Below are 65,383 nucleotides of genomic sequence, written 5' to 3'. Positions count from 1 at the left end.
CATCTTGATTCTTCTTGATTATTTTTTGCTCCACAAATGCCCTCATACATGTTGGGCTACTCGCAGGTAAGGGCAGCAGGTGTAAAGATCTCCAGATTTAATGCAAATTCTTAGGTGGACTTGGAATTAGATTCTTCTAGGAAAGGGAAATAAAGCGCCTCCAAAGCCTATTTAAGCCTACCTTAAGTAGGGGATTAAATCAACTTTGGAGGGCAATTATTTATCCCTAGCATTCTTCTTTGCTTGCCCGTGCAAAGAACCGTCTTCCATTGATTTCCTTGTCTTCTCCGCGCCGCACCGATGTAAGAAAAACTTAATTCTCCTCGTCTTCTTCTTGGGTGGTGCTGCCATGGGGCAACTGTTGAGGTGGTGCAGCACGTTGGCTTGGCATGGGCCAAGGAAGTGGTGTGGCAGGGGCCATTGCTTGTGTCGCTTGGCTTGACTAAAGCCAAGGATTAGCTTGGCATGGGCCATGGTTTAGGCTTCCTCATTTGGGCTGCTTGCCAAAAATGAGGAAACTGTTTGAGTTTGATTTCTCAGCTACCGTAAATAGAGCAGTCAAGGATAGAGCTACCAAGATCGAAGCTGTTGAAGATGAAGTGTCGGATGAGCGAACTATTGAGTGCAAAATGGTTGTTGCCCCCTGACCATTCGCTGCTTAGTTGGTCTTCAATCATTCAATCTTTTGAGCTATATGGCCTTCTTGCATTGGAGAGCTTACCCATATAGGTGTCAGGGAATTAGTTTACCCTCTCGCACTGAAGAGCTATTAGTTTACCCTCTCACCTTTAAGAGTTATTAATTTACCCTCTCGCATTAGAGAGCTATTAGTTTACCTTCTCGCACTGGATGGAAATTAGTTTACCCTCTCGCACTGGAGAGCTATTAGTTTACCCTCTTGAATTGGAGAGCAATTAGTTTACGTTCTCGCACTGGAGAGCAATTAGTTTAACCTCTCGCACTGGAGAGCAATTAGTTTACCCTCTCGAAATGGAGAGCTTGGAAGTCGTTGTCATGAGTACAGTTGAGGAAAGTTAGACTACTGGATAATTGAAATAATCATCAGCCTGCGAGGTCTTGTTTGGCGATCTGCTTGAGACTTCAAACTACTTGTGGAACCCACTTAAGGGTGTAAGCGCAGTGAACTGCTCCCAGAATTATAGTGTCATCATTAGGTGTTTCGTCGTGTGCCCTTTTGAGATTTGGTTGGCGTGAGCCACAGGGTAAGATCGACACGGTTGGGAGCCATGGTACAAGATTGGCATGGTTATGAGCCAAGATGATAGATCAATGGTTACCGAGAGCCGTGGAGCAAGTAGGCAAGGCTGTGAAAGCAAAGCTGGGGCTAGCTTGGGCTAGGTTGTGTACAGTATGAGGAATTGGACCACTAGGTTCGTAATTCTCGGCTATTGGTGATGTGATGCTTTAGTATTGAATCATCTAGAATGTTGAGAACAAAGTTTACCCCCGATTCTTGGTAGTTGAGCTGGTATTTCATTCTAGTACTCGTTTACCCCCGGCACGCCATTAGGTTGAGTTGTTACCTTTGTCCGAACAGAAATAATCTTTGTATTCGACAATCTATATGGGATAGTCCCGTCTGCTCGATCTTGTCATTGAAAGATGACTCGCTTATGTTGGTCATGTCTCGTCAGAGCGTCTCGTTAGTAGCTTCATTACGCTAGAAATCGCGCAATTGTTCGGACAAGAGCCTCTCAACTTATTCCTGAATTTATCTTTGTTGGGTAGCGGAGCTCTCGGCTGCCCCCAGTCATGACCTGCTGGTCTAGGCCACTCTTCTATGTGTTCAGCTCGTCTATGTCGCGACTGCGGTGCATGTGGTATTTTCCTAGCAAGCGAGCAGGTAATTCATAAGCTGCTGGTTGAACTTGAGCCGAATTGAGTGACTGTTTCTTTCCGTCCACTGTGCTGCCTACTTCGATGTGAGGCGGAGGATGCTCCTTGCAGGCATTGCCTCGAATGAACACTTCACCTAGGTGATTGCTCATGTTGATTATCAGAATATGACCCCAACGGTGTATGTATGCTCGTCCGTGGGCTTAACCGAGAGAGTATGCTCCTCCACGTGAGACAAGAGTATACGTTTTCTCAGAGGCCAAGTCGAGAGTGTACATTTCCGAAACGCTCAGTTCGTGGTTGGTCGAGTGGCTGCTTGCCAAAACACTGCTAGAAAGGTTCTTCATCTGCCCTTGTTATACTTCGAGACACCTCGTCAGGGGCACGTTGCATCTCGATGCGATGCAAGAGCTAATTCACCAAGGTCGTCTGCTGTGCGAAGACGCTCGTTAACTCTATAACTTGTCAGGAAAAATGTTGTTCTCTATATGGGTTGGAAGAGTTTGGACGGAATGCATCTTATTGAGTAGCGGAAATGTAGTTGACTTTGGGTGTGACATTTGAGTTGGGAAATGTCAAATCTGCGGAGAAATAGGGTGAAAATACCTTCGGTTCAATCGTTGGCCCAGAAATTTGAAGCTGAGTTGGTTGAACCGGTCTTGGACCAACTTGGGCTGCTTGAGACACCACGGGAGTGGGCTGCGGCGCGTGTACATGTTGGGCCTGGGCTCGGCTAAAAAGCGTTATGGGCTCGTGTTGGGCTGCTTCTCTTACCGTAGCTACTTGGGCTTGCACTACAGAGGTAGTGGCTCGGGCCAGCTCACGCTGAGCTTGGCTTAGCTGCCTTGCAACATAGGCTGCAGATTAGGTCATGCGCCAAGTGGATGAGGGTTAGGCCAACGTTGCTGGGGCGGCAACTTGGGCTGCTTCTAGCTCCTAGGCTTGCTGCTGCAAAATGGCCTGGGCCTAAGCTTTTGGCTACCTCGCTGCTTGCTGCTCATCGTGGACTTGCTGCCATGGGGCTGGCCTACTCCCCACTACCATGATGGTCCACATGGCTACCATGGCGGTGGTGCTCCATGGTGGCAAAGTTGATCAACTTGACATCGCTTTGAGCGTCACGGATCGTCGTGGTGGGGCTATATCTCGTCCTCCATTTGATCTGAATCTTTGGAATGTAGGAAGTTTCATTCGTCATCGTTTCCAAATTTCCCGTCATTGTATTTTTTTTCCTCACCTCTATTCAAAGAATTAAAAAAAATCTAGGTATAAGAAAGTATGAAAAATTTACGAACGAACGAGAAACGAGAAACGTTGAATGCGAGAATCTTCTTCGAGCATGTGAATCAAACTCTCAATTAAAGCACCAATTTGAGGCTACAAATTTCTTCCTCCTTGTTCTTGGACAAAATTGCACCTACAAAATAAATAACACCTTAGGTCAAGACCAAGAGCCTCACGCACCCACGATGAATTTGGGGGGGGGGGGGGGGGGCTTTTTTGAGGGAAAATTGTTTGGAGAATTTAGAGAGTTTAGCAAGAGAATTGGAATTGAGTTTTGGACAAATCAAGGTGGTATTTATAGGGGTGTGGCCGGCCACATTGGGAGGAGATGGACAGGCCACTTGGATCGTTTTGTGGGTGAAGTTCATGATTTGTGTTTAATTATCAAATTAATTGAATAATTAATCAATTAATTAGTTAATTAATATAATAAAAAAAGAATGACTTAGGGGTTACCTTGTGGAGAATATATGATGAAGAGTGGATGAAATAGGTTATAAATAAATACCTATTTGGGCACTTTTGACTTGATTGAAGGATGATTGTCCACTGCTCGCGTGTAGGAATTCCAATGTGCCTCGACGGTAATTTTGTCTTTTTAACCCAAAAATCCACGTGTTGCCTCTTGATTCTCCTTGATTATTTTTGGCTCCACAGGTGTGTCAATCACTCACCCCACAATTTATCTATATGTAAATGATCAATGATTGACAACTGTTTATGTACAAAGTAAATTATTTTTATTTATTTCTAAAATAGTTAAATTAGAGATAAAGTGAGATGAAGAGAAATATTTTATCTACTAAGACAATCCACCCGTTACATTTAAAAGAAACATACACATAAATACAATGGAATTATCATATATCAATGATCAAAGTACCCAACCAAGATGGTCGAAAATGTGCTCTTAGGGAAACTGATGATTGAGACATCATTTAAGGACCACATGCAGGCATGCTAATTACTGGTCATGTTTGTCCTGCCAAATCAATGTCTTCTTTTCTTTTCTGTCAACATAACCCAGTTTATGGTGTTTTTATGGAAAATAAATCATATTCCTTTTATGTTACCACTCTTCCCCTAAGAAATTTACAATTCTTCCATTCTCTCTAATCAATGGAAACTGGTACTTAGGGCGCGCCGTTGACAGCAGTTATATGTGCCAACTTTCATCAAAGAGCCAAATTAATGAACTTGTGCCTAAACCTAAAAATTCTAGTAGTGTTTTATCACTAAATTTTTATAGCACTCTATTATTAAAGAGCCAAATATGGATTTCGCACATAATTTTTAATTTGGATCATATGTAGTTACAATACTCTCCTTCCTTCTCTACATACTTGTTCAAAAGAAATGCTAAGGAGACTTTTTTTTTTAAAATGAGACTCTTCACAAATTTTATGTCACCTCATATTTTTTGCACAATATTTTTTAATGTTGATACATGAATTGATGTTAAATTATGAAATGGCAGAAAATACGGCTCGATACATCAAGTATCAAAATACAAATAGTTGGATACTTTAAAAAAAATCCCAACCACTTGTGTAGCATTTCTCTTAAATAAACTTAGATATTTATGAGAAAAGTAGGACCCGGATGATATGTGTCCTTTTTTTATCAAGCACATGATTAAGATGTCAATTTTGAATGGAGTGCGTCTTTACTTTGGAATCAAACTTGAATTACTTTGGAATTAATGTGGAGTTTGTTTTTGTGATGATGGTATGGACACGTATTTCTTAATATATGTCAACATTCTTTGGAACTGATTGGCGAAATTAATCTAATGAATTATACATAACATATATTTTGTTGTAAAATCGACGGTGTGTGCAGTGGAATAAATAAAATAAGACACAATTTAGGAGGTTCCTCTACAGTCAATGTGATTGGAGTACGTCCTTGGGGCAGCAATGGTGCTTTCATTAATTTAGAATAATAGGAGTACAAAAATAACTCTCTATTACCTCCTCTCCTCTTCCTCTCTTTTCTCTCTTTTCTCAAGGATGGTGGACACTTGGTCTTGAATCGGACTTGTGATTTCTTCAAGGGCCTTGGGACTTGTTCTTGAATGAAATGGGACCACGAGCAGCTCCACGTGAAAAGTGATCTTTGGTTCCATCAGGCATGAATCGACATGTGTTTTGTTATGCTTGTCTCCACATGCTTCAATGTATCATTTTCACTTGCCTTATTTGTTCCCCTTGTAGAAGTGGTACTTTCCCTAGTTTTCCCCCATGTAGGTGTGACATCTTCTCTTGCACAGTAGAAGTGGTGTGCAACCTTTGCATTTGGATGGTCCATCACTTCTTGGTGATAAAATACCGTAAAAGAATATGGCTACTCAAGAGCAATGCTTGGTAAGCAATCAGGAAAGTTTCTAGGTAGTCGGTTCCTGACTGGAAGTTTCATTTCAGGTTCTGACTGATTGCTTTCTTTCTCCTTGTCTTGCAAGTAAGAGCAAGGGCAAAAGAAAAGACAGGGAGATTGCATGATATGAGATACTTTTTCTCTTAAAGGAAGGAGTATAAGATTTTGATGTTGGTGTAAAGCTTTTCGATCGAAAGGGGTTTCTTGATGAGGAAATGAGTTTGGCATTTTTAGGGACTTGGTTGAAAAGGTATTCTTAGAGAGGAAGAAAACTGAATATGTTGAGAAGTTTGGTTGCAGATGCATTCTTGGTGAGGAAGGAGAGTTAGGCATTGTAGATGTGCCTTGCCATGGAGAACAAAGGTAGACATATATAGGGATTTCACAATAGTAAGTAGTGGTGATGTGCCTTTACTCTTGTCAGCAATTATGGTGTAATTAGAACATTAAGATTCACGCGTTTTCAATTTTGTTAGCTATCTTTGACAAAGTTGCACGTGATATCCGAAAAGCTGAGATTGCGTTTGAAAAATGCCAACGAACTTTATTCAGGAACATCTGGCATTTGAAATTCGGAGGAGCAGTGTCTCTTCGATTTTTGAACAAGTGGCCATGTTACCTCTTCTTTTATAGAAACATCAATTGTGTTCAAGAGTATGATCAGAAAGGTACTGCCTGTAGAAATTTTTTCCCCTCCTTGTACTTTTGAGATTTTATTTGACCTCATTTTTCCTTCATCATTTTTGAAAATGACTTACCCATCTAACATTTTCTTAGATTTAAGTCTCAGGAGTGATACAAATGAGCAGCGTCAAGATAATATATGACGCTCGTCCTTCTTATCTTCTAATGGTCCTCTTACGGTTGAGGACTCTATGATGAAGAATAACATAACCACTACAGTGGTAGCTAGGAATCTTCTCACTCCAAAGGATAACAGAATCCTTTCAAAACGGTCTAATGCGCCGGCCATTCAAGAATCCTTGGCTTTCAGTGTTCAGTGTGCTGGCTCTGTTTTCGATATGGGTCAACGCCTACTTACTCAAACTCACCAAGTTGAATCATTGATGGCTGAGGTGGCAAATCTTAAACAAGAGTTCAGAAGGCTCAAGCACGAGAATAGAATGTTATACGTGCTTGCAAATAATTACTCAACGAGCATGAAAAGAAAGCTCGACCAGCTGTAGGAATCCAAAAGTCGAATTCAAAGTGATTGACAAACATTAGCTTCCCCCTATGTGACCCTAATAGAATTTCATTCAAGAAAACAAATCAATAAAAACCTTAACTAGCAACAAACAAGCTAATCTAAGCTCATCTTCCTTATTCAAATGTTAACAGCAACCTTTTAATCATCCTTAAAGTGCAGTATGTGTAATAGCCATGCTAATGCAATTTCAATTTTTTTTTTTTTTTTAAACACCACATGCAAAATAGTGACCTTCTCACAGGACATACACTCAATCACACATATGTTTAGTTTAACGTGTTTCGCTCAAAGAATCAAATGTGAAAGATCTACATAAGCTTGCATAAAGATCTCATCTCCACAATCATAATTGCAAAACTTAAATCAAGAGGACTTTTATTGGTTGTAATAAGGCTTAGGGAAAGGGTTATAGAAATGAAAGGATAGGTAAACTCAAGTTCCAAGCTACATTGCAAGCAATTCTCTTGTTGAGATTTTAAGAACTCAAGCTCTCCAACCACTCTACTAATACCTCCAACCACACCCCTAAACTTTTTATTTGCTTTGTATACAGATTTTTTTTTTTTTTTTTTTTTGTGAACCAATTTTCACATAACTAAATACAAACATGAAATACCCCCACACTTATTCTTTTGCCAAACTCCTTCAAAGTACTTCACAAACATTTCTCATAAGACAATCTCACATTTCTCACTAGCTAGCTTGGAAATGGTAAGGGAAAATGTTTAAGGTATAAGGGTAGACATATCTGGTGATAAGAAATAAAGGGCTCAACATATACAGCAAAAATTGGCAATCTAATGATATCATTTTTCTTTAGGAAACATGCTTATTTGGGCCATGGTGATAAACCTAATGCCTCTATCCTTTTCAAGTTCATGCAATCAATGACAAACATTTCGAAAAATCGTTACGCAAGTTCTAGAGATGTAATTCACATAAGTTCATCACACATGAAAGAATATGAGTGTATGAAAAATGCACACACTTTCAATAGGCTCAAAAACTCACATAGGATGTATATGGTCACTATGTTCACATACGAAGCTTTAAGTCATGCTTTAGTTTCACATCAACAAGGCTATGAGCATTTGGTTTTTCAAAGATGATTAAACATGTACAAGGCTAACAAGGGAATAAGGAATTTCACACAACACATGCTTACTAAGTTCTTGATCACTGTGGTTCAAATTCAATCCAATTATATCATTGGGTCGGGGGACTAACAAAAATCTAATTCAAAACAATAAAGAAAATAAGACTATATTTTTGGATTTTCAAATTTTCAGAATTTTCTCTTCTTTTTGGGTTTTTTTTTTAGAGTTAACAAAACTAATTAAGAAAACAAAAAACAACAACATGGAAACAAATGAAACCAATTCTTAGTCAAAGGGATGAAATTTTTCAATTTGGTCATTTTTTCAATCCTTACCCCCAAACTTAAGCTGGACATTGTCCCCAATGTCAGAAAATACAATAATACATAAAATAAAAATAAAATAAAATAATAAGAAACAAAATAAAGCATTTGGACTGAAAACTTCCCTAATTTGCAGTAAAAGCAAACGATGACCCCCAAACTTCAATTCTGCAATAAACTCCAAGGGTGGACATAACCAAATGTTCCTCCACATCATACTCCGCAAAAGACTAGTAATATGGCTTCAGTCTATGCCCATTCACTTTTAACACGTTTCCGGTATTCGTAGAAAGTTAGGTCAATGCTCTTGGACCTTTGAGTATGCATATACTACAAAGAGTACCTAAAATAAAATAAAAAACAAAAACACTAATTAGACAAGAAAAGAAAACAATAGAAAAATAAGTAATTAGAAATAACAATCCCCAACGACACGGTGCCAAAAATTTGATAGGATTAAAAGCACACCACAAAGTAGCACACAAATGTCCTATTGATTTTTCTTATTAACACTACGATTTGTCAATTGTAGCATATGAAAATAAGGGTCTTTCCCGTAGAAGATTGTTTTATCTAACTACTTAAAATGTCACAAAAACTGGGCTGCTGTCCCTACTGGCCAGCCACCAAAAAATAATTTTTAGACCGACTTACACTTATCTAAAGTCTACAAAATTTTACATGCAAACACTAGACACACAGAGCTACACTCACACAAATATTTGGGATTTTTGGAGTTGATTTGCTATTTAAATTAAATCAAACTAAAACAGGACAAAAACAGATTTTAAGTAGTTCACAAATTAAGAAAAAGAGTTAGGGGAACTGTTATCCACCACCAAATAATCATGCAAACATGTTATGTTTCATTCAAATTCCTTTTATTTCCGAATGAAGATGCTCAAGTTGGCTCAATGTTAGAACTCAACCTATTACTCTTTCTTATTTAGTATGTTAAGAGAAAGGTGTTTTCAACTTAACTTAGTCCCTAGCATGCAATCTAGAATGGCATGTTCATAGATTTAACAAGTAGAAATCATTAAGAATGAAAAGAGTTTGAGTCATCACAAGGCATCGTAAGTACTGGCGTTGTCTTACTTATCCTAGAAATTGATTCACATGTTAATCGCAATTAACAAGTACTACTCTAGAACATATGTAGGTCCTCATTCAACAAAGGCAGGCACACACATATTCATAGCATTAGAATTCTAGATATGCTTACTAAGTATGCATCCGTAGAAAACACATAAAGAATTCATCAATGAGACAAATAGTGAACCAATTTTCATCCATTCATAAAAGTAATTCAAACGAAATGTCATAACAAACTTGCAATCATATTCGGGGCTTCAAACAGCCCCTAGCTACTAAAAATTTAGTTACACAATCCTTAAGTTAAAACAAAAGATAGACATGAGTTTGAGAAAATAGAACCGAAAGAAATCAACTGAGGCTTCTTCATTCCTTCCTTCCCCAACACTAATTTTAAACCAATTCTTGCTGCATCATTTTCTTCTCCTTAACTCACCCACTAATAGCCATTTAGTGATGACAATAAGTGAGAGGAAATGGTAAAACAATTGTAACTCCTTGGGTAGCCTTTATGTCAATTACTCCCTATTAATCCTCATCTTTAATTCTATTTCCTCCGATATTTGAATAGGTGTCAGCTGGCTTGTTCTTGGCTGCATCAGTTTTGGCTGCTAGATTTATTGGATTTATTGCTTTCAATGCTTTCTTGTCAGTTACAAACTGCTCAGCCTCTTTGGAACCTTTCAGTGTTAAAACGGCCATAACTTCTTCTAGAAAAATGATATTAACAATCCGCGAAATGTTCCAGAAAATAGACATCTGTATTTTCCAAGCATATAAGGTTCATTCTCTAATTCATTCTGAGATATCTGCAACTTGCTTCCAAAGTCAGCTGACTTGCACAGGCAGTTTTGACGAATTTGTTACTTAAAATCCCACTTGTGCTATTTTTCTTTTCTTTGCTTGACAAATCCTACAAAACACAAAAACAAAGTAAATAACTCAAAAATATAAGGAACTAACTAAGAAAAGACAAGTGAATTTGATATAAATTATATATAAATATGAGCTTATCAGTGATCACCAGAGGTTCTTTCCTAGATTCCGAAGGCAACTGATGCCTTCCCCTTCTGGAGTACTGCCTAGTATTGAGGTTTCACATGAGCAACCTTTGTGAAGGCTCCATCCTATTTGTTTGTTTTAACTTATGTGTATGCACATATCAGTAATTTCTCAGAGATATTAATAGATAAGCTTTATTTCATTCAGTGTATTGTGCTAAATACAATAAAGCATATACTTCACTAAGATGTGGTACTTCTAGACTAAATATCAATTTATCTTTACCCTCACGAAGATAAATGATCATTCATAGAGTCTACATCATTTGAGTATTCAACTCATAATCTTCAATCCATATGATTCTTTAATATCATAAACATCATGGATAAGATTCATGTTGGTAAATTGTTCGATCTGCAGTTCGAGACAATTTTTCTCTTAACACTTTATAATTTTTCTAGACTCTTCAGGAGTTTCAATTTAATGTCATCGATTCTTACAAGAGATTTTAGTATGTTGCAACAATATCATAATGATAGTACTCACTAAGGCAATTTATACCATTCATTGGTATTAAGTACATATTTTATGATTTACCCTTTGAGGGCTTACTTCCAGCACTTTAAATCCTTCAAGGATTTTCCTTTGGAATTTATATAGAGCAATTTGTTCCCATGTATACGTGAGGGATTTACTTATGGAGATATGATGTGGGCGACTCACAACCCTTTGTATATAATTCTCCATTCATATGAACTCGTTTACAACCTTGTATCATATCATGTGAGTGTATTTCACTATATTACAAATGCCCATATGTAACCTCTTTGGTTCAACATCTTTTGGCTATTTGTATTATATTCAAATATATAGGTCCATTTTTCCACGTTCTTACAAAATTGTAATGGAATTGCCTTTCTACATTTTTAGCCAATAATTTTTGTTGACGGAAAAGAACGGGACTCGATATCAACACAGCTCATTGATGAATTTAGTAGCTACTTATAAAAACCAAAATTATCATTGGTTATCATCAATTCAAGATTCTATATTTTCATGTGCATACGCATGCATAAAAGCTTTTTATTTCTTTTAGATATCTATTGCCTCTTTAAGGGCATTACACGATCTCTTCCAGGATAGTCATAATTTAGAGAATGCGGATCATAACCTCTTCTTGAGTGTTATAGAGCTTGGATTTTAATCTCCACTTCTGGGAGTTGAGTCATTGGAACCTATACGTCTATCATGCTTCATGCATGAGAATCAACATTCTCATGTCTGCGGATTGTCTTTTTTGGGAAATATATCCATGCGGCGATTGTCATGCTTCTAGCATGCAACAGTTATGCTTCAAGAATGCAATAGTTCAGTAGTGCCATATTCTTCTTCTTTTAGATGACTAAACCTTTTGAGTTTAAAGGTCTGCCACGCTTCAGGCGTGCAACAGATAAATCATTTGCTGCCTCACTATATTGTCCAATGAGGACATCAATTCTTGTAGGCACATTTGCAACAAATATATGTGATTTCATCACTTTCGTTGCATCATTAAATGCATCTGGCATTTGATTGATACATCGTTGCATCATTCAATTATTCTTACTTCATTTTCATGTTGATTGCTTCGTGAATCAAAATAAGACAAATTATCTTCGTTCTTCTAGAACGGTATTTTCTCATCATTCTTCTGGAATGATATTTTCTCATCGTTCTTCTGGAACGATGTTATTTTCTCCCTCTAATGGCAGGAAAATTGTCTTATCAAAATGAAAATCCGCAAACCACGCGGTAAACATATCCCCAGTCAAGGGTTCTAAATATTGAATGATAGATGGTGTTCAACATCAATGCCCAATCGACGATGATGCCTCATTTCAGTTCATTGTGGCAGTGCAATAGGCACATAGATAATACAACCAAAAACTCATAAATGTATAATGTTTGGCTGGTTTCCAAACACGAGTTATACTGAGAAGTATTGATGGTTGGTAACATGTCTAAACCGAATTAATAATGCATCATGTAAAATAACATATGCCCATGTAGAAAACTGGCAATTTCATTTTCATGAACAGAACGTGTGTAATCAATTTCATACGCTTAATAAATACTTCTGCTGAACCATTTTGAGTATGGACATGAGGAACTTCTAGTCCTTATTTAATAGTATATAGACTGAGACTCTTATGGCCTTTATTACAATCAAGTTGAGAAACTACTACATTTCAAACTTACGATACTCATCAAGGAACTTTATGTCCTGATCTTGAGGATCAAGGGACTTCATGCCCGATCTTTTTGTATGATGGAACTTTGGGTCCAATCATTTTTATATGATGAGGATCAAGAAACTACAGGTTTTGATCTGATCAAAGAACTTCAGGTCCTATATATACTCATCATAACAAAAGATAAATTAAAGCAATAGACGGTAATTCCAACCATAATAAATAAATTGCATTTATGTAAATAAAGCTTGTGACAAGGGCTTTACATGTTGTAACATCATCCAAAAACCTTTACTTTTTCTTCTTTCTTTTCAGATGGTGCAACATCATCCAAAAACCTTTACTTTTTCTCTTTTCTTTTCTTTTTTTTTTTCCTTTTTCACATGTTCTGTTGACACAGCAAGATTCCACCTTTTTCCATTTTTTAATTATTATTTTTCATTCAAATGGTGCAAATGCATCATTATGCCTTTTCCATTATTTATTTATTTATTTATTCATGTTTTTTTTCTATATGGTGTGGATGCATCATCAAAAACCTTTGTCCTTTTCTCCTTTTATGTCAACATCATACACCAAAATTCCACCTTTCCAATCCTTTTTCACATGGTGCCTGAAACACCATTCTATAATCCCTTCTTCCTTTTTCTTCTTTGTCTGTCTCTACCAGTCTCAAACCCAGGGCCAGCTGGGTTGTTGTGGAGGTCACACAAAACCAATTCAATCCAAAAAGGTTACCAGAGATTGGTGTTGTTCTTGCATGGCCCAGAGAACATTGCATCGCGAAGCAAAAACCTCCCTACAGAGACATGGATTACAGTGGGGTTGACGGAGGTACAAGAGAGGAAGGCCTATGTGGAGTCAGTCCTACAATCACCATCTCAGACAACCGAGTATTCATGGGAGTTCTCAAGATCTATCGAAAACAACACGATCTGGATTTCCAAGTTTGATGAGATTCTTCTGGATCTCTGGAAATCAGTTGTCAAGTACGAGTTTTGTCATCTTGTGACAACTACAAGTCGTTCTAAATTTCAATTCTCACCAGAATTCGGTGGGACGCTTCTGGTGTGGTGGGAGAGACAGAAAATGGACATACCTTTTATTCCGTGAGATTTTGGCTGGCATATATGAGAGGTAGGAAATGCTTCACCGGATTTATGGCGTTGTGCTTTCTACTGACATAAGAGCTTCTCGTGCTGATAACGTGTTGTAAAATCAACGGTGTGTGAAATGGAATAAATAAAACAAGACACAATTTACGAGTTTCCTCTACAGTTAATGTGACTGAAGTACGTCCTCGGGGCAGTAGTGGTGTTTTCATTAATTTAGAATAATAGGAGTACAAAAATAACTCTCTCTATTATCTTCTCTCCTCTTCCTCTCTTTCCTCTCTTCCTCTTCCGTGAGCCTTCTGTCTTATGTCTATATCTTTTGTGTTCTGTGAGGTGTTGTATTTATATAGAAAATAGGATTAGTGTGCAGCAAGCTTCAGCAGACAATGGAAGGGCCCATTATTTAATTCTTTGAGTGGACATCCACTGTTCTACAACATATTTCATTTTGTATACATGACTTGGTCCAGTAACTTGCTTTTAAACAGAGAGGTGATTTATCTTGGGAAATTGGCATTCTGATGGCTTTACAACTTTCAAGTGCCAATCTAACTAATCCCAGAAAAAAAAAATTATTGAAATAAATAAACTCCCATGCGAAATGACTATCTACCGTTCTAAATTTCTTATACAAAGTTTGTTTATGTTTTTCTTAGCTCCCCCTCAGCTGTTCTTACTTCAAAATCCAAGCCTTCGTATAAGAAGGCTTAGTTAACTCATTCAGCGTGAAAATTTGTTTCAAAATCCCCTCCCTGTAGTTTCAATGAGTTTCGTATAAATTATTCCTTAGTTTAGCGCCAAAAAAAAAAAAATAAAAAAAAAGAGGCTGGGGAAGATATTGATATTGGTGTGTGGAAAATGTGAACACTGTCTGGGTCTACAACTCATCCCAATTTTTCCAACCATCCAAAGTCTACTATGCTCCTCTGTTTTTCCACAAGCCCACTTTCGACAAATATTTTTTATACAAATTTTAGAGAATATATATGAAATTCGTGGCATCATATTTTTTATACAAATGTTAAATGTTAAATCATTAGATTATTTCACTATCAATGATTAAGATTTAATCTAATAGCTAATTAATTATACGGTAAAACAAAAACAAAACAAAAACAAAAAAACAAAAACTAGCTAATTATTATTAATTTCCCTCATAAGAAATTATTATTTGTTACAACATATTGATTTGACCCCATAAACGGGACCACCACCCCATAGCATGTTGCTGCCAGAAGCCCATATTTTTTCTAGAGAATCTCCTAATTGTTCCCGAGCAACTAGAAAGAGATTCTTTAACCATAAAGAATTTAGTTCAGATGTAAGATATCTATCCAAAAGTTTCGCAACTCAATCATGTATGATGGAATCATCAAAAATTGAACTATGTATGTAACTCACTATAGGCTCAAGAAATAAAGAGAAGGTGTGTACGAACGAGATATCTAACAACAACAAGAAGAAGGAAAATGATTGAACAGAGGAGCTACCGAACATTTTGTTGTATGTCTTCGAGCTATATACCATTGTTTAATTATGGTCGTTGAATAAATAAAACATTGATGGATAATAGGGTTCATTGATATTCCTGGTATAATAGATACAGTCATAATCAATTTGATGAAATTGGTTGATCTTATAGAGGATCTTCTATAATTTCACATGTGAGGGATTATTTCTTGGTTTCGTCCCATCATTAATAACTTGATTATATTTAACCTTGTACTTAAACTTAAAGTCGTTGGAGTATTATTTACGGGGGAGTGAGAAGTTGAGAGAGCATCGTAGCGGAGCACTAATCTTTGGGGAGTTCAATTTTTATTACGTTACTTTTTGGAAAGTTGTGTTTTATTTATTTTGAACCTCTCCTTTTGATGTACTTTGTTGTGCAACTCTTGATTTTTTTGTTGTTGATTTTCCTGAACAAATGGGTGATTTGAACTGATTACATTGACATGCTCTTATGTTTTTATTATTTTGGTACCGAGAATTGTACCTTGTGCGTAAACTTCATTGTTGTTATGTCTTTGTTGTTAGCTCTTATATACTTCGTTTGTGGTTGGTTATTTCTTTGTTGAGCTTAATTGACCTATCCATTTCTTTTGTTTAATGAGACTGGCATATCATTCATTTTAAATCCTTTGCCTTTGCCATGATAAAATGGGGGAGAAAATTAAAATTTGAAAATTTGTGTTGTGTTGCAATCATGTACAATGCTAAACAATTTACTTCCTTGCAATTGTTTTAACCATGATAACTTTTCACTTGTTCTTTGTTGCAAGATTCGTCCTTTTGTGTTCTCTTGAGTGAGGTTGGGTGAATTTAGTTATAGAGTTTGGGTTATTTTGTCAAGGAAAGTGAAAGAGGGAGATTGTGAAGTCTAGTTTTATTATTTGGCTTCCCTTGTCAAATGTTGCAAATTGTACCACACTTGCTTTAGTTAGATTTACGGTTTAAAATGCTACTTTGGGATCTTGCTGTTGGAAATATCACTTCAAGAGCTTAACTTCTTGCATCAAAGGTTTGTTCATCCATATGCATTTCATGTCATTATTTCCAGTTGATTCTGTCTAGTCAAAACTTCTCGCTACTTTCATACGAGCTGGGCAAACACTTTAAGACAACACATGGGTCATCTGACAGCTTTTTCCCGAAAATGAATTTTCAACCCTAGATCTTTCTAGATTGATTTTGCACTTGACACGTGGCTTTCCTGGTCCCCTTTCTATATGAACATTAAACCCTCTATAAAAGCTAAACCTAGGGTTCTTATGATTTTTGGGGTTTAAGATTGGAAATTTTTGAAAGCTTTATTTTTCATCTCCATCTCAGATCTCTTATGAGCATCAAGCATATTCTATGGGTAAAGTTCTTCATCGATTATTTATAAATCTATCTTTGAAATTTCTTGCTTAAATTTGTTTTATATGCTCATTTCATTTGGCTAGGAGTTTTACATTTTCATAAAAGAGTTTATTTTAGCTTTGAGCTGCCTCTTGTGTTCTTCATTAACCCTAGCCATAAAACCATGTCCATTCATCAAACACCCAATCATTGCATATTAGGGTAGCATTTTCTTCATGGTTTTGTTTTGATTTGTGGTCAAGTTTCAAATCTTTAAATTGATCTCTTTTTGGATTCGCGTCAGTTTCATCTTTCAAGTGTTTAATTGGTGAAACTAACTAGACATTGAATCCAGATTTGCATCAACTTCATCATAACATCATTTGCATAAGTTGATTTGATTTCGTTGCCAAGTGAAGAGCTCATGAGGAGCTGCCACTACGTGAAGACCGAAGGAGTTCATCTCGTGTAAGGCAAAGTTGCACAAAGGTAAAGTTGCTTCATAGATAGGGATCTATGAATTGAGCTTTGCGTGGTACTTTGTAAGAATTTTGTTTACACTAGTGGATTGGACTCAGTGGAGAGTCTCCGATTTTTTAACCCAGAGGTGGGGTTTTCCAACCCAAAACTTCTTGTTTTCTTTGCCTCTTAAACTTGCCCACATATCTTATTTACTTGCATATGCATCACGCATCCTAGGAATTATTATTTGATATGAGTTAGAAACTAAGTTTACACTGCATATTATGAGCAATAAAATGAATTGTTGTTAACTAGGATAACTTGTAGTGAACTAAGTTTGATTCGTAGACTTGTGTTTGATTAACTGACGAATTTGTACTTAGTTGACTGATAAGCTTGACTAGTCAATCCAGCATAATTTAATTCATAATTGCTTTGTAATTGTTGTTTGCGTAATAAACTTATATGTAAATGTGTTCAAGTTTAGGAATCATTGTTGTGAAACTAATCTGGGCAGACTTTGATTAGTTGAACATATTGGTCAGTTAGGTTTTGTTTTTGCAGCTGCACTTTTTATCACTGACTAACTTGTAACTAGTTGACTAGCTCATTTGACTAGTCTACTGTGCAAAGTTTTTTTTTTCCATGATATTTCGCCTAGTACCCAATTTCACAACCAATATTCTATACATTTTAAGGGCCTCCCTTCGAATCTCACATAAGGCCTCCAAAATCTCAAGATCGATCCTGAATGTCGGCTTGAGTATCGTAAATATCGGTGAGAATCCATTGCCATGAAAACCTAAGGGTTCCTTGCAAGCCTCGTATGGCGCAAATTTCAAAGGTTAATCAAGTAAGAAAACTCTCAATGGCTCTCTCCAGTTTTTGTTCACCATTGCTAGCTAAGGAAGAGAATGCTCCCTCCACACTGCACTCTTTCATATTGGATTTTCAAAGTTGTTCTATATCTTGGTAAGTGGAAGAAAGGAACAACTATGGGATTTCTTTTGCAGTAGATGAGTTTGGAAGATCTTTTCCACTAAGGTTATTAGGTTCAAATAGTTGTGGTGTGTTTCGGTTCCAGTAAGGTTGCTAGATAAGTCCAGAACCATAAAGAACAAACACTATAATATCTAGATGAGTCTAGAAAGGTTATTTGAGTGATGCCATTTTAATTACACGATTAAGCATCAATGCACCAATCTTGATGCCTTCTTAAAAAGAAGGTTGATGTATAAAATTCACCTTAGTACGGAAAAGTTCGTAACCGAGGTAGTCAACTAATATCTATTAACTGGCATTCCTATCAAATATTGAATTCACTACCCCAGAAACACCTCAAAGGAATACAAATTCCATACGATTTTCCTTGGTGAAGAAATTGGATTACTAGATAGAAGTGTTGGATTGAAGAAATTTTGGAGATATTAAAAAAAGACACAAACAAACAAAACAGGAAGCTAAAAAACACAAACAAGAACATATTTTCAAAGAGGCCACCTAATATGACTAATTGGTCAGGCAATCAAATTTCAATTGACCAAAATTGCTGGATTCTCATGAGAAAGCAAAACAAAAGGAAAGTTAATGGGATTAGGAGAGAGAAACAAAGTCATAATTAAAAAATGTTTCATAATTTTATTTTGAATGTATGTTTTTATTTAAAAATAAATAAATAAATTGTCATATTAGGCTAAATTTCAACTACTGATAGTTTGATAATCTAATGGTGTAATCTTGTGTAAAAAATATAGTACTACGGATCTACTCTTTTCCCCCTTTGTTTAAGATATCTCCATGTTTTGGTAAAAATGAGGACTAGTTGTCGGGCCAGCTCCACTTCAAACTTTAACGATTTGAACCGCATATTTGTCAAGTTGCACTTTATAAATCACCCTTGGAAAATATTAGCCAATTCATAAATGTTTGACAAATTTAGTCGAGTTCAAAGAAATTGACAAACACTATGTTCTAAGATTTTTTTTTTTTTTTTTTTTGTCAAACAATAGATTTGTTAAATTAGATGTTAGATTAGAGAACCGATAGAATTCGAACGCATGTCGTGGTGCAAGGGCAACAATCATCTTCATGATGAAATTTTACTTTTTAAGAAAAATGGAAATTGCAACTTTTCCATTTTGGCTAGAAGACATGATCAACTGTTAGAACCTCACTTCACCATTTACTCAAATGCAAGATATACTAACCAGAATACTAATACAAACAAATATTCATTCACCCTTTACATCTGCACATATCTTAGCTTATATCACTGGTTGCAGGCTAAAGGTCTTCAACAACAATTGAGATAGCAGGGCTAGCTAAGTGATGCCACTTGGCATCCTAGCATCAACTGTAACATCCCACATCGTCCAGGGGAGTGAATCTTGTAAGCCTTATATGTATATCCTCATCTCTACCTAACACGAGGCCTTTTGGTAGCTCATTGGATTCGGGTTCCATGGGAACTCCAAAGTTAAGTGAGTAGCACACAAGAGCACTCCCATGATGGGTGACCCACTGGAAAGTTCTCGTCTGAGTTTCCAGAAACAAAACCGTGAGGGCGTAGTCGAGGCTCAAAGTGGACAATATTGTGCTACGGTGGAGTTGAGTTCAGGATTTGGTGGGGGCCCGGACCAATGTGTGACAATTTGGTTCCCTAGCAACCAATGCTTCTGATTGAAGGGGAGAGAACACAAAACAAAACTGTTTGGCACGAGCAGCCACAAACGAACCCAATTCATCCCGGACAATAATACCTACGCCCCCCAGTATACTATCTTCACACAATGCGCCATTGACATTGATCTTCAGACAACCCGAGGGAGGTTTGATCCACCTCACCTCTGGCGAAACCAATATCAGTTGAAAATACTAGTGGACAATATATTTCAACATACATGACTATTTCAGACCAATATCAGTTGAATAGTCGTATACTTCTAATTAATTTGAAAGGTGCAACTCTTCTATATATACTCAACGTTGGCAAAGAATAATTTATTCAGGAAATATGTTTTCAACACAATTTCCTTTTTCCTTGTTTTTTCTTCTCTCCTCACAGTCATACAATTTCCTTCTAGTTATTAAATTAAGATTACATAACTCAAAGTTACAAAAAAAAAATCTTTACCACAAAAAATTAGGGTTAAAACCATTCCACCAAAAATGAAACTTAGACCTTAAGGGTTGAGTTATAGACCCAAATTCTATCTTTTAGTGGACCTAAGTATTTGGGTTTTGGTGAAGTTGGTCTAACATAGTTTTTTTTCTTTCTTTATAAAAATAGCAAAAGTCAGAAATCTCCCTCACTTGCACCCATCGAGGATGACGCTCCTCCCTCGAAAATTGATCATGGGTCGAAAAATATTTTAGAATTTTTTATAGTGTAATGCTAGGAAAACTAAATTTGTAGACCAAATTTTGTAAACCATATGATATGGAAGTTGATGATTGAATATTACTTAGTGTTGATTAAACTGTTTATTCCTTATTAGTGATACATTATTTGGTTTGCAAATTTGGTCTACAAACTTGATCTACGTAGCATTACCCTTTTGCATATGTTCCACTTGCAAATTCTCTCTCTCAAACACTTACACATAAAGTGGTACAATAAATGGACAGACATCCGAAAAAAATTAGGATCAAAATGAGAATGTATGTTAAATTTTTGAATTACGATAAATATTAAATTTTCAAAAAATGATCCAAAATTTTTATTTGGTGTTGTAGGCCTAATTTAACTGAACAATACAGAGAGAGGGGTGCGGCATGACAAGAAGTAGAGGAAAGAGATGTGTGATTATGAGGAGTTGTGTTATGTCACTCATTATGTTTTTATTTATAGTAGTAAGGAAGATAAATTCATTACCCCATAAGATTACAATTTCAATATGATAATATCTAATCTAAAGGATATGATAAAATCTCATAAAAATATACCAAGATATTATAAAATACATGATCGCATTCCTAATCTAATAAGACTACAACATTCGAAACATTTTTGAATTGCAATTAGAAACTCTTTCTGATTCAATCCATTCCAAAATCAAGCTTTTGGGTACATAAAGCCCAAGAATATGGTCCCTTTTAGACTTTGGGTAGTCCAAGCCGAGCCCAAATAAACTGGGTTCTCTTTGCGTTACAATTCCAAATTAATCAAAAACCTAAACGAACCAGACACAGCAAGAGAAGAGAAGAAGAGGAAGAAGAAGATGATATACAGGAAATGGAGTCTGTTAACGGGACCCGTCACGATCTTGGGGGGCATAGTAGGCACTGTCGTCGTCGCCAACTTCGTCTTCAATGATAACGTAATTTCCATTTTTATTCATTTATCTCTTCATATTTTTATTTTATAGAATTTCGGATTCATCAACTGGAATATTTCTTTCTTTCAAATCCACGAATTGTGTTAAACTATCGATTCATCAAATGAGCCTATTGGGTTATGATTTATGTATCTAGATCCTGCTCCTTCGAGTGGGGAAAAAATCTAGGGTTTCAGTGCTTCATTTTCTTAATTCAAGTTTTAGGAATTTTAGGTTTCTGCTAATTTACATCGATTTGAGCATCTGGGTGTGTTTAATATGCCTAAATTCCTGCCAAATGAGACTTAAATCAGTATTTTAGCTTTCCCAATTGGAGCTTACTGTGGTTCAATGTGCCCAGTTGCTGTCTGATCAAAAATCATCATCATATACGTGTGTGTATATGTGTGTGTGTGTGTGTGTGTGTGTATATATATCATGAAAACATTTAAATAATTGCTGGGTTATGTTGTATATTTGCTTAACTTGTTTGCAGACACGAGCATTGTAATTTACATTTTGCTGAATTACGCAGGATCGATTTCTGAAGCCAGAGGCAAGGAAGGCGGATGCATCCACTTCAAGCAAATAAGAGGAGGAAGGTGAAACAGCTGCATTTTCAATGTAATTCAAGCTTTTAGCTTTCTGTCTTTATTTGTTGTTCTGCAAAATTGTGGTGATGCTGCACCTTCAGACATGACTTGTCGGTTTAATAATCCAGAATTCAAATGTGAGTTCTGATTTAAGGTTGTGTGGTTAAATTTCGTGGGATATGTTCTCTCTGTTGTCTTGACATTTCTTGCTTTTCAAGCTGAGAAGAATTAATCAAATTCCATTGCTTCTGTTATCACGATCATCTCGATTATTGTTTAGTAGTTTCATTTTATTTCAGTAGTACGTATATGACGCATATAGACATTTAGGCCCTGCAAATACCCGTGAGGTTTTAGTTCGGGTGGTGTTTGTATGATTGAATGGCAGATTCTAGGTTCGGTTCTTGTATAAAGAAGAAACGCTTTGGCGAACTGCAAATCTGCACTGTCCTACGGCTGCGTGATGCTAGCCAAGAACTCGGAGAACTTCAGAGGGGTAAGGTGCAACAGTATTGCTTTATATGATGCTAGTAGTTGTGAAGCAGGGAGACCTGTAAGTCATAAATTGCTTCTTAACGATGAACTTGTGTGGAATTTTGGCACTCTTCTTTTCAGCAATGGTAATGGTAGATACATAAGTTTACAGAAATGGGATTTTTTTGTGAGATTTGTAGTTTCATTTATAAGCTCTGATGTATTTCAGGTCAGCGTCGCGCCTGTTTTAGGCACAGATTTGCTCACAGGATTGCAAATGCTTGTGAGCTTGATAAGCCAAGAGTTCGATCATCGATATTTTTCGCCATTGACCAACAATTCCATAACCAAATCATTCCAAGAGTCTATTGGCCCAGGCAAGCACCAATGTAGGCAATCATTCTGGACTTTGGCATTCTTATCCTTCGCAAATGGCTGGAACTGCCTGTACGGACCTGGGTGCCCATCGGGTCTCAATAGCGAAAGGTGGGTTGTGTCCAGTAGTTTAAAGTTCACCCCCTTCTCCGATCCTTCGGCCACAGCCTTCTCAAATTCTTCCAGCTCGATGTTTTGCATTGCAGCATCTACATCTTTTATATCAACCTCACCCTCTTTGAATGGCGCTGATCTATTGCAATACCCCCCACTGAACCACTCTCCATTCTCAAAATGGTCGGGCGTGGTGGTTCTAAATAATACAAGCGCTTTATGATCCGAACGAGTGATGAAATTGAAAACCAGACGGAGGGCACTGCGATAGGCGTAGTCAAACCTAAACTCCGTTAAGTTCTTTCCAGGGCAGTAATGGCAGCCTCTGACCGTGTTGTTCTCATGGTAAATTGCGGTTTTAAGGAACCATTTTCCTCCGGCAATCACCACGTAATCCAAGCTGTTATACTGATCGGTCCATGTCTTGTCGAGTTCGTCAAGATAAAGCTGAATTTCGGAAGTAGAAACTCCGTTCATGTCTTCAAAAATGGCCGCTTTGACGAGAAACGGAGTCCAAATTACGGAAACAGTGAAATTGTGAGAAGGGAAAAGCCATCTTTTAGACCTGTATTCTTTGTCATGGTATACCTCAACAGCTTGCTCCACCTGCGGGACATAGACACTGAATTGTGACCAATATTATCATTTGGCACCAGAAAATGGAGAGCCAGCAAAGAATATGCACAACGCTACACAACAGATAACTAGCGCAGACAGCAAGTATAATCTATAAGAATGTCGGGTCATGGTAGGTCCTGTATCTACACCGGAATTATAGGGTCCAAATTTATACATATACGGGCCATATCGACCACTATGGGGTCGGTACATACGAGAGAGACTTCCTTGACCCGGTTTCCCTATCCCCTCTTCCAATTTCTTTTTTACGAGCTCACGTGAGAAGCGAGAGGATGAGTGAGATAGGGAAACCGGGGTAGGGAAGAACTTTTCCACACTGATAATTGCATATAAAAACTTGTAGGAGGTAATCATACATCAGTAATTATTAACGTTCCCAAAACGACGTTGGAATTGAAACAATTATGATCCCAGATAGATAGTAGGTAAACCAGCTATGAAAAAGTTCTACAACCAATTAAAAAGCAGTGGTCACCATAGATGTTCAGCTGTAATCCACAATTTTGTATAAAAATTTATGGCTTGAAGTAGGGTTGCTAACCACAGACCGAAAATTATGACAAAGACGTGCCAGTGAAGCCAAGAAAAAGTTTGAATGCTTTTTATGGAGTAATCAAAGAAAGTAGGACCAATGCCCCCCATGATTAATACACATTAACCGCTTGTCCCACAACATAATTTGATCTAAACTAGATCTAGACTTCCATACAATTTCCAAAGAGAAAAGGTTGCTAAGGTTTCAACTTTTGAAAGTAAATAATACTTTGTTTTCGCCGGTTTTTATTTTTTAAAACGTCGTTTTAATGCAACAATTGTCGTCCATGAGATTTGAGCTCAGGGCGTCCTCCAACAAAGTGAAAACTCAGTGCGACTAAGACCAAATTGTCATAGACTCTATTGTGGTTAACTGGAAATGCAAAATTAACAGATTCAGTAAACATAAGCTAGATTTCAACGGTGATTCAAAGTCCTGAAAAGTTAGTAGTAAATTGCTTTCGATGTGTACCTGAGAGAGAATGCAAAGCAATGACTGCACATGGTTACGCGAAATCGAATCACCAATGAAGGCCCATGATTTGTTCCTCATTAAACCAAGAAAACTCGGCGGATTGAACTTGCGTAGCTCACAGTCTCTTGGGTTCCACCTCCAGTAAAAGTAGTCGGAATCGGGGCGACCGTTCTTCATACAATTCTGATGAGGTTCCACCACATGGCAGCTTTCATTAGTGTATCTTGGACCTGACGGATCTGGTACCCAATCTCCAGTAAAAAGGTCACACTTTACTGCAAGTACGTTATTTAGTAAGAGTAAGTAAATCAGTTGCATACTTGCATTAAAAGAAGAGCAGAAGCTAAAAATTTAACGATACTTCTTTATCTTTTGAGTTGTTGTGCCGGATTGGTCGTTCATAACCTTTGGACTCTACGACCCGATGAAAAAAAAATTCTACATACTGCAAACTTTTCAGTGCCAAAATTTGCAAAAGAAATTAGAATTATAAATGCAGTTCTTTCTAATGATTTGGGATTTCACAGCTAGAAATTTACCAAATAAATATATCTAAGAACTGATTATCCTAGAAAATAAAATTAATGAAAAACAACTCCACATTGATTAAATTAACAATGTGAGTTAAAACTACAAAAGCAAGTGGAGAAAGTTGATCCTAAAAACACCAAAACAGAGACAGAAATAAAATAGAATTACTTACCATTGTCATGTGTTTGGGAGGTGTTTCCAGGAAAATCAACAATTGTAGAGTTTTGAATTTGACCAGGAAATAAAGAAGAATCGGAAACGGCGGAGGAGGAGGAGGAGGAGGAGTCTGTTTGTTGTTGGTCTGCAAATGCAAGAGGAGGTGGCTCTACTGGTAAATTTAATCCGATAGGAAGCACAGAATCGGAAAACAAGAGTCGAAAAGCGAGACCAACTAAGAGAAAAGAGACTGCAAGCTTCACAAACACATGGTTGTTTTTGTGGAATGACAATATTGGGTTCGATTCAACCCTCAGTTCCTTCACCATCTCAAGGGTCAGAGAGAGAGAAGAATTTTAAGAATATTTAAAAGAAAAACAGAAGTGATGAAATGAGCAGGTTTTTGTTTTTGCAACAAAACAACCCAAACGAGGTTTTAGTTTTGATTTTGTTTCAGGTAGAAAATATGTTGTTTTGTTTTGATAATTGTGATTTAGGTGCATTAGAGTATCTTAAAATAAAATGAAAATTAATGAAAATGGTTTGAAAACTTTGAGTTTTAATGATAAGAACAAAATAAAGAGTAAAGTGAATATTATCAGGATTGACTTTTTAGTGTAAAAATATAGTTTTTCGTTAAAATGAACAGTACCGTGAGTTTTTCGTTAAAACCCTCCAAAATGAAATGCTAAAATATATAAATTAGTACTAACATTAAACAAAAAAAACAGCAATAATGTTTTTCAACTAAAATACGAATGTACATTTAGGTACTAATTCAACTTCTATATCTCTAGTATTTTCTTGTTGTCAAATTTAAACTTTATGTTTAAGAATTATGGTTAATTACATTTTATCCTCTTAGATTTGGGATCGATTTCAATTTCTTACAACATCTTTAAAACATTTCAATTTCATACATTGACTTATCATTTTATTTCAATTTTATACGTCTGTTAGAAAATCCGTTAAGTAAACCGTTAAGATTTGATGTGGATGTGGTGTTGATGTAGCTGCCACATTTTTACCACGTGGCAAAAAAATTATTTTTTTATGCATTTAAAATATTATAATAATTTATCCTATTATAAATAAATAAATAACTAACTGAAAAACCCACCTGCAACCAACCCCTTCCCCGCAACCCAAACCCTCCCATCTCATCCCACACCACCCCACATCCCCTTTCCCCTTCTCCGTCCAATGCTCAGTCGCCATTGTGCCCACCGCGGCCGCCAAGGCCTCCAAGGAGTACAAGGTCAAGTTGAGGAGGAAGATTCGGATCGAGAGAGAAGTGTTGGGGTCGATGTGGATGTCCTTGGTGGCAATGCCGTCGTCGAATATCGGATTGGGGGCAGCAATTGTTTCTTCGGGTATGGGAGGTGACGCCAAATGGGTTGAACTCGTTGGGTTGGGTTTGGATCCGGTTCTGCAAACGGTGCTTCAAGAGGAACGCTTGGCATTTCTCTCTCTCTCTCTCCTCTCTCTTTCTCTCTCTACAAATTGGGAGATTTGCGAAGATTGGAAAAATGAGAAATGGGGAGTGGGGGAGGTGAGGTAGGGGTGGGGTGGGATGGGGTGGGGCGGAGATGAGGGAGTAGGTCGCGCCGCCGGGGGGGTGGAGGGATGGTTTCTGGGTTCGGGTGGGATATTTGGACGTGGCGGCGGTCTCCGGGAAGGTGGGGGTGGGGTGTTTGGGTTGGAGGGAAAGGGGGATGGCTCGGGGAAGACGATGGCTTTTATTATTATTTTTTTTTTAAATAGGATAAATTATTATAATATTTTAAATACATAAAAATAATAAATAAATAAAAAATTTCCACATGGCACAATTGTGATAGTCATGTCAGCACTACTTCATCACTTAACAGATTTTCTAACAGATGGATGAAATTGAAATAAAATGATAAGTCAATGTATGAAATTGAAATGTTTTAAAGATGTAAGAAATTGAAATCGACTTCAAACTTAACGGGGTAAATTGTAATTTACCCTAAGATTTAACATCTCTTTGTGAAGATGATCATGTGTCTTCTTAATAGAGAGAGACGTGTTGTTTGTAGACTGCTACTGGCGCCGCGTGCCTAAGTAGAAAAGAGTGTTCTATTCTGAGCTTTTTTTTTTTTTTTTTTTTTTTTTTTTTTTGGACAAAATTCTGAGCATTTTTGAAATACAATAAAAGGCTATGTTTGATGCATTCAACTTTTTAATCATTTTTTTTTAAATTTTATAGTGTTAAGATGTGAGCATCAAGCAGAAATTGTGAGTCGTGTAGTTTAATTTTCTAACGTACGATTCATTCTTAACATATAATAAGGGTCTGAGAACACATGTGAGAGTTAAAACTTAACATATAAATTGTATGTTTTGTTACCATGTTAGAATGTGGGAATTCAATTCAAAATTAAGTAGAAAACAAATTATTTAAACTTATTATGCAAGGGTTTAATTCAATAATGTAATATATTTCGACACTTTTAAGTTTTCAACACTTTGCATAACAATATTTTTTGAGTTGACAAAACAATGCAATTATATAAATCATCATATGTGTTACTGACACACCCCGACCAAAATCAAGGCGCAATGGTGGCCAGATTATCGTGGGTTTTTCCGGCGAGATCCCGTTGGATTTAAGTCCTAAAAGTGGTAAGGTTTTGTTCTATTTGTTGTAATCTTTATTTTGGTACAAATTTCATGGATTTTGGTTAGAGAAATGAGAAAGATATGAAGTTTTTAAGTTTTTCCAGAAACCGGCAAAAATTTGAGTTTTAGACGGCAGCTTTGACAGATTATCATCATTGTAGGATTACCTTTGATGTTGTATAATTAATATTCGTCCTACTAGACTGCACTTAGGCTACTTATGCTCTGATACCAAACTAACACAACCCGACCGAAATCAAGGGGTGACGCCCAGCACGCATTGATTTCGGTCGAGGTGTGTCAGTTACATTCATTATTTTGGAGTGTGATTGTGTAAATTTAGAAGTAGAATTTCAATTGAATTCAGGATATACAATCTCTTTATGACTTGTACTACCGGTAAGGCAAGTAAATTCTATCTAAATAGTATAAATAAAGGCATAAAGCCACGACAAAGGGCACACAATTCACATACATATTTTTCCTTCAACACTACGATGTATTTTTGCTTCACTTACCATATACTTAGGAATCGAATTGATTAACTATTTAAATTCACAGAGAGGGAAATAATTATTTATCAGGACAAATCATTCTTTTTTGTATTTATATCTGTTAATGTGAGGTTTGGACTCTGGGGAGTAATTTGCTTGACAAAAAATGTCTTGACAAATAGGACCAATTATGCTGTAGACTAACGGTGATTAATAAAAATAACTTTTTTTTTTTTTTTTGTGGTTTTAATTTCTTTTCCTTTATCTAGAGGTGGTAGGAATCAATTTAAATGTGCTTAGCCTATAGAAAAAGAAGAAAATAAAAAGAAGGTTGGTAGTAACATGAGCAAAGAATGTATGTCATAAGAATGTATTTTTTTTTTACTTGTAACCAAGAAATTTTAGGTTTGATTTTCGTCAAAGGCAAAGTTAAACCATATTATTATGGTAAACTTATTATAAAACCTAACTCATTCCTCCATTCTTTTAATGTAGATATAATCGTTTATTTAAAAAAAAAATATTGAGTTAAATATGTTTTTTGTCTTATTTTTAGTTTGCAAATCGCAATGCTCATGACATGACATGCACTGCCCACCTCACATCTTGATCTGAATTTTGATCAGTAAAACAGTAGTGGGTAGATTATTAAATTAGAGCACTGCTATTGAAACATCTTGTTTTATCTCCGCATCTCTTAATTAATTTTTGTCTATTTATTTTTTTCAATTTATTGATTCAATAGCTGAAAATTGAAAGGAATGCATAAGAGGTAAAAATTGGTGTATGAATAGTACCACCAAAAAATCATCCCATTATAGCTAGCTGAAACTTGTGCAGCAGCTTTGAACCCTGAATTGTTTTGCAAACAAGGATTTTTTTCGGATTCTCTTTGTGAGAATCTAAGAGATTCTCAAATCGTGTTCTTTTATCGTGCATCTTGTACACAGTTTTCTTCAGATACTATTCATGTTTAATTTTAAATAATTTTTAACCGTACAATGTACGATTAACTAACACGTTTTAACAATCCTCATTATTGTTTTACATCAAGAGTGGAGCAGTTTTCTGAATCATATTGGAATTTTTTTTTTCTTTTCTTTCCATGTTGCCGACATTGATTATACCCCATTTGGTGATTAGCTACCATGCAATCATTCCGTCCGGCTCCTTTTATTTTCTTTGCTGGATGATTACTTGTAAATTAATCCACCTATTTTTCTTTTTAATCATTTTTTTAAAAGTAATATATGCATGAATGAATTATATTATTTGGCTGCCTAGCAGGACGACTATCACACTGAAAATTTTTATATTATAAAGTAATGTTACGCAATGAGTTGTTTAAATCCATACATTCTTCTACTTTTTTCCATACAAATACAAATACAACCTTTTTGTGCATTATGGTAAACCTGACAATTTCTTACATAATTTGTTAACACGACCAAAAAATAACGGATTTTAGATCAACACAATAACTTTACAATCTTTTTGTGCAGTATGGTAAACCTGACAATTTTTCACACTTCTACTTTATAGTATATTATAGGCTAAGAGTGAGATTAAAGAATTATAAAGAACATTAAAAATAAAAATATTAAGTAATTTAAAAGTACCAAACACATTAAAAAATTATAATAATTAATTTACAAGTGTGAAAAAATGTGAAAATATAAGCAAATGCTCATAATTGCATCCTCTACGCTTTGAAGATGCGTACATTATCGTTTGAATTTTTAAAACCATACAAACCCTCATGAACAGTATTTTTAAGGGAGTTCAAAATAAATAAAATTCATAATCATTAATATATAAGTATGAAAAATGTGAAAGTATATATAAACAATCGTAATTACATCTTCTACGCTTAGACGATGGTTACATGGTTGTTTAGATTTTCAAAACCCTTCAAATATCATGAATAGTTTTTTTTATTTGAGTGCAAAATTAATAAAATTAATAATTGTAGAAGTGTGAAACGTGTAAAAAAATATATACAATCACTCGTAATGACAAGTTTTACAACTTTCGTGAACATGTCAACTCAGAAATTTAGTATGTATATACTAATTTAGTATTATGTTTTACATCTTTTGGGTCACATTATGTTTTTCATTTGCACAATTTATTGATTTAAAATATATTTTTCTTAACGGGTAACAGATCGGGTCATATTACCTGATAATATTAACGGGTCGATCTCAAGTCAGGTCATATTACCTATTTACTTTAACGGATACACGACACGACCCTTTAAGCTATCGGGTATGACATGAATATGAGAAACACGACACGAATGTCAGGTCTATAGTATGGAAAGTATGTATTTTCAAATCCAAACATTCTTCTACTTTTTTCCATACAAATACAACCTTTTTGTGTAGAATGGGAAGCATGTATTTAAAATAATTAGAAACAAGATTTGTGTATTTCACTGCTTCTATTTTCAGAAAGACAATTTGTGTGGTTTTCTTTTTTAGTATATTACAATTCATGAACTTATCTAATTCAAATCACTGATATTTTAGAGGGTTTTATATAAGTTGTTGCGGGTGATGTGGGACCCCTTTTTTGATTGGGTGGGTGGGTGGGGGGGGGGGGGATGAAATGGGGATTGGCAGTAAACGTTAGTAATAGGGAAAGCGAAGGCTTTTAAGAGCCTTTCTTATCAATCACATCGGTCAATTTCCATGAACTGGCTTTATTACCAACTACGAGAGCATTGCATTCAACCCCCCCCCCTTCCTACCTTCCTTCCGAGAAATTTTTCCAAGTGACGGGAACACCATGACATGTGGTGTTCCCTCACATATTAGAATTTAGTTTTATTTATTTATTGAAATATAAAATTGAAAGATATTCAAGATGTCAAATCCTAATGTGTGAGGGAACACCACGTGTCATGGTGTTCCCGTCACTTGGAAAAATTTCTCCTTCCTTCCGGTATCCCCTTTTCCAATCCCCAAGGAGAGACACTATACGATTCATTTGATAGAAGATTTTCTTAGTGGTATTACCGGTCTCATAAATGACCATCATGTATTCAAACCCTAAATTCAATAGATAATTGTCTTAGTTATATCACCGGTGCCATATATTCAATCACTATACAATTCATTCGATAGATAATTGTGTACTAATATCACATATATTCAATCACTATACAATTCATTCGATAGATAATTGTGTACTAATATCACCGGTGCCATAGATGATCTTCATGTGTTTAAACGATTTCATTCGATAGATAATTCTCTAGTGATATTACCAGTGCCATAGATGATCGTCATGTATTCGTACACTATACTATTCTTTTGATAGATAATTGTCTTTGTAATACCACCGGTGTCATTGATGATTGTCATGTGTTCAAACGATTTCATTCGATAGATAATTGCCTTAGCGATATCACTAGAGCCATAAATGATTGTCGTGTATTTAAACACTGTACGATTCATTCGATAGATAATTGCCTTAGCGATATCACTAGTGCCATAAATGATCGTCGTGTATTTAAACAATGTACGATTCATTCGATAGATAATTGTCACCAATATAAGAGAGTTTCATTTCGTCTGAAGAAGACTACCAATATTTATCTCATTATTATGCCAAAGCGTCCTCATATTAGGTGGCACAAACTGATTCACAATGTTCATGCACGTGAACACAACAGACGACTGATTTTAGCATTTTTCTATAGTGAAACGATTTACTCACTTTCATTTTCTCTTTCTACCACTTCTCATTGTGTCTTGATTTACTCAATCTAACAGCTAAACAGTGATAAACACGTTAAAATAAAAAATAAAGTGCGAAATTATTTCTCATTCCGATATATGAGTTCCGAATAGCCATTCTGATTTTTCCCTATTTTGGTATGGCCCTTGCTATGGGGGTAAAGCCCACTTAATGGCCAACCAAAACTGCATGTGGGATTTGCAAAGTGTCCCGAGGCTGCCGTAGAAATTGCATGTCTTTGTACATTTGCACAGGACAGACCAATGATTGGCTTGGCCTGTTTCAGCTTTCTCCTGGATTCCCAAGGATTGCCTCCAGCCCTTCATTTCCAAGATTGAGAAGCTAACAAATGATTTAGGATGGTAGTTGCTTGAATCATAGGCTTTATTTTCCTTTACAAAACTAGGAGAACGGCGACTAAAGCTCAAAATCTAGAGTGCACGGGTAAACGCTCTTATCCATTTAAGCTGCAAGCTCCTTGCTTAGAATCTTTGAGACGAGCCCCAATTAAAAAAGGAAACAAAAAACGTCACACAAAATACCGAGACTTAAAAGCTCTAATATGTAGTTTAGAAATGCTAACTGCAAAATTTATATTTGATCAAGATAAACCGTAATCTAATAATATATAACAGGACAGCAGAAAAACAAACCATATACACAAATTAACACATGGAAAGTCGCGGATCAAAGAAAACTAGCATGATCTACATACACTAACAAATCAAACCAGAAAATAGTTGTTCTAGATTTTGGATACAACCACCCTGCTGACCATCCTAACAGCTTATCATTCATTTTCAGTTATCTGCAATATTGTGCGGATGCAGAACATTTCAAAGAATTTTTCCTAGACCGGGTTTCTTTTCGTTTTTCCCCTAATAATTTTACTTTCCAACTCGGGGCGGATGACTTGAGAATCTCCATGCGAGAGATGAAGTTATTAATTTCTACATGTTGATTATGCAGCTGCTCTTGGAAGCTTCATGCCAAATCCACGTTTTACCTTCTCAACCCTGTTCAAAGGGTCAAAGTAAGAAACATTAGAACATCCCAAAGACCCTCATACAGTGTTTATATTAGACAGGTAATACTGTACGAATGAAATCTACAATGACAAAACCGAAGTACAAAGTCAAAATATCGCTACATTGGTCGCCAAAGGTGACAGGAAATAATAGTATAGCTAAAAAACATACAATAGCATTAGTTAAACTGTAAAGAGATGTAAACTCCCGCACAACAAACCATGCTTATATGTAGATCATGCCAAGGGTATCCTATATTATGTAAAACATGCAGCGTAGGAGATAAACACATGAACAGATGTTCAAAACATTTTCTGCTAAAGGTATCTCCTAGATTATCTATGTCTAATATATACATATTCAACATGTTTTTCATTTCAAGTTCCATGACATAAGAATTAAAGATCCAACAAGTAGAAAGAACTAAAAGAGACAACCATTGGATAATTAGTGCTTACGTTGGGGCAAGCTTGCCAAGGCTATCAAGCTCTTCACCGGTGTCTTCATCCAGGACTCTCCCTGAGATCTCGATGATGTAAGATCTATCTCCGGTTGTGGGAAGTCCTCTACTGGACAGCAAATCCAAATCATTACGGTGAAGCTCCCTTCCATTCACAAAAATACCGGTATCTCCAGCTGCACAGTTCTGAGGCATGGGATAGTTGAATTCTTCAATAAATGGCTGCACAAGAAAAGAATTCTCCATTAACATTAGCAAATAACTATATTCTTATAGATTTGATATTAGCGTTGAATTAATTGACTTACAGGAATGATGCCAAGACCAGGGCCACCCATGACACCCCAGAATCCAGCTCGGAAATCATACCTACACTTCCAAATTGACGAATGCAAAGACATGAGTACAATGGAGGAGGCGAGAGAGATTACAGTTGCAACATAAAGCCATTTGTGATGATTAGTCTTATTGGTTTTATCACTTCTTCCAAAAGCTATTATAATGTAGGCCAGCTATTTATATATAACTCTAACAAAGCACGGATATATGAGCAATAACAAATTGTAAGCACAATTCAAGGTAATCAAGCATAGAAACCCACTGTGTGTTTAGTGAGTGCACTTACCAATATTGTCCAGGATGGACTGTTCCAGCCATCTTTTCGGCCTTCTTGAGCTCACGATCTGGTATTGAATGCCCATTAACTGAAACATTACTTCTCCCATTGTTTGTCTGATTTGATTTGGAAAAATCCCTGAAGCTCTTCTTAATAAAGTTTGTAATAAATGATTCACTCCCTTTGTTGGTTCTTGGCTGATCCTCCTCTTTGTTTGCATCCCAGGAATCTTGGGAAGCCCCAGTATTGGAGTACTCATTAAATGATACATCCATCTCAGTTGCTAGTGTTGTCTCCTTTAAAGAGTTTTGTCGCGAGGTCACCTTATTTGGCTTTACCTTCTCTTGATCTGAGCGACTACTGCAGTTGCCCTTCCCAAGTCGGTTTATCACGTTATTGTTCGAGGAGAATTCAAAGTGTTCCTGTAGAGGTGAACCAGGAGAAGGAGGAGAAAAAGAGCCTTTGATTGGCTGCTGAATAGAATCTATGAATTCTTTTGGAGCAACTGGAGCTTCTGGGATGCCGTCATCCTCAGAGGTACTGGGAGATGAAGAATGAAAGCTTTGCATCTCGTGAGGCTTGCTACCCGTTGAACTTGGGCCTGTGGACGGTAAAGCAGGTTCTCTATCTATTGACTGAAAATCATAACCAGAATTATCATAATCATCAGAGGAGAAATGAGCATAGATCCGGGTGACAGGACCATGAGAATGTAAAATACTGTCTTTGACCTCCTCATTCAAGTTATTAACTTCCGACGGATTGTTCTTTGCTTCTGCATGAGAAAGAAGTAGTTTCTTATTTGAAACCGCAAAATCGATCACAGTAGAGCATGCACCACATCGCACTTTCTGTTTATTCTTTTCCGCAAGCAGTACTTTTTTGGGCAGCTGCAGAATTTCAAAGCAGTTACTACATGCCACCAATGGAGCACCACCAGAAAATGGAAGACATCGCCGGCCACCACTGGTTAGTACCACCCTATCTGGACGGAAATGAACAAAGCTTCCCATTTGGGGGTTAAGGTCACTTGGCCATCTGGTATGGGTTTGTGAAACATGAATGGGTGGAGGAATCGAAGTCCGAGGTTTGTTGTGATCATATGGGCCAACCATCCCGGGGTTTTCAGGATGGAGCATGGGATTGCTAGGGAAATCAGGGAACCTTTTATCGTGGAAAGCAGCAGGTGGAACTGGCACTGAGCCTCGCCGGTGGTTGTCATAGCAATAGAAGCAAGGGCAAGTAGGACGGTGAAACGACGCATTATGTGGATAAAGCTCATACGGATCAGGATTGTTTTCAGCATACTGTCCAGAAAAGTATGGAAGCGACGGTTGCTGGTATTGCCTGGGAAAGGGATGAGGAGCTCCACTGTGCATGTGGGATCCAAAAGGATCGCCATATCTGGGTAAATGGCTTGACTTATGCATGGAAGAAGAAAAGCTAGGCATAGGTATTTCATGGCCATTGGTGTAGGGAAATGGCTCCGGAAAGTGATTGAAATGAGCCCGTGCTGCAACAGGTTTACCAGGTCCAAAGTACTCCATCGAAGCCCTATTTGCCCCAGAAGAAGCACCTGCATACGAAGTGTTAGAACTACCATAAGGATCTGGAGGAACCACACCCCCATTGAGAGGAGCTTTCTCTTTCGGCTTATCAACTAAATCACCAGACCGGCTAAGTTGATCCCGCAGCTCATCCAGCTTCTTCAGAAGCTCGGCTCGATCTTGTTCAAGGTACAGAACTCTATTTGCCTCATCTGGGTCAATAGTTTTTCTCAATGGTTCCCCACCCCTATGAGAAGAACCCAAGGAATAATTTGAAGGACCCTCGTCTGGATAATTTGAAGTTGAGGACCTCATACCTCCAACATCAGTTCTTTGATGTCTTCGAACCCCCTCTTTTTCACCATTCTTCCGAGCTCGCCAATCTTCCATCCATTCCGATCTTCGGCTTGCATTTGTGGGACCAAATTGGGCATTCAAATCCCCATGTTCTCTTCCCACAGCATTCTCCAATTCATCTCTTTTCATGCTCATATCAACGCCATCCTTGACAACCCAGTTCTCAGTTGCATCTTTCACTTGCTTCCTAACAATCTCAGGATTTTTAACATTTTCCTTCTCTAAATTCCTTTGATCACACCTCAAAGAACCATCACTTGACTTAACATCAATATCAGAAGCATCACTTAACACAACTATTCCTTTATTGTCTGAATCATCTGATTTGGCACAAACTCCTCCAACCCTTTCTTCCTCCGACTTCTCGAACAAAGTATCCCCCTCTTGCCTTTTCTTGTTTGCTATAAAACGATATAAACAGTCCGATCCCCAATATTAGTGAGAGGAAAATAACCTCAAAACTAAAAAGATTTCCTGTATCTTGAATGCAGAAAAAAACTCGGGAAACATAATGCTATTCAGATTGGGATCCTAGATTATGAATTTTGTTTCTAGTAATGCGGCTACTGAGTTCCATATCTGGTTTTTCGGGTTTAATAATCTCAATCCACAAATCCAAATGATTGACAGACTGAATATTATTAACCTCGGTGTGGAATTTTTTTTTTTTTTTTTGTTTTTGGGTCCAATTCCATACCAAATTCCAAAAATTGTAAACCCTGGTCTCATTCCCTTTCGTAAATTTCCAATAACATAAACCAAAACACAAACTTCTATAAAATAAAATAAAACACAACCATCATATAAAACAAAGAACAAGGTAGCCGTTTGGTCAGAAACCCAACACGAATCATGTGACACAAAACGTAAAGTTTCTATCTTTTTCCCAGTTTTCTCACCAACCCCACCAAATAATTTCATTAACCAATAAGCTCCAAAAATAAAAAATAAAAAAGGAATCAAAGAAGAAGAAGCAAACCTCGAAGAACAGCACCACAACCACCACACTGGTAAACAGAGTAATCATCAAGCTCCGGAAGAAGATTCTCACACTTTGGGCACCGAACCAGCCTCACTGTTGCACCCGAGTCCCCCATTTGCTCATAACCCACCTCACCAAACAAACCCAGAAACAAAAAACCAAACAACAAACGACAAGTCAAACACTGTTTCCAGTCAATGTTTGGCAGCCGACAAAACCAGAGAGAAAAAGTAGCTCAGAGAAATGAGAAAGCCTTGGGTTGTTCTGCTGCAATGGTGAAATGGGTTTTCGTTTAAGGAGAAAGACAGGAAGCCTCTTTTTCTTTTGTGGGTTTTCTTTTTTCTTTTGCAGATTTTCTCAGGAACCAAACAGGGGAGAAGGAATGGTGGAGCTGGAGAAGTGGACGGGAGTGAGGTTTTTGGTGGTGGGGCCAGATAATTTCCCGGAAAACTATGAGCTGGAAAGGAAAATACAAACGCTCAGAATTTATGGAAGTGGTTTGAGAAATTCGATTCCAGTGACTGTTTGTGTTCTGAGAAAATCTCTGCATTTATGCTTCGCGTTTTTTTTTGTGTTTTTTTCTCCAAAATTGCTTTCGGACGCAGGACGCGGAGTTGGAGACGTCAGGACCGCTTTCCAACGTTTAAGCAAAACGCGACTTCCAATGAGGGCGCCTCCGGAACGACGCCGTTTCAGGAGGGTGGAGTTAACTTCGCTGGAACCGCCGTTTGTCTGGTGCCCGTTCAACATTTGACGCTTCCCGGTTTTTAACTTTATGCACCCTAACTTTACTTCCGTGAAACCAAAAAAAAAAAAAAAAACACATTATAATTACCTTATAAGACGTAATTGGATTAATAATCTCCCTTATGAATTAAGTCGGAGTGGTGGAGTTAGTCTCACATGTAAATTTCATGTACTAACAACTAACATAAAGTTATGTTTTACCCTCATATGTATGGTTCATGTTAATAATTAACCGAAATTGATGAAATTTTTAATTTTTGACCTAAATCTTAAAAGATTTCACTACAGGAGCTTGAATCCTAATTTTTTTACTACAAATGCTATTTACAACTACCTAACACTACAGGACTAATGATCCAATTAGCCTACCTTATAATTGGTCTTTTGAAAGAAAAAAAAAATGTTAATTGAGATCTTGGATTTAACAAAAAATAAATAAGCACACTCTCATTTAATTATATTCTTTATTCATAGTTGATTTATTTAATTTGATGGTAAAAAATAAATAAAAATAAGTGAAAGGTTAAAAATGGTATGAAAATCAATTCCCTTTAACAAAAAGGTGCTTGAATAATGTGGGTATCACATATTCAATTCTAATAAATTGATAGATAGTAAATGGATCTTTACTACAGTAGTGAAAATATGTAGAGTCTTTACATGATGACGTGAGTTCAAATTCAGTCATTGATTAATCTAACAAAACTATAGTTTAACAAAATAAATAAATAAATTAATAGGTCAAACTCAAAATGAGATGAAAGTTCATATACACATTGCATACCTGCCATGTAATCAAATTGAAAAATCTCATGTAAAGACCGCCGTTCCTTTTTGTTAAAATAAAAAATTTCAGATAACGAATTTTTAGTTTAAAAGCGAACTATAAACTAGTGTTAATGTTGAGAGACCAACTTATACTTTTGTCCCGTTGCAGAAAAAGAAACAAATTAAAGAGGACTGGCAGTGGCAAATCCACTTTTTTTCATCTGTGCTTTAGCTTTTTTCGGTTCTCCTCTCTTTAATTTTCTTGACTAGAGTATTTTATCCTCCTTTTGTTTCCAATAAGTGCTTTTGCAGTTTGTGGCTTTTTCTTGGTTGCGAATGGAGTGAGAAAAACACTGTTTTGGCCGATGTGAAAGTGAAAAGAAAAGAAGAAGATTAAAAAAAAAAAAAAAAAGAGATATAATAAGGGGAGGTAGATTGTCTGTCCTTCTGTTTGAGTGACTTTTTTATCCCCTCTTATTTTATTCTGTCCTTCTGTTTGAGTGACTTTTCTATCCCCTCTTATTTTATGCGATTAAAGTTAAGTTACGTCAACATTTTATATTAATTTTTTTTATAGAAATAATAAGACAAAAAACAATAGGAATATAAAATGTTAACGTGACTTAACTGTGACCGTACAAATAAGAGGGAATAGGAATAGCACCCAAACAGGAGGGCAGACAATCTGCCTCCATAAAAAAGGAGGGTTTTTCTAACAAGTCTAGTGAGAGACTGCTAGTCTCTCCCTCTCTTTATACGATTTCAGTGTGTGAAAAATAGTGATCGATCAAGGAAAAATGATCTGGCGATGATCTTTTTTTTGGGATACGAAGAATTCTATGATTGTATTCGTTTATCATACATTATACGATCAAGAATTATTTTATATTTAAAATTTAAAATTAAATATAAATAGTATCTAACAAAAATTAATCGCACGATATATGATAAATGAATACAATCATAGAATTCTCTAGATTCCAAAAAAAAAAAAAAAGAATTTGACGAGAATCATTTTCCACCGATCAAATATTATAATATTTTTTTAAATATTTAATTATTTATATTTTAACATTTGATAAACCAAGGTGTATTTTCAGCACAGTTGAAAATCTCTCCAATCACGCATCTCTTTTACTGCCAGATTTGACTTTTGAGCCAATTGAGTCGTCAGATGACAATAGATGAAAACAGAAAGATTGGTGTTGTTTTAATTGTTTTAATTGTTTTAATGAATCCAAATATTTCATGTTACAAGCTGGAATTTTAATGGCACAACCAAAGTTAGGGTCCCAATTCCATGTTACGTGTCCGTGCAAATGAAAATATTCCAATATTATCTACAGTAAGTGGCCTAATGGTAAGGGCAGAAATTGCAGCTTCCCAATAAACATAAAAATGTGAGAGGTTTTGGATTCAATGCTCCGAGCTGATGAGTCTACTTGACTATGAGCACCGATATAGTGAAATTTCTCATAACTCTTCCGGACCCCGAAAATGATAGATATGAGTGACTTACCACCTGTTGTTTCCTTTTAAAAGAAAAGGAAAATATTCCAAACTAAGATAACATTCTCTAGTGACAAATTCTAAATCACTTTCAAGACAAATTTGAACACAAAGCTCATAGAATATTGAGAGAATTATGCATGATGAATAAAAAATGTAATCCTCGAGTTGCCACTAATTCATATTGGACACAAATCGGATGCCGCGACTGAAAAGCACATTCAAGACAACAAATTTATACCGAAGCTATATTGAGATGAGTCAAGTGAATGAGTGATATATTGTCACCTTATATCAAATTAAGTACCATTAAATTAATTAAATTAAATTTGAGTTGCTAGAGTTAAAGAGGGATGTAGTTGGGCGAGTCAGGCCCACTTATTTCCTTGTCCATCCCCTAGGAGAGCAAACCCAACTACCCCTACCTCCAAACCCAAAATCCTAAAACTCCCACCCCCAAAATACTTCCTTGACGAGGTATATGCCCCAAATTTTGGGCTTTTTGGTTCACCCTTTGGTGACATCCTAAGGGTAATAGAGCATGTCCCGCCTCTAACGGGTCGATAACAAACCACCTCGTGAAATTACAAAATAACATTGCACATAAATATATGATCGTATACAAATTTAATGTATTGTGTGTATTATATTCACTTTTGCAGATTTTTTTTTTTTTGTATGTGAATGGAACTCCAAAATAACATTTTTAAAAACTGTATAACCAAATAGTATCAGTACAACATAAATAGAATATTTTAAAGAGTGATTTCTTTAAAAATCAATAAAATTTATAATATTTCTTATATTTTTTTGTATTTAGGACTAAGTCAACCAACATAGGACATTGCGTTGCAGTTTTGTGGATTTAGACCCTGCATTGCAATTTCTATTTTATTGTAGGCGAATTAGTGATTTCAAGTATTGAACTTTAGTATGAGTGGTTTTGGCTCATTAGTTGTTGGTGGGTCGGATCCTCCCTTTATGGCTTGTTCTATAAGGGTTTTGTGGCTCCTCCTGACCGATCCGTGGGGGCACCACCTTCCCTGACCATACCTATGACGGCCTTGCCTTGCTTGGCTCACTGTTGTGGCGGATCTCTCTTGAAGCGGTAATGTTGCAGCTGGTTGGATGGCCTAATCGTTAGTGACAAGCCAACCGGAGGATTACGTTCTCGGGTTAGGGTAAATCAGTGTAGGTTTGTTTGTACCGCATTTAGCGGCTAATGTCTTGCCTTAGCGAGTGCCCCGCATGTGTGTGGTGGTTTTGATGTGACCTTGCTTGTTAGCTATAGTTTAATGTGGTTTTGCTTGTGTGGGGGTGACATTATGTGTCCTCCGATATAAGTCTCTTCCTTCTGTCGTCTTTGTAACCGATTTTGTATTGGGGTGTTTGTGCTAATGCGCGCGTTTCTGGTAGTTAATTAGGGAATTATCATCATTGCTTGTTTGTGCGAATTAACTCCAAATCAAATATTTGGTCATTAAAAATTGTACCCATACGGCAACCGTTATAATTGTTAATGTTATCGTTATTAATGGAAAATCATAATCGTTTCTTGTTAAAAAAAAATGACTAAAATCTAATATCAGATGTGACTAATTTAATAGACCATCGTACAATCCAAGAACCCAAGTAGGTCTAAGTAGCTGTAAAACATGGAGAATAATATAATATGATAATTAATAGACCATCGTGCAATCCAAGAACCCAAGCAGGTCCTAGCCCTAAGCCTATTTCTCTTTCTCTTGTTCTACTTCCCCATTTATAATCTGTGCTGTTTTATTGCTGCCTTGCCAAATTTAAATTATATCATCAGTCCAAAAAATTGATCACTGACATATGGATAATTAGTAAAGTTTTCATTAATTTATGACTGAAAAAAAAAACCTTATTTAAGGCACCATAAAAATTGACGCCGAACGCATCACAAAAGCAATGTTTTAAAATATTTATCGAAAATCGTACATGGCAAAGAAATAACTAAGTTATGAGTCCGAATCTTTGTCATATTTTATTTGTGAGGATTTTAGAAATTCATAAACCGTATCAGTTTATCGTATATTGCATGGTTAGAAATTATTTTAAATTTTTTATTTAAAAATAAATATAAACAGTACTTGACAAAAACTAACCAGACGATGTACGATGAATAGACATGATTCACGAATCCTCAGAATCCTCATAAAAAAAAATCCGTAGGGGATCATGTTGGGTAAGTTATAAGTAAATGTTCCTCAAGCCCGCAGGACCTTTCTCTTTCGGTAAGGGTGGACGTTTTCTGTTCTACCTCGTCCTCCTCCAAAGAACTAATGGCTTATTAATCCACGTCATGAAAATAAAAATAAAAGAACAGATGAAGAGAATTTTCAAAAGAGAAGAACTACAAGCATATTTATGAAGACTTACGATTAGGAAAGTCGATTCAAACAATGATTTTGGCAGATCTAACTGTTTATAAAAGTGATTTCAACCTAAAATTTATCCTTCACCCGTGCTTCATGCCACTTCACCCATTCATATGCTAATTTAAAATTCTACTGTGACGGTGGCACTTATAAAAACTGTTATCCCAAAACAAATGTTCATATGCACAGAATATAGTCTTCTGCATAAAAAATTAAACAACACAGAATATAGTCACGGTGTCATTTACAGCTATATATTAGCAAAGTCCAAATTTGAAAAAAAAACTTTTATAGTAAAATATTATATATGAAGATAGTGTTTGATAAAAAATAAAAATAAAAAAAAAACAAACAGATTGCAATTTGCTTTGGCAATTGTATGTTACAGAATGCCATTATGGATTTAAATTTAAGTAAGATTATCAGTTTTCAGATCGTTCTTTAATTTGGACGTGAAGGTTTTGTTCGTTTTATTTACCATTTAAAAGTCTATTACAACAAAATAATAACTGATCATTGATCATACATGTAGAATCTTGTCACGCTGGCATTTATATATCCAAAATTTTGAAAGACGATTAAGAGAACATTGTTATGCAGATATTAGTACTGTTCACAACAAGATTACACAGATTTCCTTGCTTTAACAATTTGTACGTCCAGTATTAGACATTTTAGATTTAAAGCAAATTACCACAGTGAAAACATCAAAATAATAATCCTCAAAATTGTTCTGCACATGAACGTTATATGAAACTGTGATGAAACTAAAAAAAAAGTACTCGTATAAAGTTCATGAATTTATATATAAACTTTGGAAAAGGGGAGCCGTTTCATATATATATGACCATTGGCTCAGAAATAAGACTGAACAAAGGAAAACAAAATCAAAATTGTATTTCTTTTTTGTCTTCATAATTACTGCAAATGAGAAAAATGTATAAGAATGAGAGGAAAATAAATAAATATTTATACACTTGTGTTTTCTGTCACCTGCATTGATCCTTTTGCCTCCACAGACCAATCATATTGCAAAACCCAGAAAACCCTAGTTTCCTTTTCTTGGCCTTGTCCTTTCCTTCTCCAAAGAAAACCTTCCTCTTCCAAATCTTCCTAATCCCCACAATGGATGAAGATGACCCTTTGGCCTCCCTTGTAGTACTACTTCTCATATCTGATGATAGAGTGGAAGCCATGCCTGATGAAGGATGAGTACAGAAATCGGCGATGAACCGCCTGGATCCTCCAAGAGAATATGGCAATGCCATTAGATGCCGTTCGATCAGATGACTAACTGAGACCAATTCATAGGAGTCGTATAAAGGGCTCCCACAATCCCATACGCTCAGTTCTTCGTCTTCTTTGTGATGTTCTTCATTGCCTCTCAATCTTTGTTGCATATTCTCTTGGTCTCAAATTTTTCTTGGCACCTAGACTAATGTTTTTAGAGACTAATAAATATAAGAGAGTGTATGATTTAGGCTGACGAGTGCCAATCATGCATATTCTTTGTGTCCAACTAAACAGATTCTCTTATCTTTTCAAGTAAAATAGTTTTAAAGTTTAGGTTGGCATTTTAATCGGCACACCATGTTTTGGTGGATGCACCCCTATATACCTTTAGAATTACTACCTTGCCCTTTAGATGGAGAATTTTTTCTTGTTTTGATTAGATATTTGATAAGGATATCATTGTCTTTTACAAGAAGCATGACAGGGGGATATCATTGTCTTTTACAAGAAGCATGACAGAGGGGGCTGATTATTCATATGGGGGATAAGACAATAAGCAAATCTCATTTGATCCTCCAACTTTCACACACAGGTGCTCTTCACCAATCTACATTTAGAAATGTGTATGGTTTTAAAACACTACAGAAAGAGAAGAAATTAATTAGGGTATCAATAATGTATCTTGTTTTTCTTCTTAGGCTAGGATACTGATGACAATTTTTTCATATGTTGTACTTATACAAGGTAGCAAACTCTATATTAATATTGCACTTCAGAAGATAAATGTTACGTATCAAGTTCTTATAGCTTTGGAAGGTTACGAAATCATAAAGGATCATTTCTATGGAGTCATTCTAAATTCACAGATTCAAATGACTTTTAAAGTTAAATATCTTTCTTTAAACTATGGATCCTTGTAAGTCGTTGCTTCAAATCCATTCAAAATGCACTGGCACTTTCAAATACATTCAATCCAATATTTTCTTTTACTTTTTGAAGATCCTAGTGTATTACCATCACGCCACAAGAGAAACTGAAGGAAACTCATCTTCAAATCACGGATGTCCTCGATTAGACGTCCAGTACCACTTAAGCAAGCCTTTGTCGAGTTGATGGCCTCCACTCCACAGACCCTTTTGCACAAGTTCAAGCACAACAGTTCTAAAACTCGAACATATACTCCTTCGGAAATATTTCCTGTAGCACATAACTTCTGTTAACTTGTAAACATTAAGTAGGAATCTAACATTAGACTGTTTTCGGGCGTTTTCAACGAAAGAAAACAATTTCTCCTTGTTTTTGTTCATTTGAAACTAGATATACAAGGATCCTATTAGCTTTACTCCCCTGTATATATCAAAGGAAACAATATATATGCTGGGAATAATTTCCGAAGATTCTATTGTATTATAAAGGTTTGCATTGTCATACTCTAATTTAAATTGGGTTAGAGTTTTGTCTATTGTGAAGAGAGTGATCCAGAGTCATGTGGCTCCGGTTCCGTTATTAAACAAAATGGGGGTGCAACTTGGCTCAAAGTTAACACCACGACATTACATGTGATGTGGTTTTGATTGTCAACATCCGCTTTCATGAGAGAGACCCATACTTCCATGAAAACAACACTTCGATCGACCTGTAAAGTTTTTTTTTTCTTCAGTTGAAATCCTTTGTGGATCTCACTCTCCGAAGTCCAAGGATCAAGGAATCCGGACCAATCAAATTGAATCTGACGATTCCATTAACCCATTCCGCTGACTCATCTCACATAAACCTAAGTCTAGATCTCTCTCTCTTGAACGGTCCAGATTTCCTGGTCCTTAGGCTCTTGAAAGTGAGATCCGAAGAAGATCTCAGCTTGTTTTTCTTGATCGTTCACATAAATTATGCAAGTTCATAGCAATAAGTAGTTATTACTTAAAGGATTTAGGGTTAACATTCTAATTTCTTGTTATTTATTTTGAGTTCATAGTTATGATTTAAGGATTTAAGTTCATAGTTCAATCATTGTCACTGTAATCAAAATACTATTTTCTCGTCCCTAATTTTGAGTTGAAGATTGACACAGAGTACTAGACACTTGAAAAAGCTTATAAAACCAACACATTACAAATTCAACTAACGTCATATGAGACATATCTGTGTTTAGAAAGAGATTTAAACTTGAAATCTATCATCATCCCACACCACTTGAGCTACCTAGGGCGGCATGAGACATGTTTACTGTGTGATAGATAGAAAACTAATGCCTTAAAAAAGCTAAAACAACCGTGGACTGATTTTGGAAACGACAAATGTGTTCGGTTTTGAGCTTGTACTATTCACTTAATCATAGGCAGTGCTAAAGAAGCTCCTAACCACATTGCCACACAAAATCTGCAAAACCTTCTTGTTGTTAAGCCCTACACATCTTGGTGTTTTGAACTGGCTAGCAGCAGCTCCTTGAGCTAGGTAATGGATTAGAATCTTCTGGAAGGTTCCCTTCCGAAGAATTCGAAGCTCGAGCGGGCCTATGGTGTTGACCTTGCGCGAACTCATGTATCCCACATCAACAAAAGCTTTGTCCAAACAGTTGCAGCACTCGCTAAGAACCTGATGGTTTGGTTCACCATTGAGTTCCCAAAATATGACATAGTGACCAGGATCCGTGGACAAGTCCACATGGCTTGAGAAATCAACAACTTCCAACTTTTCTGCAGCTAAAAGCTTTGCAGCTTCTTCGACGGATAGCTGCAAATCTTTTTCAGTGTTCTTGTCAATGTTGATTGAAAGCAGAAGATTGCTCCGGCACACGAATTTGAGCTCTGGGGTTGAGTTGTAGAACCCCACAACTTTCACAATATCCCCTAGTCTGTAACGGTACAAACCTGCATATAAATTTGATTAGATTTTTAAACACAACTACGGATCTTTTGGCTGAATTCATGCATAAATAACAAGATTTCTGTGATGGAAAATGAAGGCATGGTGTATAAAAGTTGGATTATCTCTCAGTCTACATTGACGAAAAAAATTTCAGTGGGGTTACCGAATCACCTGCAACACTAGTGAGGACCACCTCATACTCTTCACCAACTGTGACTTCAGTGAGTCCCACTGGCTGCTCACCGCTGTTGTTCCTCAGAGGGATGAACTCATAGTACCCAACATTTGGGATCACAGCAAAAGTGGCCAACTCCGGGGGCAATTTTGGGTTGACATTTGCCCCAACCCATCCTTCAGAAGAACCATAGTCTGCACTCAACAATGGCAACTCCCCTGCATAGTGCCTCAATTTCTTCAAATAATGCTCCATGGACCCTGTCATGATCCCATAGATGTACTTGACATTGGGAAAAAGTGCTGGTATTAATCCATACCAGTTACTCAATCCGGAACATTTCCCATGAATCAAATCAGCCAATTTAGGGTTCGGGCTGAGCAGTTTTGAAACAGCTGATCGGATTGATGGCTCTGTGATTCGGTCACTGAGGACCCCGTCTCGAATGTCAGCACATAGTTCTTCCCACACCAGCTCAAAGGTTCTGAATGCAAGGACAATGCTGTGAGCAAATGCTGAAGATATCATCTGAACTTCGTCCCTGAATATTATGCCACACAAGAGATGGCAATACAAAGATTGTTGGAAATCAGGGCCGAATATTACTTCGTCAGGGCTGCAGCATTGAGATTGCATTGTTTTCATTGTGGTTTTGAACTTATGATTGAGGTAAACGTTGGTGGTGGCAGTTCCGACTGGCAAACCACCTTGCGTCTTGAACTGCTTGCTGCCATAGATGATCTGCAGGGCCTTTCCATTCGCAATGGGGTACTCCCTGAACAATAGGCATAGTTTTCGATCATCAGAAGAATTGAAGGAATAAAATTGAAAGATGAGAAAGTACTAAGCTGTTTTTCCTAACAACTGTATCGAGGATAATATAGGATTAGGTGAGAAGAACTACACATTCCCAAATTATCGGACTAAACCTAGTCCAAATCCTCTGGACACCCACAACAAGCCAAAAAAAGGAGCATCGATACCTGTTTCTAAACGCGAAAGAAGTTTGAAATATTTGCATGGTAGTTTCCATCAATTCGTCGGTGAAAGGCAGGAACTTTGGCCTTCCCTGAGTAGTACCAGAGCTGCATATGTTGTACAACATCTCAGAAACCGAAAACTTCTCCAACACAAAATAAAAAAAAATCCAGTCCAACGGATGAAGCAACAAACAAAGAAAACTGATGGATTTCGGAACTCGAAGGTACCTCACTGAGAAGGATGGGACTGGTTTCCCAGTGAGGATGGGAGATGAATCACCCTCTGCAATTCTCTGAATATAGGGCTCCAAATCCTTGTGAGTAACAAGCGGCACACAAGCCTTGAAACTCTCTGGATCAGTTCTTCCATTCAGCCCTAAACCCTGCAAGTACTCCGCGGATCCGTTTTCTTCCAAAATCTTCTTCAGGGTTTTTCTCTGAACCCTCTCAGCATCCTTCGTCATTGCTTCAAAGTCCTCTATGCTTTTCTCCATATCGAACTCGTCCAACTTCTCCGACATCTTCACAGATTCTGACTTCTGCAGAACAAAAATTGGTTCAACACCAAAATACAGCTACATTTGAAATAATCAATATTTAGGGTGGCAGACAGATATAAAATGCTATGAGAAGGTAAAAAATAATGATGATTCAGATGCTCAGACACCTGTGAAGAAACGGTTGGGAGAATTCAAGCAACTTAGTGAGTGAAAGTAGGAAGAAAAGTACCTGTGAATTGAAGGCCGAGGGAGAGACAGAGGAAGAAGAAGAGAGTGTTCTGTTCTTTGGGTTTATAAGGGATGATAACAGACATAGAACTTGATGTGGTTTTTTCTTGAGTGAAAGTAGAGAGAACATGGTTGCCGTTTTCTTTTTATAGAGAGAGAAAGCAGGAAAATTTTGATTTTTGAGAGGTTTTGGGGGGTTGGGGATCCAAAGGCTGTGACTGAGTGAACATGCATGCGCACAATTTGTTGTTCCATATCCTATCCTGATCAATTATTCGCTGAGGTGTTTGTACTGCATCCTTCTGGATTGTTTCAAACTATATAGCGACGCATCAACCTAATTGAAAACGTGTTCCATGGTCAGAACACATTAATTCGGGTATTACAAGTCCCAGGGACTTTCATATAAATTTTTGTACCCATATTCCCATAAAGATACACAGTGTTTTAGCAACTTCCACTGCTGACCGTCAACACTTCAGATATATATATATATATATAGGAAACCTTTAAGGGAAGGGATCCTCATTTTTTTTTATAAAAATGGGGATTAATTGTAGGGTCCACACCTTATTGAACTTTAACTATCCAAATCGTGTATTTTTCAAATTGCACCTCATAGATCATCCTTGCAAAATATTAGCCAAATTGGAAATGTTTAAGACATCTAATTGAGTTCAAAGAAATTAACGAATATTTTGTCATATAAGAAATAATGAAATTTTATCTTAATAATTAAATGGGCAAATGATTTTGGATTGAATTGAATTTTTGCAAGGATGATCTATGAATCGAGACTTACGGATAGACAGTTCGGAAAGTTAAAGTTTGATGTGTAGTGGGCCCCACACCTAATCCCCATTTTTTGAAAAAAAAAATGGGAATCCCCTTGCATAAAGGACCTGTACATACATACATACATACATACATACATACATATTAACAGAAGCTTACTTGATAGATGACTGATAATAATGTTTTGAAATTTGGATCCCTGTTTACTTTGTGAATGAGATAAGAAACAAATACTTTTGTTATAGAATGCTTAAGATTAATTAGGAGTGTTGGATCATACATATTATAATGAAAATAATAAAGTTAAAATAATACGTAAAATAATTGTTGAAAATAGAATTCCAAAATTACTTTATATAAATTTTGAAAATCACTTATAAATGACCTGGTACTGTTACTGAAATAAGAAATTGATGCACGCAGACATCTCTCTGAATGAGTTGCAGAAATTAAAAGTGTTTACAATTTCTCTTCATACATGATGAGCTCAAAGAAGCTTTGAAATTGAGAAAATAAAATTTGAAATTAACAAGCCCTTCTTTTATAACCAGGAGAATGAGGCATGAATGATTGCAAAAGTGACTGTAGGAGCATAGAGTGATTGTGGAAGCAAGGGCTAGATGAATGTTAGTTCATGTGTGATAGTGGTTTGTCTGAATGACTAATATTTTAACTGTTGATCTTGCACATAGAGTAATTATCAGTACATGGACTATGGATGAATAGTGTCTTGTCAGTTTATGGTAGAACTTGCATGCAGAATGATCATTTGCACAAGGGCGGCATTGTAGATGAATAGTAATTTATTGAATTATTGTTTGGATTTCTGTAATGAATGAATAATGATTGCAAAAATTAGTTTTAACTTCTGGTTAGTTTACTCATAAGGTCTTGACTTAATAATCCGCCCATCTGAACTTCTGCGCTTCTTTTACTATTTTGGTTTTAATCGTAGTGGTCGACTTCTAGAAGGAAGCATCTGAAGATTCTTAAGACAAATCATCTTCAATTTCAAAATCTAATTGGGCTTCTTGGGAAAGAAGTTGGTGACCTAAATACATAAGTTTTGCAACTGACTTTCCTTTGAAGTTGATTTTGACCTCCTTGGAGGGAAGATGAAAGGGAAATCTCTGAGAGTGATTGTGGTGGAGAAACTGGAGATTACTCAATTAAGAACTCTTAAGGACCTGGTCGATGATTCGTTATTAATTGAATTTGTCCCACAACTTGACTGAGATGACTATAAAAACTTCTTCATAATTGACATTATATCCCCATTTTAAGATCTGTGGCACCTTGTATTTGGCCATGAAGTGTAAAAGAATAGAAAATCTTTCATCGTATTTGTCTTTCTTATAGTGAGACTGGAAATACATAACTTTTTGCATGAGGTTTTTCGAAATGACATCGACTATTGGCTTATGAGGCATCTAGAAACCAAGCTGGGAAGTTAAGCCTTAATTTATTGTTAAAATTGATAAACCAAGAATGACTGAAATCCTCAGTTTGATAGAAGAAAATGTTAGTCCATGCGTTAACGTAATCATAGTAAATATATTGAATATTTGGTAGCTGGGGGAGGTTTGTATTGATGAATGAAAATACCTCATTTTGACTGGGATAAGACTTTTCTTATGTGAATGGAATGGTAAAGAATTTTGGTGTGGTCAGCAGAACTCCTAATTGGTTTAATATATATTGACTCTGTTTCAAATAAGATGCTTTTGTAAGAATTTAGTATTTTGAATGAATATCCCAGAGAGTAATAGAAACCTGGGGAAACCAGGCTTTGGCTAACTTTTCTGGTGTTTTGATGTGACTGAACTTGGTTGGGATACTAAAAATGTAACATCCCACATCGACCAACGGAGAAGGGGTGATGTGCCTTATATGTACATGCCCACCTCCATATAGCATGAGGCATTTTAGGAACTCATTGGTTTCAGATTCCATCGGAACTCCGAAGTTAAGCGAGTTCGGGCAAGAGCATTCTCAGGATGGGTGACCCCTAGGAAGTTCTCGTGTGAGTTCCCATAAACAAAATTGTGAGGGCGTGGCCGGTGCCCAAATCGGACAATATCGTGTTACGACGGAGTTGAGATTGGGATGTGACAGAATGGTATCAGAGCAACTCTGCCATGTGGTGCGAGTGTGCCGACGAAGACATCAGACCCCTAAGGGCGGTGGATTGTAACATCCCACATCTGCCAACGGAAAGGGGGTGATGTGCCTTATATGTACATGCCCACCTCCATATGGCATGAAACCTTTTGGAAACTCACTGGCTTCGGATTCCATTGGAACTTCGAAGTTAAGAGAGTTCGGGCGAGAGCATTCCCAGGATGGGTGACCCCTAGGAAGTTCTCGTGTGAGTTCCCGGAAACAAAACCATGAGGGCGTGGCTAGGGCCCAAAGCGGACAATATCTTGCTACGGTGGAGTCGAGGCTGGGATGTGACAAAAAAAGTATTTAGTGGGAGATTTTTTTAATGTAAAGGATGTTTTATTGTAATTTATTACAATCTGGATGAAATTCTGATTGGTGGCAGGATAGATTATACAAACTTACTAAGGCTGATTGGTAGTTTGGTATAATATGCCCTAAAGTAGAACCCAGGGGAGTAAACATGTTGACTGAACTACTGGATGTATAAGGGATGAGGGTTGACTTTTGCTTTGCTAATTTGAGTGAGGCTAGAAGCCTTCTAGTTGACTGATTACTATCAGGCTTCTTTCTTGACATCGTTTCCTTGCAAGAATTCTCTAGTTAGAAAATTGAGGATGAAATTTTGACTAATAATATTCGTATGATCCATTCTAGTCACCAATTAGAAATTCATCCCAACATGCAAGAAACTACAGTAAAACATCGTTTTACATTCAAAAATCTCCCAACGAATACCTTTCCAATATTTCAACCGCTTTCAGTCACATCAAAATACCAAAAAAGTTATCCAAATTCTTGTTTCCCCCGGGTTTTCACGACTCACTGAGAGATTCATTCAAAATACTCAATTTTTGTAAAAGCATCTAATTTGAAACGGTGTCAATGTCTATCAAACCTATTAGGAGTTTCGCTGACCAAACCAAAATTCTTTACCATTCCTTTCACATAGGAAAAGTCATCTCCAAGTTAGAACAGGGTATTCTCATTCATCAATACAAACCTCTCCATTCCTAGCTACCAAATATTTAGTATAATTACTATAATTATATTGATACATGGACTAATATTTTCCTCTATCAAACTCCCCACCTTGGTCTTCCAAGTGGTAGATGTTTCATGGGCTAACAATCAATGTCATTTTGGAAACCTTGATGCAAAAAGTCAGGCATTGCTAGTCTCACTGTAAGAAAGACAAATACAATGCAAGATTCCCTAGTCTCATTTCTTGGCCAAATACAAGGTGCAATGAATCTTAAAATGGGATATGATGTTTGTTATAAAAAAAAGTTTTTAGTGCCATATATGTCCAATGGTGGAACAAATTTAATCAACAAGGAATCATTGACCAAGTTCACAAAAGAGTTGCCGATTGAGCAATTTTTGGTTCCTCCAACACAGTCATCTCAAACATTTCCCTTTCCTCTTTCTTCCAAGGAAGGTCAAAATCAACTTCCTAAAAAAGAAAGTTAGTTCCAAAAGTTATAAATTTAGCTCACCAGCTTCTTGCCCAAGCAGCCCAGTTAGATTATGAAAATGAAAATGATATGTTTTCAGAATCTTCAGATACTTTGTCCCAGAAACTAACCATTACTGTCCAACCAGACCAGTAAAAGAAGAACAAAAGTTCAGATGGGCAGATTGTCAAGATAACCAAGCCTTTATGAGAAAACTAACCAGAAGTTAAAATTAATTTTCAATGACCACTATTCGTCCAAGACAGAAATTCAAACAGTAAACCAACAAAGTACTATTTATCTGCAGTACCGTCCTTATGCCAATAATCATTTTGCATAAAAGTTCAAACGTAAACCGACAAGACACTGTTCATCCATAGTACAGTTATACCAATAATTACTTTACATGCAAAATCAACAGTAAAAAATTTAATCATTCAGACAAACCACTATTCATGCATGAACCAACAATCATCCAGATGCATGAACCAATAGTCATCCAGCCCATGCTTCGGCATTCACTATGTGCTCTTATAATCAACTATGTAATCATTCATGTTTCATTCCCCTGTCTATAAAAGAAAGGTTATGAGGCCTAAGTTAGCAAGTTAATTTCAAATTTTGTTTTTATCAATTTCAAAGCTTCTCTGAGTTCCTTTTGTATCTAGAGAAAATTGTAAACACTTTTAATTTTTGTTGTTGATGCACAAAATCAGGTGGATTTTGGAACAATGTAGAACCTATTTAGATACGCTCAAATGACCTTTTCTCATAATTAGAATGTATATAAACATATTCCGGTCTGGTCAGGTATGAATGAATTTATATTCATGGAATCGACTCAATTATTATATTATAGATTATAAGTTCATAACCTTAGCCCATTCCTATTTTGGGCAGAACAAATCTACATATTCTTGGATTCCAGTTAGTAAGAGGGATCTCGAACTAAGAAATAGATTCTAGAAGCTAGAATAGGGTAAAATCAGGTTCATTAACATTTCTGGTATAGTGAATGTTATCACACATACAATCATACTCAATTCAATGGAATTGTTTGATCTTAAAAGAGATCTTCTATAATTTCGCATGTATCACTAAGGGTGTATAAATATGTAAAGAGATAGAGATAGGGAAGTATACACAGGATGTATATGGTTTACTTTAAGTTGGGCTATGTCCACGAGGGTAGAGAAGTTTTCATTAATAATGTAGAGTTGACATAATACAAAGGTTCAAGCATAATCATCATTAGTGCGTTCTAGTAATGAAATAAGTACAATAATGGCATTAGGGATGAATTGAAGGAGAACGATCTCCTTTTATGGTTGAGGAGAATGGCGTGCTTTCGTCCATGGTCGATGTGAGACTCTAAAAGCTTTATTCTGATGGTCATACGTGTTACGTTGGGATTGACTTCCTGGTTAGAGAGAAACTCATATGCTTTGACATAGGTGCCTCAACACGAGTCATTCAGTGGGTCAGTTCAGGTATAAAGTTGATCGGTGCTCAATAGTTGTGGGATTGATGAAGTACGATACAATCATCCGCAACGCATAAGAGATGTTTGCATGTATCAATTTCTCATTTCAGTAATCAGTACCAGGTAATTTGTAAGGGATATAAAAATTTATAGGGAAATTGCCAAAAATGACCCATTTCCTTAATCTTAAGACTTAAATAAGACAAACTGGCCATGACAAGCCATGCACACCATGCACAAAGCCAAAATGATGAAAATACCCATATAAAATAGTAGAAATTCACAACTCATTGCATCATTTTTCTAATTTTGAAGAGAGAGGTGTGAGCTCTAGGTTTTTCGATTAAGCTCAAATCTGTGAGTATATCATGTGCATGTTGTGTAATACAGTGAGCATATCCTAAAAAATTCATCCAACAAAACACCAATTTTTGTCAAGTTTTAGTAAACACCATCACAACATTCAAACAAGGTAGGGAATCCCATGATATAGAAGAGGGAGAAATTGATTAAATTTTGTTTCACTATTACTTCATACAGCTTATGGGTTTATTCTCCCCTTCCCCAAATATGAAAAAGCTCGCTTCTTTAATCCCACTAATTTGCAAATATTGGAAGGAAGAGAGTAAACAACAAGTGAGTTTTCTTACTTTTAGTCAATAACAAATGAGTTTTCTTGTTTTGGTGGTGTTGACCCCTCCTGCCCCAGGTTGTGGAGAGAGAGAGAGAGACTGGGCTTTGTTCCCAGCATGTAGCAGACACCAGCAGTTGACTGGGCTTTGTTCCCAGCCTTGAGGCGAGTCTAGTGGTGGTGGTCTCGAGCCTCGATTGTTTGCCATTTTGCTGGAAAATGGCCGAAAAAGTCGCAACCCGCTTGGGTTTGAATCCTAATGATTAGGGATGAAATTCGTGACAAGGCTAGGTGTTTTGGACTTATGAGAACAAGATGAAATTGGTGGTGGCTTCGTTTTGGACAGTGTTGGTCGGGACAACTGTGCACCATGAGTGCACAATGAGCACGGGAGATAGAATGCATGAGGGGGAAAGTGAGAGAAGAGAGAGAACCAAGAGAGTGGGAGAGAGATCTTCGGATAAAGGTGCAAATGACCTTTGGGTGGGAGGAAATAATCCATTTTTATAGAAGGGCAATTAAGTCATTTCAAGGTGTAGAAAAAAATCTTATTTCTATCCTATTGTTGTGCATGGTGCGTGCATGCTCTGTGCATATTCCGTTTGTCCTAATTCAGTTCTAAGATTAAGAAAATGGGTCATTTTTGGTAATTTTCCAAATTTATATAAAATAATTGCGGAAATTTATTTTCAACAATTATATTGCATCATTATTTTGAATTCATTATTTTCATCATAATATGTGTGATCCACCACTCCTAAATAATCTTAAGCATTCTAGAACATAAGTTTTAATTTGTTTCTTATCTCATTCACAAAGTAAACACGCATCCAGATTTTCATACTCTACTATCAGCTTAGTCACAATCAATAACCCAACTATAATACGTAGTAATTAGCGACTTATTAAGTGATTTAATTCAGATTAAAAAAGATAATGGGACTTAAATTAAAATTTACCGCCCTCACTTCAAGGGCTTTTTAGTATAATATTAGGGCATTTTTCTTTTTGTTTTTTAGTATTATATTGGGATTTTTGAGTCTTCATCAAAGACATCATTTTCTATTTTTTTTAATACATTTATTCAAAAAATTGCCCATGCATATAAACGAACAAGTTAATTATGATTTATGTGAGAGAGAGAAAAAAAAAAGAAATGAAATAAGAACTTATAATTGAAGATTGTGATGCTCATTTTTATGAGAGATTCCTTCCGATCACTAATAGAAAACTGCTTATGCAACAAACTTTGGGTGACGAAGCAAATTTCGTGACCCAAGAAACCTTTGCGCGACTAAAGATGTGCTTTGTTGCACCAAATGTTAATGGCAATTAAAAAAAAAAAAACCAAAAACTTTGCAAGACAAAGAGTTTCATCGCACAACCATTACTTGACGTTGCACTTTATCTGTCCTGTATACTTTGAAAAAAAATCCGCGGTAAAATGAGGATTTGGTGCCAATTTTTGCATAGCAAAAGAAATTCTTGCACGACGAAATAATTTGTCACTTAGTAAGAAATGCGTGACAAGCTTCCTTCATACTTCATTGCACAAAGTTCCAAAAAGATAGTGGGAAAATAATGGCAGAAAATTAATGGGCGATGAAGATGGAACTTGAGGAGATGAAAGGCTTCGTCGCACAAGGGTTCACGAGATTCCAGATTAAAATCTCATATCTGCACCATTCTCTCCTCATTTCTTCTCTTCCTCATCTTCTTCCCCAATTCCCAACGTTTTTTTCTCCCCCAAACTCCCAAACTTCATTCTCCCCCATATCCTAACCTTCTTTCCTTTTTTCCTACTCTCACCATCGATGGTCGAAGATATCCATTGTAAGTCTCTATTTCTCCTAATTAAGAAAAAAAAATTTGTGTTTTCATAATTAGTTTCAGTTCATGTCTCAAATTTTGTGGGTTTGCGAATTTATGAAAATTATGTGGGGCATGGGGGATCAGGTGCGGAGGGGATGTAGAATCCATGATCTTTGTTGGTGGGGGAGGGGAATGGGGTGGGGTTGGGATACATGGTTGCATGATTTCTAGCTAATTAAAATAACTGAAATTATAATTTTGAAGATGTGCGTTGGTAATTTCATCTAATTTCTTGCAGCTCCAGCTGTTTTTCCAGATGACCATACATCTGATAATGCAGCGATTGTGACATGTGACGGACAAAGATCAGAGACAGGTAATTCTCAATTTGTATGAATTTTACGGTTGTTTTTTTGTTGGAAAGCTTTGTTGTATAATTAAAATAAAAGTTTATTTTTTTACTCATTTGGTTGTGGCAAATCTTGTTTGGATGTGGACAATATGTATAAAGTTTGTACGCTATGGAAAATTTTAACCTTTAGGGGAGGTTATGCTGATTTTTCGATAGAATTTATGTTTTCTTTTGAATATTTTTGTTTTCTCGTAGGGAATAAAAAAAAATGGAAAATGTCTCGTAGGGTCAGGTATCTGATAAATGATCATCGGATGTGCATCAACTATGATTCCATATGACAAATGGAATATGAGAGGGAGGTGCACGCCAAGCCTATGGACAACAAAGGGGCACTAGTGCAGAACAATTGTCCTATGGAGTGGTCATCTTGGAAAAAAAGTGTCAGAGGAGATGAAGAAGTCGTTGAATGAGCTATCAATAAGTATCAGTTAGTTATTTAATGATCATTTTTTTATATAATAACTATTATGATTATTAATATTTTCATGTTTTTTGGGCATAACAAGCGTACTTTATTATTGATGATAACGGTACCAACATGATGAATTACATTGATGACACCTTCAAGAGGCATTACCACGAGGCGAAGCATTATGCCGATCAAGATGCACATGCATTACCCCCGTAGTAGCTTTTTATTTGGATTAATAATATTTTATTTAGTTTGTATGGATGCTTTAAATATTTGCTTAATTTGTATCCAAATTATTATAATATTTTACTTGTTTTAAATATTTTATTTGAATAATTGGTAGTAGAATAATAATAATAAAATATTAAAAAAATGCGGAAACCTTTGCGGGACGAACTTAATTCGTCACCTAAAGGCCTTATGCGACGAACACTTCTTCGCCTAAAACCAAACCCTCATGAAAGAGCATTTTTCTCCTTTTCCACATGGATTCAATCCTCATGAAAGAAAAAAACAAATTCACTCTGTAGTTTTTGTATGCCAATAAAGGAAATTTCTTCACTATCTAAAATCTTAACCATACATATATAACCTTTTCTTATCATAAGAAAATTCAAAACCCTTGGAATCTCAAAAGCACTAAAGCAGTATTAGTGTAACCAATCCACAACAAGGTAGTTCAATGATATTGAAAGTAACACATGTTGTTCTGGGGCCGTTTTATTTTTTTCCTATTTGGATTTAGGTTGTGGGTATTGTCAAATGTCCACCCTCCCACACGAACCATTAACTATTCTAGTGTGAACGAAAAAAGATAACATTTCTGTGGCCGAAAAGTGAGAGACTGAGAGGCAAAAGTCCTTGCGTGCCTTGGCCCCATTCTGATGGGGAGAGCACTCCACAAAATTCAAAAGAGTACTAATTTTTTTAACCCCACAAAGTAGCATACGCATTGCACGACCACTTAACTAAATGAATCATATGGTGAACATTGCGCACCAAATTTTTTTGTGTGACCATCATGCGCTTGTACATGCCGTTTTTATTAAGTACGAATACCTGCAAATCAATCAATCATACAATATTTAATTTAATATTTTTAGTTTTTTTATTTGTTTTAACGAAAAATTGGATAATCTATTCATGTAAACTACGGAAATATAATTCAGACTTGTGTGCATAAAGAGAACACAATGCTCTAGTCAATTTGCATAAGCTCATTGTATTAGTAATAATTTTTGGAAATACGTTTTAGTCCATAAATACCTTATATTTACCATGTTACTTTTATTCAATCGTTGTGTTCAAAAGTATTTTTTATTTGTACTGACTTATAGTTCTAGTTGTAAAAATCTTTTACTTATGCACTTGAGGTTCTTCTAGGTTTGATTCACTAGCCTCTCTTAATATCTCTCGTATCGAAAATAAAAAGTAATCTTTTAGTCAAACATATTACTATTAATTTAATTTTTTATGTGACAACTAATTGTAAGAAGGATGAAATACAAAACTGTGATCCAAGTGAGAAAGTAATCAATGGTCAGATCAATGCCACTTGTCAAGAGATTAAATAGGCTGTTATATGTAGTTAGTTGGAATCTGTTTTTGATAAGATTTGTTAGAGATATAGTTAGTTGGTATAAGGAGTTTAGAGTAAATTGCTCTGCAAGTCTTGTAATAGCAACACCTATATAGGTGATCACTGTAATCCATTGAAGTATCAATTAAGAAAACATTTTAGCTACAAATCTCTCTCTCTCTCTCTCTCTCTCTCCCTTCCTTTCTCTATCTGTTTTTCTGCATTTTCCAGTGATCTTTACACTAATTTTTATATTTAAAATATGGGTAAATTACACTTTCATACCTCAGGTTTGGGGTCTATTTCAATTCCTTACAACATCTTTAAAACATTTCACTTTCATACCTTAAGTACTATTTTATTTTAAAATAATACCTCCGTTACATTTTTCATCCATTGATATGTTAAATGCTGACGTGGCTGCCACATATATGCCACATGGCTGCCAAATGTTTGCCACGTGGCAAATAAAAATATTTTAAAAAAAAAAACCTGAATTTTCTCAAAAAAAAAAAAAAAAAAAAAAAAATTTGAAAAAAAAAAAAAAAATTGAAACCAGTGCCTTCCCCCACCCCCCTCAGCGACCCTAACCCAGAACCCAAAAACCTGTAAGAAGAAGAAGAGGGAGAAAAAAAGAAAAAAAAAGCCCCAGTTCGTCCCACCCAAGCCACCCCCCTTTCTCCCATCCCCCATCACCCCTCCCAAAAATCCCCCATCACCCACAAAAATTCCACCCGAGATTAGGTGGATCTACCACAAAACCAGTCCAAAAATCATCTCAAACTCAAAGTATTTTCAAAACCCACCCATATTGAAAATCACGAGATCCTGACCCAAGGAGGCGAAGGGAGGAAGGTCGCGCGGCGCCCGTCGGGGGGGGGGGGGGGGTGGGGGACGAACTACGTTTGGGGTTTTTTTTTTCCTTCTTCTTCTTCTTCTTCTTCTTCCTGCTGCTGCTGCTGCAAGTTTTCTTCTTCTTCTTCTTCTTCTTCTTCTTCTTCTTCTTGCTGCTGCAGAAGGTTTTTTGGGTTTTGGGTTAGGGATAGGGATGTGAGTCGCTTTGGCAGCCACATGGCATATATGTGGTAGCCACGTCAGCATTTAACAGATCAATGGATGGAAAATGTAACAGAGGTATTATTTTGAAATAAAATAGTACTTAAGGTATGAAAATGAAATGTTTTGAAGATGTTGTAAGGAATTGAAATAGACTCCAAACCTGAGGTATGAAAGTGTAATTTACCCTTAAATATACTTTGATTTTGTTCGAAACACTAAAAAGTTCAATTGTAATGTTATTTTATATAATTTTAATAACATACTGAAGAGATTGAAGTAATTATTCTCCAAAAAACAGGGTGGGAAACCACTTTTCTCAAATCCAAACATTTCACATGAATTTGAATGTCTTAAGGAGAGATAAATCTATGCCTAACTAGTTACTTGAAAGTGATTGTTGTTTTTAGTATAATAACTTAAATTTATAAACGAAAATTCAGTGAAATTGTGAAGGAATAGGATGACGATTGACAAGACATCATATAGTTATTAGTCTCGGCTACCACTTGCCGAAATATCGAAGGGGAAAACCATGCACTTTTTATATACTTTGCTATCCTAATATATAATGATTTTGCAACCTTGTCAGCTCTCCCTCTCAGCTGATCAAGATAACCTACATTGCACGGCCAAGTGCTTCTATTTCTTGTTTAATAGTGGGCATTGATGTCACTTAACGCAGCAGCCTCTGTGTCAACAGTCAGCTATGAAATATATATCCAAATTTACAGAAAACCAAAATATGGGTATGAAACGTTGTCACATGAATTAAAATTCTAAGAGACTTTGTAAGATTTTTATTTGGCTTACATCTATTTAGGAGTCCTAATTGATTAAGAATACAAGATAGAAAGAAATATTTGGTTATCCCGGATTACTTGGTGGTGAGGTAAACATATAATGATTGGGAATATCTTTCCTATTAGGTCATGGATTCTAGAGGTGCTAAAGATATGTATTAGGGATTTCTTTATGGGCAAGAAACCTAATATACTCACATATAAATATAACGCTTAGGTCCCCACTCTTATACACACATTCTAGCACAAAACCCTACCCCATATAGGAGTGCATAAGGCGTGTACTAGGAGCGGAAGATCTTTGCTTGATTGCTGTGTTCGTGATTCATCCTCATGCTTGGATTCAATGGCTTCTCAAGGTTAGTACTTTTAGTATGCATATTAGAGTTAACTTACATGTGGTATCAGAGTGTAGGTTATATGCATCTAGAAGTCTTAAAAAAAAGATCATATTCATAAAGTCTGCCGTGATATCCTATTTTATTGTTTAGCATACAGCCATTCAATAGAGTAGCCAGCCTTCATTTCAATCCCAGATTATTACAACAAATTTGTATTATAGACACTGGCAATTAGGATTTTCAGTCTACAGATGTGAACTATAATAGAACAAGGTATTATATTAACTTATATGAATATCGGCTCTTTTCAGTCTACATATGTGAAGGGTTTTGATAAAAGTTTTTCATGTTAAGTTCATATAGTAGCCTTGTGAAAGTATTAAGGGCATGTTGATAATTTGTCTGCAGATGTTTATCAAACATGTATAAAGTTTTGGGGCTAAAGATTAATAAAGTTGCATATTCCATGTTTCTCTTTCAATAGTGAACCCGTCTACCACCAATTCCATTGAACCCTTGTCTGGTAACAACTTTAAGAAGTGGAAAAGAGATTCAGAGATTGTTCTAGGTCTATTAGACATCAACTTAGTTCTAAAAGAAGAGAAACCAGCCGCACTAATGTTTATTAGACATCAACTTAGTTCTAAAAGAAGAGAAACCAGCCGTACTAACACACACCAGCACTAATGAACAAAAGCTCAAATTCGAGAAGTGGAAGAACTCGAATACGTTATGCTTGCTAATCATGGAGTAGACCATCACTGAAGCTATTTTTGGTGGTATACCAGCTTCTGAGGATGCCAAAGAATTTATGGAAAATGTGAGTGCAAAGTTTATGGAGTCCGAGAAAGCCGAAACTGGAAACCTGATGAGTAAGCTCACAACCATGAAATATGATGGAGTTGGAGGTATAAGGGAGTATATTTTAAGTATGGTAGACGTTGCAAACAAGCTGAACAGTCTTAAGATCCCTATAACTGATCGGTACTTAGTCCTTTTGGTCCTTAACTCCATTCCTTCCAAATATGATCAACTCAAGATTATCTACAATGCTTTGAAAGACAAATGGAGTGTGAATGAACTAATTTCTATTTGTGTTCAAGAAGAAGAAAGGTTCAAGAAAGAGAAGAAGACTCACTCCGTGTATCTCACCATCAATGCTCAGAAATGTCGTCCTTTCAAGGGAAGCTTTCATACTACCAATAAAGAGGCTGCAAAGCCTAATCCTTCCCTTAAGACACCTGCTCTTGGTGTCAATCAAACCAATAATCTTGGTTGTTACTTTTGTAACAAAATTAGGTCATAAAAAGAGAAATTGCAATAGATATAAGCATTGGGTAGAGAAAATGGCTACTAAAGGTAATTCTAATATGGCCTTAGTTTGTTTTGAGTCAAATTCTGTGTCTATTCCTTCCAATACTTGGATTGTTGACAGTGGATCTTCCATCCATGTTGCTAATTCCTTGCAGGACTTCATAAGCCAGAAAGCACCAAATAAAGACCAAGTTCAAGTCATTGTAGGGAATGGCAAGAGAGTTCGAGTGCATGCAATAGGCACTGTTAGGCTTTATCTAGATTCTAGTTTTTGTTTAGAGTTAAATGACGTTGTTTATGTACCTTCCATGAGAAGGAATTTGATTTTTATTTCCAAACTTGTTAAGTCGAAGTTTAAGGTTGATATGCATGAATTTGGTTTTGATTTGTTTTTAAATTCTATTCGTGTTGGGAATGGTTTGTTAGTTGATGAAATGTTTCAATTGACTCATGGAAAAGAAAAATTAGCTCTTAATGTTGAAACCATAGGTCAAAAACATCCTCTCATCAAGGATAGTTCATCAAGGTTATGGCACAAAAGTCTAGGTCACATATCTAGAGAAAGAATGCAACGCCTAGTCAAGGAGGAAATCCTTCCTCCATTAGACTTTACAGATTATGGTGATTGCATCGATTGCATTAAAGGCAAGATGACTAACTCAAGGAAATTAGGGTCAACTAGGAGTTGTCATTTCTTAGAAATCATCCACACCAATATATGTAGTCCTTTTCCAATCGAAACTCTAGAGGGTCATAGGTACTTCATCACTTTCATTAATGAATACTTAAGGCTCTGTTATCTCTACCTAATCCCAACTAAATTTGTGCATTTGAGGTTTTCAAAGTCTTTAAAACTGAAGTTGAAAACCAACTTGACCAAAAAATCAAAGTGATTTGATCCGATAGGGGAGGAGAATATTATGGCAAGCATGATGAGCAAGGAAGGCATCTTGCACCTTTTGCACGTTATCTGCAAGATTATGGGATAGTTGCTCAATACACAAACCCTGGGACCCCAGAACAGAATGAAGTAGCTGAACGAAGAAATAGAACTTTGAAAGATATGGTGAGAAGCATGATTTGTAACACTAATCTTCCAAGGTTTCTGTGGGGAGATGGGATTAAGACTGCCAACTACATCCTTAATAGAGTTCCTATTAAGTCAATTCCCAAAATACCTTTTGAGTTGTGGAATAAAAGAAAACCAAGTCTAAATCACTTGCATGTATGGGGATGCAAAGCTGAAGCTTGAGTTTACAATCCAAAGTTAGCTAAATTGGATCCCAAAACAATCAGTTGTTTCTTCATTGGCTATGCAGAAAGATCAAAAGGTTTTCATTTTTATAGCCCTAATCACACTACCAGAATTGTAGAAACTAGAAAAGCCAAGTTCATTGATTATGATGATGTTGTTGAAGGAGTGAACAAGGACTTTATTTTTGAAGAAGAATAAGAGATTGGGACTGGACCAATATTCACCATTCCTTTACTTCGACCTCAACCACAAGCTGAGCACATTGTTGAGCCAATGAATCAAGAAAATGTACAAGATGAAGCACCACATGTGGAAGAGAATGTTGAACTTGGTGGCACGGTACAACATGAGACACAAGAAGTTAGGAGATCACAGAGAGAAAGAAGGCCAACTTGATTCTGTTTACATGAGTGAGATGGAATATAATGTTTCAGAATATGAAGATCATTTAACATACAAGGAGGCTGTCATTGGTGTAGAGTCTGAAAAGTGGATTGAAGCTATGCAAAGTGAATTGGAATCCATGGAAAACAATAAAGTGTGAGAGCTAGTTGAACCATTGCAAGGAGTTAAACCCGTTGGATGTAAGTGGGTGTTTAAAACTAAGAAGGATTCTAAAGGCAACATTGAAAGACACAAGGCAAGATTGGTAGCTAAAGGTTTCACATAACAAAAAGGTGTAAACTACACTAAGACTTTTTCTCCAGTCTCGACAAAAGATGCATTTCGAATTATCATGGCCTTGGTAGCACACTTTGATCTATATTTGCATCAAATGGACATTAAACCTGCATTTCTCAATAGTGATTTAGACGAAGAAATATTCATGAAGCAACTTGAAGGTTTTGTGGAGGAAGGAAAAGAACACTTGGGTGTGTAAGTTGAAGAGGTCAATCTATGGGTTAAAGCAAGCTTCAAGGCAATGGTATTTGAAATTCTATAAGATTGTCACTTCATATGGTTTCAAGGAAAATAAATTGATGCATGCATATATGTTAAATTTTGTGGGAGCAAGTTTATTTTTCTTGTTCTATATGTTGATGACATACTACTTGCCAGTAATGATAAGGATTTATTATATGACACCAAAGAGTTTTTGTTCAAGAACTTTGAGATGAAGGACCTTGGAGAGGCTTCTTATGTTTTGGGCATTGAAATTCACCGATATAGAAGTCGTGGTTTGTTAGGTCTCTCACAAAAGGCTTATATTGAAAAAGTGTTGAAGAGGTTTAACATGTTGACAAGTAACGGTGCTAAAGTTCCAATCTCCAAGGGAGATAAATTGAGTAACAAAGATTGTCTAATGAATGATATAGAAAGGGAGGAGATGAAGAACAAGCCTTATGCTTTAGTGGTTGGAAGCATCATGTATGCTTAAGTATGTACTCGCCCTGACCTAGCATTTTCTGTTAGTGTTCTAGGTAGGTACCAATCTAATCCAGGAATGGCACACTGGAAAGCTGTAAAGAAGGTTCTGCGT

The 65,383-nt window shown here is 36.3% G+C and overlaps 3 protein-coding genes and 1 long non-coding RNA gene across 4 annotated transcripts; 1 reads left to right on the top strand and 3 right to left on the bottom strand.

The window, feature by feature from the left end:
* The first annotated feature begins 21,014 nt into the window (after positions 1–21,014).
* LOC137734619 (uncharacterized) lies at positions 21,015–22,059 on the top strand. Its single transcript, XR_011068568.1, has 2 exons — positions 21,015–21,215; positions 21,748–22,059. It is a non-coding gene; the product is annotated as an uncharacterized lncRNA (long non-coding RNA).
* Positions 22,060–22,389: 330 nt separating this feature from the next.
* On the bottom strand, positions 22,390–25,503 carry LOC137734618 (protein trichome birefringence-like 25). Its single transcript, XM_068473861.1, has 3 exons — positions 25,120–25,503; positions 24,414–24,691; positions 22,390–23,374 (listed from the first exon to the last, which is right to left on the bottom strand). Exons 1-3 carry the CDS (start codon positions 25,430–25,432, stop codon positions 22,589–22,591), a joined length of 1,377 nt encoding a protein of 458 aa, XP_068329962.1. The 5' UTR covers positions 25,433–25,503; the 3' UTR covers positions 22,390–22,588.
* Positions 25,504–32,674: 7,171 nt separating this feature from the next.
* On the bottom strand, positions 32,675–37,589 carry LOC137733769 (protein ENHANCED DISEASE RESISTANCE 4-like). The gene is made up of 5 exons (XM_068472950.1): positions 36,975–37,589; positions 34,101–36,396; positions 33,784–33,844; positions 33,474–33,697; positions 32,675–33,003 (listed from the first exon to the last, which is right to left on the bottom strand). The coding sequence occupies exons 1-5, from the start codon at positions 37,090–37,092 to the stop codon at positions 32,949–32,951; spliced, it is 2,754 nt and encodes a 917-aa protein (XP_068329051.1). The 5' UTR covers positions 37,093–37,589; the 3' UTR covers positions 32,675–32,948.
* An 8,166-nt stretch (positions 37,590–45,755) lies between these two features.
* LOC137734805 (jasmonoyl--L-amino acid synthetase JAR4-like) lies at positions 45,756–48,602 on the bottom strand. Its single transcript, XM_068474087.1, has 5 exons — positions 48,389–48,602; positions 47,888–48,198; positions 47,663–47,764; positions 46,676–47,454; positions 45,756–46,506 (listed from the first exon to the last, which is right to left on the bottom strand). Exons 1-5 carry the CDS (start codon positions 48,515–48,517, stop codon positions 45,965–45,967), a joined length of 1,863 nt encoding a protein of 620 aa, XP_068330188.1. The 5' UTR covers positions 48,518–48,602; the 3' UTR covers positions 45,756–45,964.
* Between the last annotated feature and the right edge of the window lie 16,781 nt (positions 48,603–65,383).

The sequence above is a fragment of the Pyrus communis genome, chromosome 5 (genome assembly GCF_963583255.1).
Source record: "Pyrus communis chromosome 5, drPyrComm1.1, whole genome shotgun sequence".
Taxonomy (NCBI): domain Eukaryota; kingdom Viridiplantae; phylum Streptophyta; class Magnoliopsida; order Rosales; family Rosaceae; genus Pyrus; species Pyrus communis.
The sequence above is the reverse complement of the archived record's forward strand: the minus strand, read 5'-3'. Positions and strand labels throughout refer to the sequence as shown.

Excerpts from the sequence above, each read along its gene's own strand:
- LOC137733769 (XM_068472950.1), bottom strand. The coding sequence starts at position 37,092 with ATGGGGGACTCGGGTGCAACAGTGAGGCTGGTTCGGTGCCCAAAGTGT. Across the intron at positions 33,845-34,100 it reads GTCCATCCTGGACAATATTG|GTATGATTTCCGAGCTGGAT; the intron begins GTAAGTGCACTC and ends TTGGAAGTGTAG. Across the intron at positions 33,698-33,783 it reads CTGGTCTTGGCATCATTCCT|CCATTTATTGAAGAATTCAA; the intron begins GTAAGTCAATTA and ends TTTCTTGTGCAG.
- LOC137734618 (XM_068473861.1), bottom strand. The coding sequence starts at position 25,432 with ATGGTGAAGGAACTGAGGGTTGAATCGAACCCAATATTGTCATTCCAC. Across the intron at positions 24,692-25,119 it reads CTCCCAAACACATGACAATG|TAAAGTGTGACCTTTTTACT; the intron begins GTAAGTAATTCT and ends ACGTACTTGCAG. Across the intron at positions 23,375-24,413 it reads TGCTTTGCATTCTCTCTCAG|GTGGAGCAAGCTGTTGAGGT; the intron begins GTACACATCGAA and ends TATGTCCCGCAG.
- LOC137734805 (XM_068474087.1), bottom strand. The coding sequence starts at position 48,517 with ATGTTCTCTCTACTTTCACTCAAGAAAAAACCACATCAAGTTCTATGT. Across the intron at positions 48,199-48,388 it reads CCTCGGCCTTCAATTCACAG|AAGTCAGAATCTGTGAAGAT; the intron begins GTACTTTTCTTC and ends TTTGTTCTGCAG. Across the intron at positions 47,765-47,887 it reads GTCCCATCCTTCTCAGTGAG|CTCTGGTACTACTCAGGGAA; the intron begins GTACCTTCGAGT and ends CAACATATGCAG.